This window comes from Lingula anatina, chromosome 1 (assembly GCF_051362555.1).
Source record: "Lingula anatina isolate TDL-2025a chromosome 1, LinAna3.0, whole genome shotgun sequence".
Taxonomy (NCBI): domain Eukaryota; kingdom Metazoa; phylum Brachiopoda; class Lingulata; order Lingulida; family Lingulidae; genus Lingula; species Lingula anatina.
The window spans coordinates 30,911,219-30,983,307 of record NC_141767.1 but is presented as its reverse complement, the minus strand read 5'-3'; the positions used below and the strand labels follow the sequence as shown (position 1 = coordinate 30,983,307).

At 33.9% G+C, this 72,089-nt stretch overlaps 1 protein-coding gene across 10 annotated transcripts; it reads left to right on the top strand.

The window, feature by feature from the left end:
- The first annotated feature begins 19,594 nt into the window (after nt 1–19,594).
- Nucleotides 19,595–36,833, top strand: LOC106162488 (uncharacterized). Of its 10 annotated transcripts, none has more exons than XM_086999332.1 (12): nt 19,595–20,553; nt 22,486–22,578; nt 27,905–28,097; nt 28,559–28,776; nt 29,096–29,206; nt 29,754–29,819; nt 30,486–30,522; nt 31,732–33,397; nt 33,740–33,906; nt 34,213–34,309; nt 34,667–35,104; nt 35,362–36,832. In XM_086999332.1, the coding sequence occupies exon 8, from the start codon at nt 32,430–32,432 to the stop codon at nt 33,390–33,392; it is 963 nt and encodes a 320-aa protein (XP_086855458.1). In that variant the 5' UTR covers nt 19,595–20,553; nt 22,486–22,578; nt 27,905–28,097; nt 28,559–28,776; nt 29,096–29,206; nt 29,754–29,819; nt 30,486–30,522; nt 31,732–32,429; the 3' UTR covers nt 33,393–33,397; nt 33,740–33,906; nt 34,213–34,309; nt 34,667–35,104; nt 35,362–36,832. The 10 variants fall into 10 exon arrangements, with proteins under 10 accessions (XP_086855458.1, XP_086855463.1, XP_086855457.1 ...); XM_086999337.1 differs by having other exon boundaries at nt 19,596–20,553; nt 31,732–33,906; nt 34,667–34,838; nt 35,017–35,104; nt 35,362–36,833; XM_086999331.1 differs by adding an exon at nt 25,907–25,998 and having other exon boundaries at nt 19,596–20,614; nt 31,732–33,906; nt 35,362–36,833.
- The last annotated feature ends 35,256 nt before the right edge of the window (nt 36,834–72,089 follow it).

Here is a 72,089-nt window from a genome sequence, read left to right as displayed (position 1 = left end):
GGGGGTCCGGGGATGTGCCCTCCGGAGGTAAAATTTTTATTATTTCATGCAAAAAGGGTGCAATCCCATGCAATCTGAAGCTGTCATTAAATTGTTACAACATAGCCCACGTGCAGGACCAAATTTTGCAGAAAAATCAGGGCTAGACACTAACTTTTATGAGCACCTGTCCGAATTTCAATCCAACCTGCCCAACAAAACCAATATTTTTTTCTATTCATTCTATTAATTGAACTTTGTAAATAAATAATTGTAGTCATACATTTAATGCATTTATTACCAAGACATTCAATCAAATGAGTTGGAAAATGCACCTTAAAGTGGATTCATTTTCAGATAAAAAGTTTTTTTTCATACTTGTGAACTCTTGAAGATTTAATCTTGCATATAAGTATGATTTAACATAGTTTCAATCAGGGCTTCTCCTAGGATTTTGGGTACAGGGTCTACTAATTGTAAATCTGCAATTTGATAATAAATTCACATGAAGTTTAACCAAAGCTAAAAAAAATACAGGTGGGGAGGGGGTACTGTCAGATTGATTTTATTAAAATATTCAAAATTTATAATATTTGAATAAAGTTCAATGAAAAATTAAAGAATATTCATTTTATAATACTTTACTTATATTTATGTTAACAATTCAACTTTTTAGGGGTTATCATGTGTTTGATTTTTTTAATATATGAGTTAAATAAAAGCAGTATAAAAAAGTCCCCCTTTTTATTTAAATTCTCATATTTGTTATTACTAATATCTAACTTACATCAATATCACACGGGTATATGACAGCAATGTTAATTTATCATATTCCAGCACTAAATTTTTAACTGTAAATAATATAGGTGATGCTAAAGTCATTAAAGAAAACATCATACAAAATTTCATGTTTTATTTTGGCAAATAAACAATATTTCAACAAGATCTTCAGTCCCAAAGATTTCACGTTCTATAGTAAGTAGATAGCATACAACGTATTTGATTGACAGGCAGTATGTTGCCTTGACAACGAACTAGATATATCTAGTTCATCCAGATCAATCTGGCTGTTGCACAGTACTTGTGTAGTTTCTGTTTTTGGAACGGTCTTTATCTCTAGAGCACGAAGATTTTTAACCAAATAAATATTCAGTAGTGAGCCTGTTATGTGAATAAATTTTGTCTTGTGAAGTTCTGGAGGGTGTTCACTTTCATAATTTGGCGGTAAGTTTGTTCACAATTCATTTTGCGACTGCATGTGTTTTGTGCCAAAAGTAGGTCACTCTTTTCAGTACCGTCTAGGAAGAGAAAAAGACGTTAGTATGCATCAAAAATGATTTTTTAAAAGATTTTTGCTCCAAATTTCTCATAAATCATGACCTGTCCGTCATAATTCGATATAATTCCCTGGTCAGACAGCCAACCTTGCAACTTCACCGAACTGAATTTTTACCTTAAAGAAACGTGTCGGCAAAAAAAGAAGCGTATCGGCAAAAAGAAATGCGTATCGCTGCCGATACGTTATAAAGGCCTGGGGAGAACCCTGAAGGGGTAGACAAAGGGATCCGCTGATCCCAGTGTTATAGGTGTTATACAGTAGATCTGGATTCCTGGAAACATCTGAGGTAAACCTTTAAAAGCACTAGCAGAGTTAATAAGTAGCAATAGGGTTTCTATGATGTACTTGTCTTAGAGCTACTACTAGTATATAAGTTACTTGTGGGGATTTTTGCAGTGTTCGCTTCGTCCTTCGAATCTTTATAACTCTCTATTAAACCATAGTCCTCCAACTGCAGTGCAGTATTGCTTTGCATGTTAGGAACTCGTACATTACGTAGCCAAGTATACTGTGAATAGGGCTTCACCATTCTCAAATATAGTGTTGCTTCTCATGTTGAGACATGCTGGACTGCTGAAGATGTAAAATTACAATGAATGTCCTTCAAAAATTCACTTAGGATGCCAAGCTAAATTGATAATAATGAATGTTATTTATTAATTGGTTATTCAACATACATCTCAAATGAACCCATTTTTTTTCAGGACGTGTATATAGGTGATCCAAGACATCCATGCCTAGACAACTTTATAGAGGATTATGCCTCACTGACTGCTCCACTATTAGAACTGACCAAGCAAGATGTGAAATTCCGTTGGTGAGATGAGGAAGAAAAAGCCTTCGAGAAATGCATTAAAAGAAACTATCACCAGCAGCAAAACAATGGCCTTCTTTGAACCAGGCAAACTAATAATACTGAGAACAGAAGCCAGTTTTAACGAAGGGTTGTCAGCAGGACTGTTCCAAGAAATGGACAAAGCAGAGCAGAGCACTGACAGATACAGAGAAGAAATATTCACAGACGGAAAAAGATGCATTGGCCGTAAGATGGGCAAAGTACAGGATGAGAATATACCTACAGGGTGCTCCAAAGGTCAATATTATCACAGCACACAAACCATAAGTATCCACCCAGGTTTAACAAAGTACAAGCAAAATTACCATCGAGAATACAGAAATGGGTGATGGACTTCCAAGGTGTTGACCATGATGTGGTATATGAGCCAGGAAAGAATGATGCAGACCTTCTTGATTATCTCTCCAGACAGCCACAGCCACAAACGGGTGGTGATAGTACAGAGAGGATGATCAGATGGATGGTAAAATCTGAAAATGCAGTGATTCTCAAAGAGATAGCAGAAAAAACCCTCACTGACCCAACACTAATCAAACTTGGAGGGAGAATCTCAACAAGAGATTGGAATCTATACAGAAAAGATGAGGAGATTGAACCATACTGGCACATGAGAGAAGAATTTAGTATTATTGAAGGACTCATTTACAGAAATGACAGGATTCAGAAACTTCAGAGAAAAGTTATCCAACTTGGACATCTAGGTAAAACAAAGACCAAGAGAATGATGTGAAGCAAATACAGAAAATTCAGTTGATGAGATGCCACAGCAAGTGAAACGGTGATCATATTGAAGAACCAATTTACACCAGACCCAAGAGAACAATCAGACAACCAGCTTACTTAAAAGATTATCTATTAAAGAGACAGTTCAATCAGGATGAAGGTGGATCGCTGTCTTGAAAAAAAAAATAATCTGAGATATTTTATATTTACTTAGGATGAAGGCGGATCGCTGTCCTGAAAGAAAAGTAATCTCAGAAAATTTGTATGTACTCAGGATGAAGGCAGATCGCTGTCCTGAAAGAAAAATAATCTCAGATATTTATATGTAATCAGGATGAAGGCGGATCGCTGTCCTGAAAAAAGTGATATGAGATATTTTATATTTACTCAGGATGAAGGCGGATCGCTGTCCTGAAAGAAATGTTATCTCAGATATTGATATGTAATCAGGATGAAGGCGGATCACTGTCCTGAAAAAAGTGATGTGAGATATTTTATATTTACTCAGGATGAAGGCGGATCGCTGTCCTGAAAGAAAAATAATCTGAGTGAATTTGTATGTACTCAGGATGAAGGCGGATTGCTGTCCTGAAATAAAAATAATCTCAGATATTTATATGTAATCAGGATGAAGGCGGATCGCTGTCCTGAAAAAAGTGATATGAGATATGTTATATTTACTCAGGATGAAGGCGGATTGCTGTCCTGAAAGAAAAGTAATCTGAGATATTTATATGTAATCAGGATGAAGGCGGATCGCTGTCCTGAAAGAAAAGTAATATGAGATATTTTATATTTACTCAGGATGCAGGCGGATCACTGTCCTGAAAGAAAAGTAATCTGAAATAATTTGTATGTACTCAGGACGAAGGCGGATCGCTGTCCTGAAAGAAAAATAATCTCAGATATTTATATGTAATCAGGATGAAGGCCGATTGCTGTCTTGAGGAGAAAAAAATAATCTGAGAAGAAATTCAGAGAAAAGTTATCCGACTTGGTCATAAAGTTGGACATCTAGGGAAAAGAAAGACCAAGAGAATGATGTGAAGCAAATACAGAAAATTCAGTTGGTGAGATGCCACAGCAAGTGAAACGGTGATCATATTGAAGAACCAATTTACACCAGACCAAAGAGAACAATCAGACAACCAGCTTACTTAAAAGATTATCTATTAAAGAGACAGTTCAATCAGGATGAAGGTGGATCGCTGTCTTGAAAAAAAAATAATCTGAGATATTTTATATTTACTCAGGATGAAGGCAGATCGCTGTCCTGAAAGAAAAGTAATCTGAAATAATTTGTATGTAATCAGGATGAAGGCGGATCGCTGTCCTGAAAAAAAGGATATGAGATATTTTATATTTACTTAGGATGAAGGCAGATCGCTGTCCTGAAAGAAAAGTAATCTCAGAAAATTTGTATGTACTCAGGATGAAGGCGGATCGCTATCCTGAAAAAAGTGATATGAGATATTTTATATTTACTCAGGATGAAGGCGGATCGCTGTCCTGAAAAAAGTGATATGAGATATTTTATATTTACTCAGGATGAAGGCGGATCGCTGTCCTGAAAGAAAAGTAATATGAGATATTTATATGTAATCAGGATGAAGGCGGATCGCTGTCCTGAAAGAAAAGTAATATGAGATATATTATATTTACTCAGGATGCAGGCGGATCACTGTCCTGAAAGAAAAGTAATCTGAAATAATTTGTATGTACTCAGGACGAAGGCGGATCGCTGTCCTGAAAGAAAAGTAATATGAGATATTTATATGTACTCAGGATGAAGGCGGATGAATGTCCTGAAAGAAAAAGTAATATGAGATATTTTATATTTTCTTAGGATGACGGCAGATCGCTGTCCTGAAAAAAAAGTAATCTGAAAAAATTTGTATGTGCTCAGGATGAAGGTGGATCGCTGTCCTGAAAGAAAAGTAATCTCAGATATTTATATGTAATCAGGATGAAGGCCGATAGCTGTCTTGAGGAGAAAAAAAAATCTAAGAAGAAACTTCAGAGAAAATTATCCGACTTGGTCACAAAGTTGGACATCTAGGGAAAACTAAGACCAAGAGAATGATTTGAAGCAAATACAGAAAATTCAGTTGATGAGATGCCACAGCAAATGAAACTGTAAAGTCGCTATTGACACCTCAGGATGGCCAAGTCAGTAATGTTTATGACTATAAGGTATTTAATATTTAAAGTACTTTTAAAGACCTCTTTTTAAAATAAAAATTTTAATTATGAATGCAATAATTTCCATAGTTTTGGTAATTGATTTGCATGCCCTTATAAATGAAAGTGAAATATATATCAGTTTAATTATCTTTATTTTTAGCAGTTATGTCTGTTAAAATGACTGATATGGAAGGTGGTGGCTTCCAACTGGACAATGTTATTGTGGATAACCTGAGTAAATGGTAAGTGTTCTCAAGTTTTCTTAAAGGAAGAAGAACTGTTCATTTTGGCTTAAAAGGAAGTTTTCCTGGGGTAAAGGACGGTTTTCTATAATTACCATTGGTTAATACATTAAAAAATTTTAGGTTAACTATTAATGCCCAATATAAAGACATAATTATTAAACCCAGCATATAATTTTACTTCTCCAATATATTGAATTTATAAATGTATCTGTTCTGACATCTGTTCAAAGTTAGTGCAGTAGCTTTTCTTAAAAAGTTTATTTTATTTTTTTAATATATTTAAAGGGATACCACCTTTTAGCTTGAGAGTCATATTATTACATAAGTGATTATAAAAATAAATCAAAACTTTATAAAAAATTGTGGGCTAACTTTGAATGTTGGAACGGATTCATAAACCATTGGTAAGTATGGGAAAATCGTCATTTACAGGAGTATATCAATATATGAAGGTCCACATATGGTCCACATTGCTCCTTCAATTCAATTCATTTCATAAAATCTAGATGACATTTTCTAGGTGATTTTGAAGTATACCTTATGGTGATGATAAGTAAGACTGTATGGCTTCTTGCATTGTCCAGTTCAAGTGGTTAAGTTCAATTACTTGTAATTATGCCCTGTCCTCAGTAACTGTCAATCATTTTTATCAGATGAAAGACTTCAGGCCTACCCAACTACCAGACTCGGCACCTACGGTTCCAGAATTAACCAGTATATCAGACCACACTACCCGTTTTCAAGGTGTGTGTCAGATCGCATTTCAGAGTATCATACCCCATCACAAATTTTGTAAGCCTACCTGTCATCCGGGTATCGTGCCTCGTTTTCGTCAAGTAGGAGTCGTATGAAAACAACAACATGACGACAGACGACTCCCTCAATCAGGGGGTGGAAACGCGCTACTTATATGATAAAGACAAGCCTAGCCGTCAGTACCGGTTATAGTTTTGTGACCTTGAGGAGCAATTAGGTTTGATCATAGCGGTTTATTCTGGATCCGTAGGTGCCGAGTCTGGTAGTTGAGTAGGCCTGGACTTGCTCTCAATCTGTATGTAAGGAGTGTATTTTGAGACTTTTGTCACCTACTGTCTTCAGGAGTGTTGGATTGTACCAGGATCTGTTTACAGACTTCTTGTCACTACTTCACCTACTGTCTTCAGGAGTGTTGGATTGTACCAGGATCTGTTTACAGACTTCTTGTCACTACTTCACCTACTGTCTTCAGGAGTGTTGGATTGTACCAGGATCTGTTTACAGACTTCTTGTCACTACTTCACCTACTGTCTTCAGGAGTGTTGGATTGTACCAGGATCTGTTTTACAGACTTCTTGTCACTACTTCACCTACTGTCTTCAGGAGTGTTGGATTGTACCAGGATCTGTTTTACAGACTTCTTGTCACTACTTCACCTACTGTCTTCAGGAGTGTTGGATTGTACCAGGATCTGTTTTACAGACTTCTTGTCACTACTTCACCTACTGTCTTCAGGAGTGTTGGATTGTACCAGGATCTGTTTACAGACTTCTTGTCACTACTTCACCTACTGTCTTCAGGAGTGTTGGATTGTACCAGGATCTGTTTACAGACTTCTTGTCACTACTTCACCTACTGTCTTCAGGAGTGTTGGATTGTACCAGGATCTGTTTTACAGACTTCTTGTCACTACTTCTCCTACTGTCATCAGGAGTGTTGGATTGTACCAGGATCTGTTTTACAGACTTCTTGTCACTACTTCACCTACTGTCATCAGGAGTGTTGGATTGTACCAGGATCTGTTTTACAGACTTCTTGTCACTTTCACCTACTGTCTTCAGGAGTGTTGGATTGTACCAGGATCTGTTTACAGACTTCTTGTCACTACTTAACCTACTGTCTTCAGGAGTGTTGGATTGTACCAGGATCTGTTTACAGACTTCTTGTCACTACTTCTCCTACTGTCTTCAGGAGTGTTGGATTGTACCAGGATCTGTTTTACAGACTTCTTGTCACTATTTCACCTACTGTCATCAGGAGTGTTGGATTGTACCAGGATCTGTTTTACAGACTTCTTGTCACTACTTCACCTACTGTCTTCAGGAGTGTTGGATTGTACCAGGATCTGTTTTACAGACTTCTTGTCACTACTTCACCTACTGTCATCAGGAGTGTTGGATTGTACCAGGATCTGTTTTACAGACTTCTTGTCACTACTTCACCTACTGTCTTCAGGAGTGTTGGATTGTACCAGGATCTGTTTACAGACTTCTTGTCACTACTTCACCTACTGTCTTCAGGAGTGTTGGATTGTACCAGGATCTGTTTACAGACTTCTTGTCACTACTTCACCTACTGTCTTCAGGAGTGTTGGATTGTACCAGGATCTGTTTTACAGACTTCTTGTCACTACTTCTCCTACTGTCATCAGGAGTGTTGGATTGTACCAGGATCTGTTTTACAGACTTCTTGTCACTACTTCACCTACTGTCATCAGGAGTGTTGGATTGTACCAGGATCTGTTTTACAGACTTCTTGTCACTTTCACCTACTGTCTTCAGGAGTGTTGGATTGTACCAGGATCTGTTTACAGACTTCTTGTCACTACTTCACCTACTGTCTTCAGGAGTGTTGGATTGTACCAGGATCTGTTTACAGACTTCTTGTCACTACTTCTCCTACTGTCTTCAGGAGTGTTGGATTGTACCAGGATCTGTTTTACAGACTTCTTGTCACTATTTCACCTACTGTCATCAGGAGTGTTGGATTGTACCAGGATCTGTTTTACAGACTTCTTGTCACTATACTTATACTACTTTCAGTCATGGCAGAGCGCCATTTGGTCAACCTAGATGATGTGTTTCAGTATCTGCAGGAAGGGAAAGGAGATGCTGGTTGGAATGCCAACCACAAGGCATCAGTTAGGAGAATGGCTAAGAACTATACACTACATGTAGTATGTGAAGGTAAGAGGATGATGTTCTTTCCATTTGTATGAATTTTGGTTTAATATTCAAATGTTACTTTCTTTTGGAATCTGTACCTGTTCTGTTATTTTGGTAAACATGGTAAAAAACATGACCTAATTCCCTAACATTCATTCAACAATTTAAGCCTGTGGTATGAAATTATTTTGAAAAATCTGTGAGAAATAGAAAAAAGTATATGTTGTTATATAATCATGCACAAGAAATTAGAAAAGAGAAAATGTAGGTAGTTAAATATGGAGAGCCTTTTGCTTTTTGTAACTGGTGCCTTTTGTTTAATTTTCACTCTGCATTTGGTGTCCAATGAAGACAATTTTCATTTCTTAACATGCAACAGAAACAAATATTACCTATTAAAGTTTATCATAACAGCTTGGTTGTTCATATATCCCATAGTTCTGTTTTCTGTTTATCCACAAAGTACTGGTATTGACAGATGTGCACCTTTTCTAGTTGGTATTTTTATAGGCCAGAAATCTGCTATTATATGTGTAACTATGTGTAAATATGCACTCGTCACTCGTCTTGTCTTGTGACTTGCTGTGACTCTGATGCCCTCTAATTGTTCCTTTGTCTGTTTCTTTGTCTATGTCCCTTTGTTCTGTCTTCCCGCGTCTTTGTCATGTGACTTCTCATTATAAAAGGCATTGGCGCCATATTTTCAAATAGTGCTGAAGTTGCTGTTCTTCTGTCTGTTTCTATATGGTAAGTTGGATGTCATCTAGTTAATTTTAGTTATATTTTATCTTGTCTTTTGCATATCCAACTCCACTATACTATACTGTATTACATCGTTTTCTACTCTTTAGTTTTCAGACCAAGCCGTATTGGTATATCCAGCACTCTTTCTAAACGCCCTTGAATAAGATCAGGGTAAGCCGTTATAGCCTTTATAAACCGTAGTTATCTATATCAAATTTATTATTTCCTTATCATAGAGGTAAACTATAGAATTATAAGTTATTTGTTGTATGTCATTTTATCTAATTATATGTCACCTTTATTACAGGGTGAAAATTTTAGTTATAGCAATAAAGTCATTTTACACAACCAGAGAGTCCGTCTGTTACATATGTATCTTGTTTTAAAATAGTACAATTGAGTTGTTTTTCTATATTTTCAGGGTCAGAGATGTGTTATATCAAGAGTGGTGTAAGGAGGCTAGTAGTATTTAATGATGAGAAAAAGAAAAAATTTCGCGAATGTCATAATTCCCCTATGGGAAGCCAATTTGGCCAGAAGAAGACCCTGGGGCAAATTGAGAGCTTCTTCTATTGGAGAAGCATGGTTACATGCATCAACAAATGGGTATGCAGCAATTGTAGTCATTACTGTATGAAAGTACATGTATTGTAGTTTTTTGGAAACACTGTTGTATACCTTTGTTTTGTTTGGAAAGAGAGAGAAAGGGCAAGTATGAGATGAATTTGTAACAAGAAAATCGTAACACCTATAAAGTGGTGTGTTGGGTGAAAAAACACTAAGGCAAATAAACAATTTTTTTAATCACCAGTTTTGTATAAATTTAACTTAGTATTAAACTGTCCATCTATCATCTGTCCATAACTGACATAAAGTGACAGATTTTGTTTCTGATTGGTTTGTTGAATAGTATTATTCACTTGTTGTTTTGTGCAAACTTCTCTAACAAGCTGTCAAACTAGATTAATTAGTGCACTGTGGCCAGCATGAGCTACTACATCATTCCTTGTAATAGATATGCATTTTATTGCATTTTGCAGATCAAGATGTGCGACAAATGCCAGTACATGGAGAAGATGAGAGCAGCTAGAGGTACCAGTGTTGCCATGGAATTTGCCTGTGTTTTCAGTGTAATTTTCATTTTCTCAAATATATTGTCCGAAGAAGATTCTTTTCATTAGACACAGTCAACTGATTATAGCTTATCTCATATTATAAAAGTTGTTAAGCTTAATTTGTACAATTTTCAGAAACATATTTTGGACTAGATTTGACAAAATTATAATTATGTAATTAATGTTTAACTATTTTAAGTCATGGGATTTGCCAGTGTTTTCAGTGTAATTTTCAGTTTTTTCAAATATATTGTCCCATTAAAAAAAAAACACTATTCATCAGACACAGTCAACTGATCAGTTTATCTCAGATTACAAAAGTTGTTAAGCTTTATTTGTACAATTTTCAAAAACATTGGACTAGATTTGACAAAATTGTTAACATTTAACTATTTTAAGTCGTGGGATTTGCCAGTCTTTTCAATGTAATTTTCAGTTTTTTCAGTTATCTTGTTCTTTTTTCAGAGTACCCTTACCATGAAAAAGCAGGCAGTCAAAGACAGCACCAAGAGCTGCATTAAGTGTTATCCATGTGTACAATACATGATGTGTGGCAAGATTTAGGACACTGTCAAATATTGTGCTAACAGCAACCCATTCCGGAAACCCATTGTAAGGAGTAATCTGCATCTGGCATTAAGGAGAAGTAAGGAGAAGTCTTGTATGGGTATATATTGTTTTCCAGATAACAGTTATAGGTCATTTGCAACCTCCTACACAAACAAACTCAAATCATCACATTTGCTGTTTTTTTTTTTTGTTTTTTTTTAGAGTAAATAATACATTGCAATATTGAAATATTTGTTTTGGTTAACTCTCTAACTATTTTAAGGGGGAATGTAGGTTGGAGATTTTCTCTGAAAATAAAGGTCTTAGTTTTTTTTATTCCTATCACATTCATTAAATGTATCTTCAAAACGTCTTATTAATTATGCTTGAAACACAGCTCCAACTTCATCATGTGACATGGGACAAAAACACCATTTTTAAACACCTGATTTTCTCAGGCACCTGGACAGCTATAAATATGCTTTTAATGGTGTTATAACAATTGAACAAAGTACTACAAAAGGGAGTCAGGAATTTTTCTTTAGAGACTTATTGATGATTTTATCTATAAAAATGTGAAATTACATCAAAATATTAAAGACAGTCTCAGTGGGTTAGATTAATGTATAGAAGCAGGTTCTATGTAAAGCTTTGATCAGATTTGTGTTTTGTGAGATTGTTTATTATTATATTAATAAGTCTGGGTCACAAAAGTCCTGTTAAGACAACTAGAATAAAGAATTAGAAAACGAAAACTATTTATCATGATTTCGGAGCACAGCCAGAAGTACTTCCGGCTCAAGGTCACGACCTCGATTTTCCCACGCTTACGACCAATCACAGCAGGCTTCAGTCAGAATGAGATAGACGTCACGACTACACAGCGAAACTTGTCAGACATGTAAGTGCCGCCTGTCCATCTTTTCGGTACATGTACCGATCAAAAATAGACAACGTAAAGCCCAAAACGCTCTTATACACGTAACCAACTTTGTATGAGCACAAATATTGTCATTTATTGTGAACAGGATAATATGATAATCAGACACACTTGAGACCTGTGAAGCGCATACTCACGTGTCGAGGAGTAGTTTCGCCATTGCCTCGTATGTGAGTCCTAACTCAGCTTTAAGTGTCCTCCACCGCCCCACCTCCCTCCCAACATACACAGTCTGAGTGCTTCTTCGTCTGTCTCTAATTTTCTTTCGTATCTTTCGAACTGGAGTGGCTATTTTCTTTCGTCCCCTTTTGTCGCTCTCCTCTTCAGACTTGACGCGCGTCTGAGCCATGTTTGCTGTTTTGGCGCCAAATAGTAACATCCGGGTCTCAGCTGTAGTACTTCATTCATAGTAAACCGCGAGACTTAGCGAGAAATTGCGCGTTCTGAAGCCGTACTGTGAGGTGGTAGCTGAGTATTTAAGACGAGTCGTCTTTTATTATTTAATGGAACTTAAAAACGGTATTAGGAAGGTTCATTTTCTCAACGGTTTTGGATAGGATATACCTTGGTCATTATGGGGAAATTGGTGAGATTTCCAGGAAAATTCATTTTCGTGCTATTTTAAGGGTTTAACGCGCTGAGACTGTCTTTAAGGAATTTTCTCTTTCAAAGTCAATAAATTGGAAAAGAGAGGATCAATCAAAAATTTTTAAAACGTACTTGTAGTGCATACTTTTCTTTCTAAGCTTGGTGAATTTGATCTACCTCAAGTGTACAGGTAGACAGTTAAAGCTTGCTCCGATAACGCTACATGTATTTCGTCAATCTTGAAAGCAAAAACCCTTCAGGGAGGTTAATTGTCCAAAATAGCAAATTAAAATGTTGACAGCTTTACCTGCTATCGTTCTGATGATCGCGAAGATAGGTACTCTATAGCCGGTTGAAATTAGCTTGCTTACATGCATTTGGATGTCAGAAGATCTTATTTTTGTATCAATCTCACCTTCTGTTAATAACTTCAAGGGGTTACCGCTAGCACTGCCAGAATGATTGACAGGCAATCAAGTAAGCTCTAACTACTCAACCAATCAGTGGCCACATCAGTTGACGCTGGGGCAAGTGTTAGGGATGCGCTCTAGGATGTGCACACAATATAGCATCATCGCAGGCGGTCTTGTCCACATTAGCTGAGCAAAAAATGGTTCAAAAACAGGGTCGTGTTACAGGACGCCGATCGGACCATCAACAACAAGAAATAGATGCAACCATGCAGGCAGGGCTTGTTAGAGGAAATGTGTAATGTTGTGTTTGTCAGAAATTGGGATAATTATTGAAGAAAAAAACCATGTCGGCCTTGAAAGTGCATACATGCATCTAGAACTGTACCTCGCAGTATACCAGCATTTAGGTTGAAAATGCTAGGGCTTATTCTCCAGCTCATATCTCATAGCTGAAATGAATAATTCTGAAAAATCAAAATGTTATTAATAATACAGCCCTCACGTGATCTCAGCCTACTGTTGTTCACACAAAAAAAGGAGTCTAGCCATATCATTAGCTCTGTTTGCTTAGTATTTTTTTGCACATGTACTGAAATTTTACGCCACTCGATGAAAGGTTACGCTAGGATATGGGCTCAAGTCTTTTCAAAGCAATCTTGTATATGATTCCAGTCAGTATTTGACGAAATGTTTACATTGATTTGCTCAGAAAAAGTCCAAAACACAAATTATCACCATCATCACCATCGTAGAGCCAAGTAATCATTAGTTGTCAAGTTAAAGATTTGATAAACATGCACCTCGTTTCTAGGCCCAAGTTGCATAGATCTATAAAATCTGACGACTGTATAGAGCTGCTGTGGAAGATTGATCGATAGTTTGACAGTTGCTGTCACAGGTAGCAAGCAGTGGAATGTTTCTCTTTTTATCGTATCTCAAAATATTAAGAAGAAAATCAAAAATACATGTATAGCAACAAACAATTCAAGGAAAAACGTGTATTTTGAGAAAATCCAATGTCTCAGAAAAGATTCTCCTTAGTGGTGATCACAATCAAGAGCGACTATCAAAACAGCTTAAGCGGAACAATAGGCAATGCTTTGCCAATCGCTGTTTATGAAAAAGGGAGTGTGACATGTTCCTTTTTTATTGTTTGGCGAGTCGTACTGATGCTGCTAAGGTCCTCCCACCGAGTTTACCCATGCCAACGGCCCTTGGCAACGAAGGCTGGGCACAGACCAAGCCACCATATTTTCTGTTCAAAATGTAAAAAGGTTATTCAGTTAAATGTTAGATACACATTTAACCAATAATTAGACATAAAAAACCCAAAGTGATGATTTTTAGCAATATTTGGGTACATTTCCCTCTTAAGACATGGAATTTGCCAGTGTTTTCAGTGTAATTTTCAGTTTTCTCAAGTATATCATCCGAAGAACATACTTTTCATTAGACACAGTCACCTGATCAGCTTATCACAGATTTTTGTTGTTGTTAAGCATCATTTAAACAAATTTCAGAAATATTGGACACATTTTGTCAAAATTATTAACGTTTAACTATTTTAAGTCATGGAATTTGCCAGCGTTTTCAGTGTAATTTTCAGTTTTCTCAAATATATCATCCGAAGAAAATACTTTTCATAGACACAGACAAGTGATCAGCTTATCACAGATTTTTATTGTTGTTTAGCATCATTTGTAAAAATTTCAGAAATATTGGACAAGATTTGACAAAATTATTAACGTTTAACTATTTTAAGTCATGGGATTCGCCAGTCTTTTCAATGTAATTTTCAGTTTTTTTTTCAGTTATATTGTTCTTTTTCTAGAGTACCCTTACCATGAAAAAGCAGGCAGTGAAAGACAGCACCAAGAGCAGCACTAAATCTTATTCATGTGTACAATACATGATATGTAGCAAGATTTAGGACATTGTCAAATATTGTGCTAACAGCAACCCATTCCGGAAACCCATTGTAAGGAGTAATCTGCATCTGGCATTGATAGTAAGAAGTCTTGTATAGGTAAACATTGTTTTCCAGATAACAGTTATAGGTATTTTGCTACCTCCTACACAAACAAACACAAATCATCACATTTGCTGTTTTCTTTGAGAGTAAATAATACATTGCAATATTGCAATATTTCTTTTGGTGAATTCTCACTCTTCTCGTTATCAATTTCCAATAAACTTGATGCTTAAAAAAAGACATAGACAACTGATAAGATTATCACAGATTTTTATTGTTGTTAAGCATCATTTGTACAGATTTCAGAAACATTGGACAAGATTGGTCAAAATTATTAACATTTAACTATTTTAAGTCATGGAATTTACCAGTGTTTTTAGTGTAATTATCATTTTTTTCAGTTATATTGTTCTTTTTTCAGAGTGCCCTTACCATGAAAAAGCAGGCAGTGAAAGACAGCACCAAACGCAGCACCATGTTTTATCCATGTGCACAATGTAAAGTTAAGTGTACTCTTCCCTGATAATATATTTTTTTGTGTTTAATGTTACATTTTCCAAACTTTATGAATATGAAGCAAAATACAATGTATATTTTAAACGGAGAGCTTGGACAAAAGTGTCGATTGCATGTCGTTTCTGTTTAACCGCCAATTCAGGATCGCAGCATGCTTTCCCAACTCTGTGAAGTTAAGTGTATTGTTTCTTGATAATTAATATTTAAATGTGTTTATGTTACATTTTCCAAGTTAATGAATATAATAAAGCAAAATACGCTATATATTCTAAACAGAAAGCTGTGAATCACTGTTGGCCATTGTTGAATATTTAATGAATGTTTATCTTTTTTTTTCTAGTTCACACACACAATTTGACAGCTGTTGTACAGTGTCATGTGTCTCCATAGTGGCCTGCTTGATGTGGTCAGTTTGGGATGAAATTTATTGGACCTAAAGTGGAGTAGTGACATGACTTCCCTCAGGTCACCCATTTCCAAGATGGGAACAGAACTGATTGCAGGTAATACACAAAATAAACACTTGGTTTTGTTTTACAAGCTATGTAACACAAAATTTGTCTCTTATCCTTCCCCTATAGATCAACAAAACAGTGATCATATTTTGTGTTTTTTTAAAATTTAATAATTTTTTTTGCACTTCTCCCATCTTACTCCTCACAAAATAAGGCACAGCCACCTGGTATAGTTATCCCAGATTTCTAAAGTTATTGTGTTTAGTTAGTTTGTTTGCAAATTCCACAAATAATCCAAGCAGATTTGACAGAGTTCTGTTGATTTAACTGTGATCAGTCTGAGATTGTGATAGTTTCAGCAGTCACAATGGTGTCCAGTAGCCTCCAAAAGACAAGGTCATTTTTAACTTATCACATTTCAATCACCACAACTCCGATGTGTGAAATAGACAGGAAATGGCAGCTGCAGGAATATCCTTTCATCTCACCCAGTTGTGGAAGACACAACAAGTTTCAGGATGAATGGGTTGTGAAGAGCCAGAGACATGACAGCCATGGTAAACAGGTAACTGGACTTCTTGCAGGTAGTACATAAAATGAACGTCTGGTTTTGTGTTAGATGTAAGAATAGGTTATTGGTTTTCTGTTTTTCCTCTGTAGAGAAAACAAACACCAATTATCACAGTTTTTGGACTCATGTGGTTTTTATTGTGATTTGAAAAACGTGGATTACTTTTTATTCCACTGTTTTTTTTTTCATTTATTTTAATTAAATTGTAATGTGCATTGTACTTTTAGTCTCAAGTATTTTTTTGGTCCACACCTTTCATACAATAAAGATTGTTTAGATTAAACCATTTCATCTTATATGCACAAAACATTGTTATACAAAATGAATACTTATCTTAAAATATCTTTCATGTGCATTTTATTATTTATATATAGTGACTGAAGGACATGTAACTTGGTGGGCTGAAATATTGGATATTCATTTGCTTCTGATCATCAGTGGATGATTGTTTTGAATGTTTTATTTAATTAACGTTTATCTTTATTCTAGTTCACGCACAGTTTGACAGTTATACATTGCCATGACAGTAACTGGACTGCTTGCAGGTGGTACACAAAATTAACAGTTGATCTTGTTTTGTTGAGAAACAAACACCAATTATCACCTTTTTTGTTTCATTTTCTCGGGGTGTGAATATTATTTGTCATAATTTAGAATTTTAATAAGTAATTTTTTATTTTTTCTCACTTCTCATCACAAAATGTAAGTCAACTAGTATCAGGCAGCTGACATATTATATTACAGATTTTTAAAAGTGTTAGGCAATTTGTGTGTAAATTTCACAAAAATTCAAGCAGATTTGGCAGAGTTCTGATCATTTTATTTAGATCAAGAATTGTGCCTGTCTCAGCAATCACATTTAAATTACCAAAACACAGATGTCTGCCATATAAGGTGGGACACTTGGCAGTGCACCATAGTTTAATAATTTTCAGAACTGACGCAGGTGGACTGTCAGTTTCTTGTCTTTTATATTAAAGTGTTAGTTTGGTCAATCATTTATGAGTTTGTTACACATACCTATAAGCATTTCCTATCGTTGAGAATGTTTTAAATTGTATATAAATTCTTAAAATATCAGAACATCATTATTTGTGCTAGTCGCCATTTTGACTTCAAAACGTTCCCAGAAGGCAGAGTTGTGTGACCTAACCTAGTCACTATATGGACCACAGCTAGCCCACAGTTCAATATTAATAGCAGGTGCTCTTTGTTAAACACATGGTAGTTACTTTATTTATGAGTTTTATATATCATTTTATTGGCCTATCCCACCTCAAATGTTTACATATTCATAAGCTTTGACATTGATGAATAGAAGTAGCTTGTTTGAGATTAGAACTTAAAAGTAAAATGTTTCTCATCGTGACAGAGGAAAAATAGTGGAAAGGGAAGTTTGGCTTGTATGTTATAAATTTGCATTTCGCTTATTTCTTGGGCACTAAGAAACAATATTAAGTGTTCCCTTAATGTTCTATAGGATTTGAAGGCTTAGACTGGGTTCCCACAGATTTAGATCGATCCATCTGATAAGCTAATCTCAGATTATTAAAGTTTTTAAGCTAAAGTTGTACAAATTTCACGTAAGTTGGACTAGATTTGACAAAATAATAAAAGTTTAACTATTTTTTGCCAGTCATTTCAATGTTATTTTTAGTTTTCTGGAATATATTGTCCGAAAAATTACTTTCATTACTCACAGTCAACTGATCAGCTAATGTCAAATTTTTATTGTTCTTAAGCATCATTTTTCAAATTTCACAATTATGGGGCCAGATTTGTCAAAGTTATTAACTTTTAACTAATTTAAGCCATGGCATTTGCCAGTGTTTTCAATGTAATTTTCAGTTTTCTGTATATATTGTATGAAAAATCACTTTCATTGCACACAGTCACCTGATAAGCTTATCTCAGATTTTTATTGTTCTTAAGCATCATTTCTACAAATTTCAAAAACATTGCAGCAGATTTGTCAAAATTATTAACCTTGAACTATTTCTAGCCATGGAATTTGCCAGTATTTTCAATGTAATTTTCATTTTTCTGGAATATATTGTCAGTTGAAAACAATTTTATTACTGTCAAAAAATCTTTTGTTTTACATTATATTTTTTGAGTGGCTTTGTTTGGTAAAGAGGCAGGTTGCTTTGGGAAATTGGCACGATGAGAAATCATTTACAGTAATTATGCTGTTCCTTTTTTGTCCATTTTTGGTGACATTTGCCCCATAAGTGCCAAACCGTATTTTTGTTTAACATTAAATTTACTGTGTAGGTTTGTTTGGCAAATAATGTTTTCAAAAACCAGCATGATCAATTTACATTTATGGTAATTGTTCTGTTTTTTTTTTCCTTTTTTTTTTTTTTTTAATATTTTATTTTTCACACATTAGCATTTTCAGTGGCTTTTATTGCTGATGAAACTAAATTACTTGCTAGTTTTTTTCAGTGTCCATGTTACCTGTAGTTCATAATGTAAGAGGGTAGGAGTGATTATGCTGTTTTAAAGCATTATGTGATAGTGCATCAGAATTGGCCAAAACATTATTTGGTACACTCTTTTCTGCCTCTGAACATTTGTCAGCTTTACTGCCTTGTTTCCTGTATGGTGCCTGTATATTTGTCAGCTTTATTGTGTAGTTTTCTTACATTGCTGCTGGTGCCTTGTCAGGCCTCTGTCTTTTAAAAAATTATGTTTAACTTTGCCTCTTCACTAATTCACCCCGTCTCCTTTTTCCAGGAATCCCTGTGGCAAGATTCAGGACATTGTCAAATGGTGTGTGTTAACAGCCTGTTTCCAGATCACACTGTAAGGAGAAATCTGCATCTGGTATTGGTAGTAAGGAGAAGTCTTGAATGGGTATATATTGTTTTCCAGATGACAGTAATAGGTAATTTGCCACTTCCTACACAAACAAACACAAGTCATCACATTTGATGTTTCATTTGAGATGAAATGATTTATTGCAATATTGAAATATTTGTTTTTGTTAATTCTCACTCTTCTGATATCAATTGCCAATTAACTAGACTTAATAAATTAGAAACAGTGAAGTCATTAGCTTATCTCAGATTTTTTATTGTTCTTAAGCATCATTTATACAAATTTCACAAACGTTGGACCAGATTTGTCTAAATTATTAACGTTTAAAGGGATAATAACTCTTCATATGATATCTATATTTCACAATAAAAACATTGTGAACAACTCATAGAAATATAATATATTCTGTTTTACCACAAAAACGGCAGTTACAGCTATTATTCTGATATATGAGCTTGTCTTCAGACCACGTGACCTCCATTGATAGCTATACTCTGTTATAATCTCTTAAGAGACTAACTTTGAATGTAAAAATGGATTCATTAACCATTGGTTAGTATGGGAAAATTGTTGTTTACTCCAGGAAAATTCATTTTTTGGCTAAAACGAAGAGTTATTATCCCTTTAACTATTAGAAGCCATGGCATATTTGCCAGTCATTTCAATGTAATTTTCAGTTTTCTCAAATACATTGTCCAAAAAATGCTTTTCATTAGATGCAGGCAACTGATAAGCTTATCTCAGATTTTTATTGTTCTAAAGCATCATTTATAAAATTTCACGTAAATTGGACCAGATTTGTCATGGACCGGTTTTGATGAAATTTTCTGGAACTGTCAGAAGTGGGCCAAGGAACAGATGGTGGTCATCCGGATCATTAATCAATCAATAATCAAAAATCAAAAAACTAAATCATTATGGAATGAAAATTAAGGAGTGAAACGGCATTGGGTGGAGACTTTGCTGCCTTGGCGAAGGTCTGCTTTTCTAGTTTTAAGCCATGGAATTTGTTTGTATTTTCAATATAATTTTTAGTTTTCTTGAATATACTGTCTAAAATTACACATCAAATACACATGGTCAACAGAAAAGCTTATCGCAGTTTAACAGTTGTTTAATTTTTTTTTGCACATTTCACATGAAACATTAATAGATATTTTATTATCACTTTTTACTTTGCAAATAGATAAATGTATCAATCTCTGCAGTCACAAGTGTGACTTCTTATGACAGGTCATTCAACACACCACTTGTCTCTGCCATACCCTTTTGAATGCTTGACAGTACACCATAGTTTAATTTTTTTCTAACATTGATGTGGTTGCCTATCAGGGCTTTGTCTTTTATAAAATAATGTTCATCTCTTCACTACTTCACCCTGTCTCCTTTTTCCAGGTAACCCTTGCCTTGCAGCATGGAGGCTTCTTGGTGGACTGACTCTACCTGTCTGGTCATGGCTAATGCCTATAGAAAAAACAGGCAGTGAAAAACAGCATCAAGAGCAGTTCTGTCTCATCCATGTGTACAATACCTGATATGTGGCAAGATTTAGGACATTGTCAAATGGTTTGTGCTAACAGCCTGATTCCAGAAACCCACTGAAGGAGGAATCTGCACCAGGTATTGGTAGTAAGGAGAGGTCTTGAATGGATATATATTGTTTTCCAGATGACAATAATAGGTAATTTGCCACTTCCTACACAAACAAGCACAAGTCATCACATTTGATGTTTCATTTGAGATAAAATGATTTATTGCAATATTGAAATATTTGTTTTTGTGATTTCTCACTTTTCTGATATCAATTGCCAATTAACTACACTTAAATTGGAAACAGTGAAGTGATAATCTTATCTCAGATTTTCATTGTACCACCAGCGTAGGCGCTGGCGGTACACATAGTTTTAGTCCTGACACTCATATTTCGCTGGCTTTGCCGCCAAGTCACCGTTACCATTTTTCCTCCTAGACTTCAAGAGCCTGCGTACCCATCTCTTGGATTAAAAAACTAAAAAAACGAATTTTTTGCAAAAAAATTTTTATTGCTACTGATTTTCAGAAACTACACAGACCTTGCCTATAATATTATGGGCAGGTGTTAACCTTAAGGTTATTTTTCATCCTCCTGAGTTTGGGGTCAATCAGTGCATATTCTTGGGAGTAGCCGCCATAAGATGCCAAAACTAAAAATTCTCTCTAATTCAGGAACCGTAAATGCTAGAGACCTCTTATTCTTTTGCATTTTGTGGAGCATGTCAAGCCCAACACTTGAAGTGGTGCCCATTTTTTTGTTTTCCATACGGTTTACGAGTTGTGCTGTGTCAAAAAGTGCAACGTGTTGTGAAAATAGAATATGAAATACAGTAATATGCCATAAATTTTGAATGTCAGGAAAAGATAACATTAGGCTTAGTGAGGGACAGACAACTTGGGGTCAAAAATGACAGAATTCCATGAAATTCGAAAATTGGAATTTCTCAGCACCCACCATTTCATGAATTTCAAGCAAAACAATCTTTTTGTCATTTCAATTAACTTCTTCTGTACAAATTTTATGGCACATTACTGTAATTCCAAAATTAGCAAAGATACACCCATTTTAGTCCCTTACATCTCCAAGACTGGCAGAATTAGGCCCATATTTACTATTGAACTTGTATAGGAAGTCACATACTGGCAACCTTACTCTGAACTTGAAATTGACCTTTGACCTAAGTGTTGGGGGTGGTCGGCTCATGCTGTAGATGAATTCCACTTTACCAAAATAACACGATTCAGAGCTGGGCCTCTGAGGATGTTGAGGATGTGTGTTTTGACAGTGCCCCTTGCAGAGTTGAAGGCGACTTTTAGAGTGTGTTAGGCTTCTCGCCTTTATTATGAGAAAAGATTGCCTTTGATGAGGAGGTAGGTGTCTCGCCTACGTAGCATGAGATTTATAGATACCGATATATATATATATATATATATATATATATATATATATATATACACACACACACACACACACACACACACACACACACACACACATGGTGGCCTGAAAAGGACATTCCGTGATTGGTATGATAGAGGCGTCTCGCCTCTGATCGTGGTAGACAAGGCATAGTAGTGGCACTGCCGGTCTGATAAGGGGGAGGGTGGACTGGTTGCAGTGTTGTGGGTGGTCGGCTCATGCCCTAGTTGAATTCCACTTTACCAAAATAACATGATTCAGAGCTGGGCCTCTGAGGATGTGTGTTTTGGCAGTGCCCCTTGCAGAGTTGAAGGTGGCTTTTAGTGTGTGTTAGGATTCTCATCTTTATTATAAGAAAAGATCACTCACGTAGTATGAGATTTACAGATACCAATATATACTGTATAAAGTGCCCTGACACAAACACACACACACACACACACACCAAACAAACACAAGTCATCACATTTGATGCTTTATTTGAAATTTATTACCTCCGCCAAGGAGGTTATCTTTTCACCCCTGTTTGTTTGTCTGTTTGTCGGTCTGTCATCAACATAACTCAAAAAGTTATGGACTGATTTTGATGAAATTTTCAGGAACTGTCAGAAGTGGGCCAAGGAACAGATGATTAGTGGTGTGGTGGGCCAAGGAACAGATTGGTGATGATCTGGATCAATAATCAATCAAAAGTAATCAAAAATTGCTGCCATGGCAGAGGTCTGCGCTCTTGGAGTGCTTTTCTAGTTGCAATTTTGAAATATTTGTTTTTTATGTACAGACACAGATGTGTCTGTACATATTGCCATCACCTGCGTCTGTCGTCGCCGATGCCGTCGCCGATGCCGATGCCGATGCCGTCGCCGATGCCGTGCACTTTCCTTGTAAACACGATAAGTGGAGGACAGTTTTACTTTTTGGCTTTATATTTACAGAGCTGATGAATATTCATAAAACGCAGGTCAAGTTTGAAAATCAGCATGATCGGGCCATTATTGTAGAAGTTATGCTGTTTTTTCTTTTTTCAGCATATATGCAACACTGTAAACACATTTTAAGGAAATCCGTTAGGCCTGTTGTCTTGAAACTCACAGGAGTAATCAATCTTACTAAAACGCAGGTCAAGTACATAAATCGGCATGATCGGGCCACTATTTTAGTAGTTATGCTGTTTTTTCATTTTTCAGCATATATGCAACACTGTAAACACAATATAAGAAAAACAGATAGGCCAATTGTCATTAAACTCACAGGAGTGGGCAATCTTACTAAAACACAGGTTGAGTTCGAAAATCAGCATAATTGGGCCATTATTTTAGAAGTTATGCTGTTTTTTCACATTTCCTCAAATTCAACTCTTAGGCATATTAACAGTCTCATTATTGAACTAATAAGATACATAAAAGTGTTTGTTTGACATTTCCTGCATGTTTACAACATTGTTAGTTGATTATGTAAAAATGATGGTAAACTTGTTATCATGTATTGTGTAATAAAGTGTCAAAAATGGAAATAAACTCATATCATTGCAGTTTGTCAGATTCAATCATTCACTTTGTTCAGAATCTCAGAATGGAGGAAAATGGACATTTAACACTGTTCTTTTGATATTTTCCCCATCTCATCAATTTTCTTAGTTGATCATAAAAAAATTGCAGTAAACTGTTTATTTTGTTTTATGTTTAAATAGTGTTAAAAATGGAAATAAACCCATTTCAGAACAGTGCTGTCTTGTTCATTTTTCAGCATATATGCAACACTGTAAACACAATATAAGAAAAACAGATAGGCCAATTGTCATTAAACTCACAGGAGTGGTCAGTCTTACTAAAATGTAGGTTGAGTTCGAAAATCAGCATAATCGGGGCATTATTTTAGAAGTTATGCTGTTTTTTCACATTTCCTCAGATTCAACTCTTAGGCATGTTAACAGTCTCATTATTGAACTAATAAGATATGTAAAAGTGTTTGGTTGACATTTCCTGCATCTTTACAACATTATTAGTTGATTTTGTAAAAATGATGGTAAGCTTGTTATCGTGTATTGTGTAATAAAGTTTCAAAAATGGAAATAAACTCATATCATTGCAGTTTGTCAGATTCAATCATTCACTATGTTCAGAATCTCAGAATGGAGGAAATTGGACATTCAGCACTGTTGTATTGATATTTTTCCCATGTCATCAATTTTCTTAGTTGATCGTATAAAAATGGCAGTAACCTGTTAATTTTGTTTTATGTTAAAAAAATTGTTATAAATAAAAAAAAAAAACCATTTCAGAACAGTGCTGTCTTGTTTACATTTTGGCATTTTCAAGTTGTGACTTTGAAGTTCCATGGGCCTGAAGACCTTTGCTAGTCACATTTTCTGAATATCCATGATACTAATATTTTATTATTAAAAATTGATGGTCATTATGCTGTTAAACATTATGTAATATTGCATCAAAATTTGAAAAAAACCTATTTTGGGCACTGCTCCCATAATGACCATTTAAGAAAAACCATGTCACTTACTGGTCTCAAACAATACAGTAAATATGCACAGATGTGTCTGTACATATTGCCATCACCTGCGTCTGTCGTCGCCGTCACTGTCTCTGTCGCCGACGCCATGCACTTTCATTGTAAACACGATAAGTGGAAGGCAGTTTTACTTTTTGGCTATATATTTACAAAGCTGATGAATATTCATAAAACGCAGGTCATGTTCGAAAATCAGCATGATCGGGGCAACTATTGTAGTAGTTATGCTTTTTTTGTTGTTGTGACTTTGAAGTTCCATGGGCCTGAAGACCTTTGCTAGTCACATTTTCTGAATATCCATAATACTAATATTTTATTATTAAAATTGATGGTCATTATGCTGTTAAACATTATGTAATATTGCATCAAAATTTGAAAAAAACGTGCTGCTGCCATGAGGACCATTATGGGAAAACCATGTTACTTATGATTGCCTAACTTTCTAAAAAGAAATACAGGACTAAAATGCAGCCTGAATTTGAAAAGCAGTCTAATTGGCTTCTTTTTCTGGAGGTTAAACATTTTCAAAGTGTTAACTTGTTACACATTTTACTTACATTGGTATTACCTGTTGAGCATAATTTAAATTTGGTGTTGAATTTGCAGTTTAACATAATTTACTTTTGCATCAGAATTGACAGTAGTCTATTTTCTGCATAGTTATTGCCTGTTTTTTTGTCTGTACATTTGACAGCTTTGCTGACTTGTATTAATTCTCACTCTTCTGATATCAATTAACTACACTTAAATTGGAAACAGGGAAGTGATCAGCTTATTTCAGATTTTTATGTACAGACACAGGTGTGTCTGTACATGTAACCGTCACCTGTGTCTGCTGTTGCTGTTGCCGTCACCGTCGTTGCCATGCGCTTTCACTGATAACATGATAAGTGGCACACTGTTTTACCTTTTAGCTTGAAACTCACAGAACTGATGAATATTCATAATACCAAGGTCAAGTTTGAAAATCAGCATGATGGGGCTATTTTTATCTAAGTTTTTTCATTCTTTCAGCCTATATGCAACACCGATAACACAATAAGTGGAAAACCGTTTTACCTTTGGGCTTGAAACTTAAACCGATGAATATTTATAATACGTAAGTTAAATTCGAAAAATCACCATGATAGGACCGTTATTTAATAAGTTATATTGTTCTTTTACTTTTTTCAGCATATGTGCAACACTGATTACACGATATAAGTGGAAAACCATTTTACCTTTTGGCTTGAAATTTACAGAACTGATGAATATTGATAATACGCAGGTCAAGTTTGAAAATCAGCATGATTTTTTCCATAGTTATGCTGTTATTTTTCACTTTTTTCAGCATCCATGCAACACTGATAAGACAAGAAGTGGAGAACCATTTTACCTTTTGGCTTGAAACTTACAGAACTGATTAACATTGATAATACGAAGGGCAAGTTTGAAAATCGACATGATCGGGCCATTGTTTAATAAGTTATATTGTTTTTTTTTTGCTTTTTTCAGCATATGTACAACACTGATAACACATTTCAAGGAAAACTGATAGGCCTATTGTCTTGAAACCTACAGGAGTGATCAGTCTTACTAAAATACAGGTAGAGTTTGAAAATCAGCTTGATCAAACCATTACAAAAGTTGTGCTTTTTTTTCAGCATATATGCAACACTGATAACACATTTCAAGGATAATTGATCAGCCTATTGTCTCGCAACTCACAGCAGTGATCAGTCTGAATAATATACAGATCAAGTTTGAAAATAAGTTCGATCAGTTAAAGTCATAATAACTCTTCATTTTGGCCAAAAATTGGATTTTCCTGGAGTAAACGGCAATTTTCCCGTACTTACCAATGGTCAGCGACCCCATTCCTGCATTCAAAGTTAATCCAGGGTTTTTTTCCTAAACGTACGGTTTTTTGTTAAAATCTCTTAAGAGATTTTAACTGACGGAGCTCTCTCTGACATCGCATAGTCAATGTTGACCTACTTAAAACCGCGGGAAAAGCAGACAACAACAACACTATATAAGATTCATGAGATATATTCGTCTTTTTGTTAAAATACATTAATATCCACAATGTGTGCCATTCTGGGCTTTTCGTTATCCGACGCACTGTACAAAAACTCGCAACTTACGTCTGCGTCTGCATTAATGCGTTTGCCGCCATATGTTATTTTGGTCTCGAATGAACGCGAGAATCCGCGTGACACCATTACGTCATTAGCAACGAATGCCTTGATGACCGGGAAGAAAAGCATCGTAAGCCCTATTGACAAGCACAGATTTTAGTTTTACTACAATAACGGCCGTTTTAGTGGTAAAATACAATAGAATATATTTCCATGCGTTGTTTACGATGTATTTCATGCGGAATTTTGAATCTCAAAGGAAGAGTTATTATTGCTTTAAGTTTTGATGAAGTTATGCCTTTTTTGTATATAAGTGGTTTTTCTTCAGATTTAATTCTTAGTCATGTTAACAATCTCATTATAGGACTAATTAGATATGTTAAAAGTGTTCTTTTGACATTTTCTCCTTTTTAACAATATTGTTAATTGATTATATAAAAATGGCAGTAAACCTGTTATTGTGTATTGTGTAATAAAGTGTCAGAAATGGAAGTAAACTCATATCATTGCAGTTTGTCAGATTAAATCATTCACCAAGTTCAGAATCTCAGAATGGAGCAAGTTGGACATTTCAAATATTCTCTTGATATTTTTCCTTTGACAACACTGTTCTCAGTTGATCATATAAAAATGACAGTAAATTGATTATTTTGTTTTATGTAAAAAAGGTGTTGAAAATGGAAATAAACTCTTTTCAGTACAGTTATCTCTTGTTTACATTTTGGGATTTTCAAGATGTGACTTTGAACTTCCATGGGCTTGAAGACTTTTGCTAGTCACATTTTCTGAATATCCATAATACTTTTATTTTATTATTATTATTGATGGTCATGATATGCTGTTAAGCATTGTGTAATATTGCATCAAAATTGAAGAAAACCTATTGCCGTAGCTGCTTCCATAGTGACCATTAAAGGAAAACCATGTCACTTATTCCTCTCACACTTACAGGAAAGAAACTTATTGGGATTTTCATTATAAGAATTTGAACGCTCATTGTCCTGAAACTGTAATCTTATTGCAGCGGATTGAGATCATCTTCTGGGTCTTCCAGATGACGGTCAGATTTAAAGTTTACATTGATGGGTATCTATTTTTTTCTGTTGGAAAACTATCAAAAATGGAGGATGGATCAACAAAGATAATTTGGAATACTGTCAGAAAATATCTCTGGATCTGCTCCTGTTATTGACCATGTTACCTGTTGTGCATGATTAAAATTCAGTGTTGATTGACTGTGCTATTATAAGCATTATTTATTATTGCATCTAAATTGACAAAATGACCTGTTTATCTGCATTTTTATTTTCTGTTTTTGTCTGTACATTTGACAGCTTTGCTGCCTTGTTTAGTTATATTATTCTTTTTCCAGAGTACCCTTAACATGAAAAAGCAGGCAGTGAAAGCTTAAGACAGCACCAAGAGCAGCACTATGTCTTATCCATGTGTACAATACATGATATGTGGCAAGATTTAGGACATAGTCAATATTGTGCTAACAGCAACCCATTCCAGAAACCCATAATCTGCATCTGGCATTGGTAATAAGTAGAAGTCTTGTATGGGTATATATTGTTTTCCATATAATACTTATAAGTAATTTGCAACCTCTTACACAAACAACCTCAAATCATCATGTTTGCAGTTTTCTTTGAGAGTAAATAATACAGTTCAATGTTGAAATATTAGTTTTGGTTAATTCTCACTCTTCTCTCTTTCCAAAAAAAACTGATGCTTAAAAAAAGACAGACAACTGATCAGCTTATCACATATTTTTATTGCCAATCTTCAATGTAATTTTCAGTTTGTTCAAATATATTGTCTGAAAAAATACTTTTAATTAGACACAGTCAACTGATCAGCTTATCACAGATTTTTATTGTTGTTCAGCATCATTTGTACAAATTTCAGTAATATTGGACTAGATTTTACAAAATTGTAAACATTTAACTATTTTAAGTCATTGAATTTGCCAGTCTTTTCAATGTAATTTTCAGTTTTTTTATTTATATTATTCTTTTTCCAGAGTACCCTTAACATGAAAAAGCTGGCAGTAAAAGACAGCATCAAGAGCAGTACTATCTCTTATCCATGATTACAATACATGATATGTGGCAAGATTTGTCAAATATTGTGGTAACAACAACCCATTCCAGAAACCCATTGTAAGCAGTAATCTGCATCTGCCATTGGTAGTAAGGAGTTTTGTATGGGTTTATATTGTTTTCCAGATAGAACTTATAGGTAATTTGCCACCTCTTACTCAAACAACCCCAAATCATCACATTTGCTGTTTTCTTTGAGAGTAAATAATACATTGCAATTTAGAAACTAAATCTGGTTAATTCTCACTCTTCTGATTATCAATTTCATAAAAAAAATTACACTTAAAAAAAAAAACAAACAAGATTTTTATTGTTGTTAAGCTTAATTTGTACAAATATCAGAAACATTGGACTAGATTTGACAAAATTATTAATGTTGAACTATTTTAAGTCATGGAATTTGCCAGTGTTTTCAGTGTTATTTTCAGTTTTTTTCAATTATATTGCTCTTTTTCCAGAGTACCCTTTCCATTCTCTACCTGTCTGTGGATGGCTAATTCCTATTGAAAAAGCAGGTTTTAACAACAACAGCTGCAAATTATTTTTCCTTATGATATCTCCAAAATGAGGTAATTTTGTTTTCTTGTGGTGTTCAACAATTATCTTTTCATTTTTAGATTATTTAGTACTTCCTCATTACTGTAGTGTTCAGTCCATGATATCATCCTATATACCTAGTTTTTTCACTGTTGGTTTTGTTATTGTCTATGTCTCTGAGCCGTATAATGGTGTTGACCAGATGTAACATTAAATGATACACAACATTAGATGCAATAATGAATTAGGCCTAACAGCAAAATCAACACCAAGTTTTAATTGTGCACAACAAGTAACACATATATTAGGGATGTGTAACTAGCATAGACCTCAGAAACATGAGAGTTCAAAAGTTTTAAGAGAAAAGTTAGTGTTTTTCCACTTATGGTGTTATCACTGAAAGTGAATGGTGACGAAAGACGCAAGTGACAACTACATGATCGTAGTGACATCTGTGTCTGTACATCTCAAAAAATTAATACACAAATAATTACATAAAAGAATTTATATATCAATATATATATATATATATATATATATATATATATATATATTCAAATTATTAATTTTGTTTTTCAGATTGTAGAGGATTATAATTGCCTGTCCGGCACTTAGGATGAACGTGACTCTCAAAGATTGCAAAACGTAAGGAAATTAAAAAAATTATGGTTTTTCTACCATGTTCCAATTGTAAAACCACTAGAATTTTGTATTTTGTGGATAGTTCAAGTGAAGAAGAAAAGGAAACGTAGGTGAAAAATGTAAAGGCATTTAAGTTTTAATTACAGTTTTTCTAAGACTGCATTCCCAAAGATTTAGATTGATCTATCTGGATTGACCTAACTCCCTGGGGGTTCATGATCAATTGCTGTCAGCTTTTAGTAGGCCGGACAGACGTTTCAGCTGGCTAAGCTGACAGTTATCTAGTGAGACTTCCTATGGGGATAGATCAATCTAAAATCTGTGGGAAGGCAGTTTAAGATGCTAAATTGCTTCACGGTTCAGACAATAGTTTGTAACCTCAACAAAACATAGACATACCTAAACTTCAAAGGCATGCAAACTTTATTAAGGGATACTGTTCACAAAAAAAAAAAAAAAAAAAAAAAAAAAGCTGGTTACTTTGGAGCAAAGTTTATTAAACAAAAAGTGAGTTAATTTTTCTGACTAACAAAATAATATAAATGCAAAATTTGTAAAGTTAATGATGAAATCATACATCATTGACTAAAAAAGTTTATATTATCACTGTCAGGTTGAAATTGTAAGTTTTTTTTTTTTTTTTTTTTTTTTTTTTTTTTCATTTCACAGGCATTTGAGATTTTGGCAATGAATATAAAGACCCAAAGTAAGTTCAACTTAATTAACACATAATTATGATAACTTCTGTTTTGGTGGTATAATAGAATTTATTACATTTCTGAGTTGTTTACAATGTATTTATTGTAAAGTATAGTATGGATCTCGTATGATTTGTTATCCCTTGACAATATTCTTGGCATTTATATAAGCTTCAGAACTTTGATTGCCAGAATAGTCCATTCTGGTGGGCTTTATTATTTAATAAAAGGTGGCTGCCGTGAGCTCAATGAAGAATGCAGAAAAGGGTAACATCATATTTCATTTAAAATTTCAATCAGTGCCATCAACTGGCTTATATTACTTAATCAGGAATCTATATAAAGTAAAGTCCAATGTTTAGCTTGGTTTATATTTAATATTCTGCATTTATGAGGATGGGCATTTTCTTAATATGAATCTTATTAAGCGTGTACGCTGGCGGTACTCATGGTTTTAGTCCCAACCCGTCTCGTACAGCTCCGCTGGCTCCGCAGTCGGGCGCCGGAAACAAATCACCGTTACCGCTTCTCCTCCTAGACCGCAAGGACCTGTGTCCCCATCTCTTGGATTTAGGTCACATATAATCTCAACTTAAACACCCTGGTTTTTTTGTCTCCGTCAGTGCACTGGCCTGGGCGTGACGCTTGTTGAAATGCACCCTTGTCAAAATTTTTGAAAATTCAATGCTAAATATCTCCCAAACCAAAGGAATTATGGGAAAAATTACTACAGAAGTCTGACCGAAAGTCATATGTGGAGATTCTAAATATGTCCTTGGATTTGACTTTTGACTGTTTTTTCAAGGTCAAACAAGCCAAAATTTTCTAAAAATGGGAATTTTCTGTAAAAAAATATTTGTTTGTGCTAATTTTTGGAAACTATGCAGCCCTAAGCTCTCCTATTTTAGTGAGGGGTTACCATTGGGGACTCCTTTCATCTTTGAGAGTTTGGGGTCAATCGGTGCATTTTCACGGGAGAAGCCGCCATTAGATACCGAAACTGAAAACTCGCTCTAAATCTGGAATGGTAAATGCCAGAGATCTCTGTTTTATTGCATTTTGTAGACCTTGTCAAGTGCAATACTGGAGGTGGTGCCCATTTTTTTGTTTTTGATATGGTTTAGGCATTGCCCTATATTTTAATCATTCATTTATTTAAGTGAATGTGCAAGCCTATATTAATTACATTTTCATTTTCTCTCTTTATATATTTGTAGAGGGATTGCCACTTCAGCCTGATTCATGGTTGACATAATGCAAAAGGAATGTGTATTATGGCTGGTGACTCGATCAGAGGAAGAAACATGGGCTGGAGTATGGAGATGTGTATTATGGCTGGTGAGGAAGAAACATGGGCTGGAGTGTGGAGATGCACAAAAACTAGGTGCCGAAACTGAGTTTGGATTATAAAATTATGAAACTTTGTCTTTTTTAAGGATACTATATTACTAAACATTTGCCAAAAACTCCTTATTTATTGAAAACATACATCATTTTGGATAATAAATATATCTTCAGTGTTTCATGACAAAATTAATTAGCATTTACACACGTCATGTCACATTTCTCTTTTACCTGAGCACGCACAAACACTGTTTTAACACAAATTTAATGACACCATTTAATATTCCAAAACCCTGCCAGCAATTTTTCTTAAAAGCCTTAGTTCAGATTTAATCATTAACAAAGCAAAATGATGCCTTTGTTGAATGGAAATCTGTTATTAGGGGTTCATAACTCCATAAAAAATGACAGCACAGGATTATAGTCCAGAGACTTGTGGTCAACTTTGCCACATTGGTGACAAAATCTTGTGCAGGGATGAAGTTACACCCCCTACCGATTGAAGGGTAAAGGGAAGTCGGCTTCCAAAAACCCTAAGTCTGTGGAGAAATCCTCGTCAGAGGATAATATTATGTCATTACTGGTATCTTTAAAAGCCTCTGTGGACGCTCAGGACGGCAGGTTAGAGAACATCGTCAGCCGTATTGATAATATGGAGGCGCAATATTCTCAGTATGACGACAAAGTTTACGTCGATAATGAATGTGTTGAGCCGGAGGAGGCAGGCACATCGGGTGAAAAAAGGAAGTTGGACTCGTATCTTCCCGACACGGAAGACAACCTGTTTAAGCACATGGCCAAGAAGTTTAACATGTCGGAGGAAATGGCCGACAACGTGGATGATGTGCTGGCCAAAACTGTGAACGATCTTTTTATGAATGGCCTGGACGAACAACATCTAAACGAGTTGATAAAACAGAACCACAGGCCAGGTAACTGTGATTACCTGCAAGTCGTGAAAACCAACCAGTTGATATGGGACCAGGTCCCAGGTTGGACCAAAGCAAACGATAGGAAAATGCAAAACATAGCACATACTTTGGTTAAAGGTGCAAACATTTTAGTTAAAACTGTAAACCAGATGGCCTTATACGAAAGGAATCCAGAAAAGGACACGAGTGATCATATTGGCAGCATGATCGAAAACTGCAACGATGTCCTAGCACTCATGGGACATATGAACAGGCAGATAAATATGACAAGGAAAGATTTTTTGAAACCGCAATTGAGCGGAGAATATGCTCACCTCTGCAGTCATGAGCTGACTTACAGCCAAAAATTTTTATTTGGAGACGATCTTCCCAAAATGGCAAGGGATATAGAGGATTGCTCAAAAATCAAACATAAATTGTTTGACAGATCTCTCAGAGGACGTAGAGGACGTGGTGCCAGAGGCCGTGGATCTGTGTACAGAGGTGTTAATCGACCTACTGGAGGGGGAAGACCCAGAGTGTGGCAGGATGATCCTGGAGCAGGGCCTTCTTTTGCAAAAAACTATGTACGCAGGGGACAGAGGAATCTGCCCAAGCAATAAATGAGGTAAATAATTATTTTGAAGCAGGTAGATTGGCTGACTTTATTGATCAATGGAAACTGATTACAAGTGACCTATTTATTCTTGACATTGTAAAGCATTGTCATATTAATCTAGATTTCAACGGTGGGATTCCCGCCATTGTGAAATCAAATTGCAAGTTTAATAGGTTAGAAATGTCCATTATTGACATAGAAATTAAAAAATTATTGGACATGAAAGTGATTATTCCTGTGAATAGTGAAGCAGGCCAAATTTTATCACCGATTTTTTTGAGACAAAAAGAAAATGGTGAATACAGATTAATTCTGAATCTAAAGAAATTAAATCGGTTCATTCCATATCAGCATTTTAAGATGGAAACCTTTGAGAAAACCCTACCATCGATCTGATGCCTGACACATGTAGTGTCCCTGGAGTGTTATGTAGGGTTGTTGAGACAGGACACTCATCCAATTACCAATTTTGATGGACTTTGCAGATTGTGAACTCACAAACACAGAAGCCACCTGAGGTAAGCTTCCCCCCACCCACACCCCACCCTAATAAGCATTTGATAAGTCATGAAAAGGCATTAGGGGATAAGAAATTGCCCAAATTCTTAAAAATTGAATGGATTATCACTCACAAAAGAGCTTTGTTTTAATGCAAGCTCTCCATCTTCCATGCCTTCCCATATCTTTGTTTTAAAATGGAATTAGTCATACTTTCTGAGCAAATATTTTCATTTGTCAATTTTTACTACCATTAACAATAAAAGTATGCTAAATCACTTCAAATGTAACCTGCACGATTGTAAGACTTTAATTTTTATTTCCAGCAAGTGAATTGTGGAAATGCAATTCACGAAAAAATTTACATTATGTCAGAGAGCAATGCCCAGGTGTTGTATGCAGCCCGCGGATGTCTGGGTGAAGGTATTAGCTTTTCTTATATATGTGGTATTTAAGCGTATTCCATTTGATTGCATTTTATTTTATTATACACATGAAGACTTTAATATGAAGATAAAGTAAAGTTGGTGCCAAGCTGATGATTTTGCAAATCAAAAATACATTCATGGAGTTTGTGCAGTTGAGGAAAACCAGGGTATGCTGTTGTATACTGGCTGTTTATCTTGTGAAATCTACCCATGTTTATGAATTGATATAATTAAAGAAAAATGCAGCATGGCTTGCCTACATCTGAAATGGTGGATTGAGTTTTTGTTTTTATTTTATCTAAAGTCAAAAATTTTGTCACTCTGTATTTGAATAAATTTGATCAAATTTCAGAGTATTATGGAGAATACTGTGAAAAGGAGCCTTCAGCTTTCACTGGAGCTGATGCAAGTTCACATAAGTTGATAGTAGACTACATAATCTTTAATCAAGATCCTTTTTGAGGTCAAATTTGAAAAACTGTATTTGGTTTAAAATTTCATTTTGTTGATTATCATATCTCATAGTAAGTTTCTTTTAACATTTTTGCATCTAAGATTAAATTCATCTTATGTCAGTCTTGGTTGTTCTAGTTAAATTGCTGTATGGTATTTTTATCATATTGTAAATAAGTCCCTGTTGCTTCTTCAATGAATTATTTCCCTTCTTGATTTGATACATTCCCAGTAAATATGTTATTTCAGAAACAGCTGCCATTGTGGTCCCCATTATACTTGGGGTCATCCTATTAGAGGCAGTTATTGTTGTGTTCCTATTTCTGCAAAGAAGAAGGTAAGATTTCTCTCTCTCTCTCTTGCAAAGAATTTTAAGAAAAAATTGTTAAGTCATCTTAGATGATATCAAATGCATCTTAGAAAATAAGTTATTCATTATCAAACTGTTTTTTCTTAAAGGCATATAAGGTATAATCATTGCAACAATTTTTTAAAGACTTATTTAATACTTAATATATGTCCAAATATTAATCTTTTGGTAATGATAACAAACAATTCCCTTGCATATTGAAATAGTTGTTGCTGTTATTTCAGTATGGGCAAGGCCCTAGCTGCATTTGAATGGGGAGGGGGTGAATTCAGACTGGGGCACCTGCAGGAACTGGCTTTCCATGGAGAAAAGGTTGTGGCCATCAGCATGCCAGACTTAGCATATGACAGCTCTGTGGCACAGAATGGAGTAAATAGCTTCAATAACTGGAAATTTTCTTTTTATTCATTAGTCTAAAGTGCTTGTCTTTTTTGAAGACTACAACAAACCAAAAAACGTGCTAAACCTAAAACAGGGCATGGCCAGCCCCAATGACCCACTCATTCCAATGGGGTAGCAGACAACCAGTCATCAGAGATCACAGTCCATATACCACATAAAGAATGTATTAATTACTTTAAAATGTGAGGGGAAATGATACAGCTCAGTCAGTGTAGCAAGTGGAGTTGATATGATTCCAGATGAAAATACAAAACAGCAATTTGCAGTTTGTTTTAAAACATCATCCTAGAAATATATCTGTGTTGGATTCCTTGGTGTACTCAACATTCCAAGAACTATTGTCTTGGTTCAGAAACGGGTAGAAGATAAATTTATATTTAATAGCATACAAGACATGTTGATGGTTTTTTCCTTCTGGCTTTGAACTATATGTCATGTGACATTTAATAGACGTCTTCGGATGGTAATTTTATCAATATTTGATCAATACAAAAGCTTTAAGAAGGCTGGAAGAAAATTAGTCCCTCTCCATTGCAACATTACTTATATATGATTTTTATTTACAGACAGAAGTGTCTGAACATATTGCTGTCACATGCGTCTGTCATCACCGTCTTTGCCATGCACTTTCAGTGTTATAACGATAAGTAGAAAACTATTTTGTCTGCAAACTTACAAAACTGATGAATATTCATATACTGGATGAGTTTGAAAATCAGCTTTATTTTTATAATTTTTACAACATTCATTTTTTTTTTTTTTTGTATAAGTGGTTTTTCCTCAGGTTCAATTCTTAGTCATAAACGTCTCATTATTGAACATATTACAAACATAAATTTGATAAATGTGTTCTTTTGACAAATTCTGCATTTTAACAATTTTGTTAGTTGATTATATAAAAATGATGGTAAATCTGTTATCATGTCTTGTAAAATAAAGAGTCAAAATTGGAAAATAAAATTATATCAGTGCAGTTTGTCAAATTCAATCCTTCGCTATGTTTATAATTTCAAAATGAAGCAAATTGGATATTTAAAATTGTTCAATTGATGTATTTTTTATTTGTTTGAATAGAGGCCTGTTGATACCATATTGCTGTACTTGAAATTTTGTTTGTTCTTTTAGTGTTAGTGCATTGTTCTTTAAGTATGAGATATATTAATTTTGATTTTTAGATACTTGTCAAACAGTATTTTTTTTGTTTTTGAGAGTGTGCATGCCAATATTATGTATGTTCTCCCTTATTTTACTGAAATAAAGGATGTTTTGGGGGAAAATGTTTATGTTCAATTGTTGCTCTTTTTCTCCCTCTAATCTTTTTCCTTTCACTTTAATTTTTATAAGAAAAATCCCTCAATATTTGTTAAAAATGGAATAATATCAATAAGAAGATTTTCCAATTAAAAATATACAAATTTATATATATTTTGATTACCCCCAAGTTAATGGATTATGCTTTCTTTTATGGAGTGCTTTACTGAAAGATATTCTGTATAATTAAATAGTATATTTGATGATAACAGACAACAATAAATCTTTACTAGTTTTTCAAATTCGGCTGCAGGGGTACATTTTACACTGATGGGCATCTATTTTTCTGTCGGAAGACGGTCAAAATTGGAGGATGGATCAAAAAAGATAATTTGGAAGACTGTCAGAAAATACCTCTGGATCTGCCCCTGTATGTATAGAGGCGTATCTATCGGAACGAATATTTTATTAGGACGTTTATCTATATGGCGGACCCCGGCTGCAGTACCTTTAAATGACCCCCCAAACTGTCACTTGCTACACGTCTTTCCATTTACCAAATAATCAAACTACATCAGAATTTCTGCATTATTTTTTAAATTATTTGTCATGTTTTTCTATTCATTCTTTGCTGATTTTTCTCATTTAAAAAAATTCTAAAACATTCACTAGCTCTACCTTAAAATTTCCACTGTAATTTCACTTACTAGAATTTACTTCAGACACAAGTACAATATTGTATCAGTGTTTGGTCATTTTTGCTCATTTTTTACATTTTATTTTTCTAAAGAATATCGATGAATTTTTATGCACTTCTCTTGGCTCTTGTTCCGAGTACAAGATAATTCTATACAAATGCGGAATTGAGTTGATAATTAATATCTAAGATGTGGTATTACGTATACGTATGTACAGGCATGTACCGGGGCTCTCGTCCAAAAAACCCTACTCAGACTCAGCCTTCCAGCTGTTACAAAATTCATCCGAAGGACGGTTCGAGCAATGATTTATAATGAGAAGGAAATTGTTTTATTTCTCGGACGAAATTACATTTGGTAGATTCAAGTCTATATTATTTTCATCAAATAATAAATTTTAAGGTAGCTTAGGTGATCAAGATCACAACTATTTGAAATCTCTAATGTGAGCATCACTTCCGGACAGCCTTATATTACTACAGGCAATGTAATTTGCATATAAGAGGAAAATGCTTTTTTTTTTCCTGTTTTTGAGTTGTATACAGATTTTCTTTAATTTTTGTAAATAACAATGTCCCATTACAGTCATAAATTCCAATAATTTGATCAACATACCCTGTTACTTAATTCATTTATATAAATTGTAAACCTTCACATCAGAGGCGTGAATCAGGTTTCACGTCCAAGTCATAACGTTAAACTAGCGCCAATAACTGCAGTGGAGAATGTAGGTCAATTGCGTGTACAATTCTCTCATAGCATTATTGATTTTTTCTGGAGTGGAACAGTTTAGGGGGAGACCGACGAGAGAGAAGTAATAGTTTAATAGAAAAATATAAAGACAGCGTAGAGATGCTGTACTCAGAATCTATTTAAATATTTTAGAAAAGTGTAAAAATAACCCACATTTCCAGTTTCACCGTGTAGCACTTTGCAGACACCACGACACCTCTCTATGTCATCTGTCTCTCCCTAAAAATTTGTTGACCACGTTAACTGTTCAACTCCCCGAAGAAGACGATCCAGCCAACGATAGTTTTGATACACAGGCGTAGGAGCCGGGATGTGGGGCGAAACGGGACCGGGGGGGGGGGGGGGGGGGGGGTAGCATATATCTAATGCGTTTCCTCAGCAGTCTTAGTGAAGGCAGTGATTGCAGCACTATTTCCAGCCTGGTCCGGCACCCCAAGGCCTTCACTGATTAATCTTTAACATTATTATTATTATTATTTTAAAAAACACTATTTGGGATTTTCTTTCTTTGATCGACCTGCATCGACCGGCAAATACCGTAGACTACACGACAGTGGCTCATTGATATTCTGGTATTTGGCGATAACATTGCGAGTTGCGATAAAATTTGCTTAAGATATAAATAAATAAATAAATAAAAAGGTGGAGGGGGTGCAACAGCAAATTAAGTTAATGTAGTAAGGATTCGCTTGACTGGTGTCTCAGCTTCTGATAAAAGCAGCTGTGCTAATACATTGATTTTATTTGTGCATGAAACTGGTGGTTAAAAGAACAAGAAAATGAGCTTCCCTTTAACTGTACTTAGGCCTTTGAATGAGTGGTTAAAAAGTGAGGGGGGTCCATCAAGCCCCTCTGCTCCTACGCCTATGACCCCCCCCCCCCCCCAGCAAGGTGAAAAATAATTTGCTTGTCTTCATTTTTGCATTTTAGCTGCAGAGTCAATCAAATCCACATAGGTCCAACGACAACAAAATCACATTCAGAAAATTTTCAACATGTTTTAATATCTTTTTAGACCATCCGTCCGGCCTCCCCCATCCCTTCCAAGCAACGGTGTTGTCAAACTTAGCTCAAAACCTGGATACGGTTGTGCAACACAATAAACATATCACAATATGTTTTACTTGTTCAGTGCATCCTGAACAAGGAACATGCATTGTATAAGTCGTCTATACAAAAGATGGCCTAAGAGACATTGATCATGTTATTTTGGAATCATCGTTTTTTTTTTATTCTATTTTAATTTTTGAAACCATACATTGCCTCTGTGGCGCAGAAAGACAATAAAGGAACAACGACTGTTCCTTTTGGCAAAACAAATTAATTTTTCTTACCTTCTACCAGGTATACTGATTGAGTTTTCACTAGATGTTCACAGATAATGTCTCTGGTTAAATATGGTCATGTTCTAAAACTGGCTGGTGGAAAATGTGCCTACAATATCTACCGCCCTTGTAGGGGGTAGCTTTTCCTGGGGTAAATGACAATTTTTACATACCAATGGTTAATGAATCCGTTTCGACATTCACAGTTAGTCTCTGTTGTTATTATTATTATTATTTATTTTGTTATTTTATAAAAAGTTTGGTTATTTTGAAGTAATCCCTTAAGAAATTATTACAGCGGGTAGCCATCTATGTAGGTCATGTGGTACGATGGCAAACAAAGATCCCAGAATAATTGTGATAGCTGCCGTTTGGTGATTAAAAGAATCTATTATATTTCTGTAAGTTGGTTACAGTGTATTTATTGTGAAGTATGGGTCTCATTCGAAGGGTTGTTATCGTTTAAAGAAAGACAAGAGGTATTAAATCGTAGTTTATTTTTAAATTTGTGTTATTCAAATGTTAACTATAGGAATAATTGCTCGACCAGGCAATGTATTAGCAATCGATATTTTACCCAATCTTCGATTAAATAATTTTGTTCTAAATGTCTGGCCAGTGATTTATATGCCTTCATCTGCCTTCTTTGCCGGTACATCCACAATGTACATACTGAGCATGACATCGTTTTCACTGTATGACACTGTGCACTCTTGAGTATTGACGCGGTCTATTTGAACAAAGAAATAAACACTATCTCTTTGATTTGAAAAGGGCAGAAGATAGGGTTTGGGTGGGAAGGAGATTTCTTTCTTAAAAACTGGACATTTACCTCATGATGATAAATTTAAGTTGATAAGCAGTAATACCCGTATAATATACAAGTATAATAGAAAAAAAAAGAACATATTTAAGCGAACATCCCATCAATTACTTCTTCTTTTGGTGTTTTTAAGATTATTTCAACTGTTAGAATCTTAAATTTTATTATTTTTTTCCAGTTGCATATATTCACGCATCTAGCTCTAAAGACCATCGTGATTGGAAATAGTGACGGGAGTAATCTCTCTCTCTCTCTCTCTCATCCACTCAACCTCGTTTATCGTTTGGTTCATATCCCGCGATTCTCTACAGGAAAAAATGTTAACGCGGTCTGCAACATTTCAGGGAGAGACAGATGAAATATTGATTCTACTTAGATGTCTGGAATTTTTTTAAACGTTGCAAACCTGTTGAAGTTGCTTAGTTTTTTACTCCATAAATGTTTTAATAAACTCTGAATTTAAGTGGTTAGAAGAGTCCCAGTTATTTTGATGGCATCTAGATAATTTTTTATTGCGTGCCTCCCCAAAAACTGTCCATACACAAAAATCGATAATCGTATGGGATTTTTATACAGGCAATCGACCTACTTTGAGCAAGTGCAGTTATCGGCGCTATTTAACAATTTTACGACTTGGACGTGGAGACTTGATTCACCTCTGTGATACGAAAGTCTTTTAAATGATATGATTAATTAATGGAACGTGTCTATCAAAGTTTTTTTTTCATAAACGGGCATTGCTTTTTAATGATAATGGGAAATGTGTAAGCGACTCAAAACAAAGAAAAAAAACGTATTTTTCTCTTATATGCAAATTAGCTTGCCTTGAGTAATAAACTGGCCGGAAGTGATGTTCATCACTGTAACGTACGAGGCCGGATACACCACAATCGAAATGACGTTCCAAACGAAGTTGTTAGCAGGAGGGCAAACAGACATTAGTATTTTGGGAGATTTTAAGAAAGAGACACAAAAAATCAGAATCACCGGAAATATGAGTTATAGAAATATAAAAGTTATTTTAACTGAATTTAAGTGTTTTTGAGATAAACACTTTAATTCAAGATCTTCATGTAGTCTGTAAAAGCAGAAAACTGAAAATGGTTCGAGTTTTTTTATACTATTGAATGAAGCGCAAACTGAATTATAGAAAATGTCTGATTGAAATTTGTTTTCCTATTCTTACACGTACATTCACAAATCAAAACGAATAAAATCCAGTGAAACATGTGTTTGCACTGACCGGGATCCTAGCCAACTAATTTCCACTTAATTGGCATAATTCTCCATGCGAAACACACTCTCTCAATTCACAACTTTTATTTTAAAGAAATGGTATAAGAATGGCAAGAAAGACTTCATTATATTTACGTAAAACTACTCATGAAATAAGAAAGACCTGTTCTTTGATATCCCTCCTTCCCCCGCCCCCTCCTTCTGCTGCTACCATTCAAACAAACCGCTTTTAACTCTAAACGTGTAGTGTGCGTCACAAGTTTTCACTAATTAGAATAGGGGAGACCCGGACTAGTTGGACCCCGGGGTAAGTTGCCCCCCCCCCCTCCCGCTTTCAATTTATGAAAAAGTAACTATGGGGTAAAAAAAAAAAAGATCACATCATTTAGTAAAGTGACCATATCCAATAGTGCTAAGAAAGCGTCGGTCGTAAAGTTTTATTAAGGCAGTGAGTCCAAATGAAAGAATTTAGCATCTTAAAGTAACTTTATTAAAGAGACTTTAAAATCTATTTTCATAACCTTTTGATCGAAAATAGTATATGTATAGGGCATCAAACTGAAGCTCATTGTTTCAAGTTTTATAGAAATGTATCATCGTTGTTCATTCTAGCACCATAATTGGCTTCAATCCTTTAAAGTTAAAAATGTGCACCCGGGGATAGTTGGTCCCCTTGACTCGGGGCAAGTTGGACCCTCATATTGTCTACAATCCTTTGCGCGCAACAGAGCTACAGACCATTGTTGAAATAAACTCAGTCATTTGTTAAATAATTTCCAGTTTAAAACTGAATTTGTTAGTTTCTTTAATTTATTATTCGTTTTCATTCATTTTAAAAAAATCTCCTTTTAACCATTATTAATTTATTCTTAAATAAAACAAAACAAATTTTATAGATTGATATTTTGGTTCTTGCAACACATACAACGTGACGTACTGAAACCTCAATAAATCTTCCTCATCTGATCTATTTATTCATCAAAGACTCTCAAAAATCAATTTAATAAATCAAAAATGTATAAAAATGTATTTCAAGGCGTTTACATGGGATGTATACTTCATTTACGTATAGGTGCCAACTTGCCCCGATCCTGGGGCCAACTTGCAAGTTACCCCCCTGACGTCAATTGCGTTTTTTGTCAAATTGTGAGCCATCTGGCATTATATTTGAAAAATAATGACGTTGCATATGTAGCTTAGTTCATGGGGCTTACTTTGAAATCGGTTTTGTTACCTAACTCATTCCTAGTTGGCTCTACGAGACCCAAAGTGTCTAACTGGACCAACTAGCCCCGGTCTCCCCTATGATCAGATGGAAACTTTCAACCTTGTCACGGAGAGGGCCAGATTGGATGTACATGTATATATCTGCTATCCGGGTGCCGTATTTCATCCCACGCAAACCCAGTCCCCGACCATGGTTTTAGCATGAAGCTCATGATGTACAGGAGGCCGTGTTTGAGAACCCGACACGGAGTTCGGAGTTTGTTTTATACTAAGATTAATTTTGACTTTACCTATCATATGAAAGAGTACAGTGGGATCAAAGGCTGTTTAAAACAGTTTTAGCGAGACCCAAACAAGAGGGAATTAAAAAAACATTCAAATGTGTAATTACCCTGTGTTACTCATACTCTGTGGGAACATTTAGGACGAAAAACAGCAAAGAGATGTATATGTAGCTACTCCGTGTATATATTTTAAGCGTGCTTTTCTAAAAGAGACAAAATACCAGAATTATCAATCTACTCCACATGCTTCCGTCAAGGGTGTTCAACCCCTTGTCTAAACGCAGTCTGTGTACGATGCCATCCTCCCCTACACGCTTTAGTATCTTAGCAGTGCGCTGCAAAAAGGCTATTTATCATTTTGAAAAATGACAACAAAGGGATTGTGTTAGAAAAGAACTTCTTTAATTATTGCAAATTGTGAATCGTACATATACTCGTAATGCAGGCATATACGTGAGTGTTTTGATCCTCATGTGCTATATATATAAATAAAAGATGTGCGCGAGTAGGTTAACACAGTTTGATACTAATTTTTTAAATATTCATTGTAAACAACGACATAAAGGTAACTTCAACCCCCTCCCACCCTCTCTTTCCCATAATCTGACAAAAAAACTTTAAATTCGAATTTGATATAGAAATGATAGTTAAAATTTAGAGTTTGGAGTTGTGATGTTGTAAATCTCCCATGCCTGTTCTATAACTGGTGATCTAAACAACAAAAACAGAGGTAAAGGAAGACATCGTTTCTCTCCTTGTTGAGCCCGTTTCTGCTTCTCTTGTCGAGTTTCTTGCCCTTTGGATATGGGGCTTTGCTGGCAACAGAACGTCGTTGGCTGGCTCCATGTCCACCATGTCCATCAAACCAGGTTTTGGAGATGTGACTTCCCCGGTAGTGTCAACGAAAAAGGTGTTTGGCATCTCGTCCGCAGATAAGGCAGTGTTCTTCACTTCCTTCAGCACAACGTTTTCTTCATTTGGACATGCTATGGTTGGAAGCTGTAACAGACCAAAATGCTTTCATGTACATTCTGATTGTACAATTTACTGCTAGCCTACTAACAGCTTTTAGTTTTTGTTTACGCTTATAAGATACTTTGAATTATTTGAAGTTCAATTAGTCCTCCTCGACTCCATATTTAGTCCACGAATCAACTTGTTTTGTGTGCCCTCAATGTGCTTTTTTTCTAAGCGGGCATTGAATGTTTGTGCTTTAAAAGTTTTTTTCATGTGACACTGAAATTAATTCATTTTGATAATTTGATAAAATTGATAATAACAGCGGTAAAGACTATTTCAATTGTTCGCCGCTTGACTTATACATTTAGGCCTACCAACCTCTTTTTCTCTGCCTCCATCCAGTCGGTCTCGGGGAAAACTATGCTATCTTTTCTTACGCCTGCCTCAGTCTGACTTCTGGCGTTTTCAAGGATGGCGGTGGGCTTCTCGTCCATGAAGACTGCAGTGTTCTTCGGTCTCTAGATCATGGTTTCATTTTTTTTTCGTCATTTTGTTTTGGGAATGTTTTAATCGGTCTGTGACAGAAAAAAAATACACCAGCGTAAACCATAAAATTAAAAAAATGTATGATTTATTGTTGGCACACCGGCCTTAAAACAACGCTTTGGTATTAACATACAGTGTTTCTGCGGTAGTAAGATGTGTTGCAGAGTATATAAACAGTAGATGTCAATACATTTGGCGGTGATTTCTATTAACAAAGCTGTTCATTCTTCAAGGACTCCTTTCGATCTTAAGATCTCATGCTGCTCCCCCTTCTTCCATAACAATAATGATTTGGAAAAGAAAATCTACAATCAAAATTCTGGGACAAAAACATATAGAAAGGACTCAATTGTAAAACTTTTTTACTGTCGCTCGCTCGCAGCACCGGTACCATCTCACATATACTCTAATTGATCTAGTTTATTTTTACTAAAGTGGAAAAACTTGTCAGAAAGCCTATGATGTCTAATGTCTCGGAAATTGCCTGGAATGTTTATATTAAATAACACATGTAAATAACTGGCGGCTCCCGGTTTGTAAAATTGAAAAATAATAATAAAATATTTTTTAAAAGTTCGATGCTCGCATTTTCGATGAGATATGAATAAAGATGTATTCTCTATAATTTATTATTTGATGATTTTTCCCGTGAACCCCACCCCCCCACCCCATAGGACCCTCGTCGTTAGTTAGAAAGTAGGCCTACATGTATTGCATCGCGAAAAATATACAACATGTAGCTACAGTACTTTAATATTACAGAAGAATAAACACTTTTGAAATATCACATTGTATTTTGTCCATTATATATGACAATAATAATGATAATATAATTATCCAAAAATTAATAAATCAATTAATTAATGAATAATAAAGAAAAAAAAAGCGGTGGACCTACGTCGACCCACCTGCTACTGTCGCTGGTGGGCCGACGTTGGGCCGCTCAAGTTGTATGTCGCTGGTGGGCCAACGTTGGACCGATGGTCAGGCCAACGTAGGCCCACTGGCGACAGTAGCTGGTGGGCCGACGTAGTTGGAGTCGGCGGCCCAACGTCGGCCCACCGGCGACATGCTTTCTGGGAGCCTATCAGTAAAATAAACGTGCATCTCATTATACCCCTTTAATAAAGTAGGCCCTACGTTTAGCTTACAGGAATTTTAGGCATAGGGCCTGCAAATGACTTTAAGGTGTATTCAAATGCATGTAATTTACTTTTAAAGGTAATTTAATAAATATAAATGTGAATATCCTTCAAATATGCGGTGTGTTAGCAGTGCTTTTAATCCAGAAAAGTTGAATAAAAAAAAAATTAAAGAAAAGAAAAACAGATATATATATGCAATAATTATATTCTATATCAATTTTTTTAATGAATTATCAAAAGATATAATAACTTGAGAGCATAGCAAGACATAGGCGGTCTACATATAATATATGGTTGTGACCGAGTACATGTATTCACTGCGTGTCTTCTAGCTTTTACTTCTTTGACCTACATACGTAGTTCAGGGTAGCGGAAACACTCACACGTTAATGAAGGACCAGATATATATATTTACAATTTTCCATAAAGGTATGATATAAGTAGCAAGACATTCCTCGATTCTTGATGACAGAAGGTTGAGTACTTTGTTGTTGTGATCTGGTTCTGCTAGACATGAGAGTTGAATGCGGCAGTTGGGCGGGGCTTTCGAGAGAGAGAGAGAGAGAGATGTGATAAGTGCTATTTACAGTGAAGTGACTGCAGGTGCCACGATGCTATTGTGGGGCAGTATATTTGTAAAGTAATATGTAAATGAATAATAATGATAATAAAGTAAACAAATATATTAATATGATTACTTAACATGGTAACTTTTATATCTCCGATGGACTCCCGATCAAGAAGAGGAGAGGGCCTAATCGGGGAAATTTAATTTTTTAAAAATGATATCCAAAAAAGATCTAGTTTTCAAATTTTCATTTTCATAGCTTGCCAAAATTAAAGCAATTTCACCATAAAAATAACATGAAAATGTATGGAATTTTTAATTTTTTTTTTTTTTCAAAAACCCCAGGTCCTTCCTTTAATTTTATATACCAGTATGTAAGTGTAGAGTTTCCCTTTGGTGTCTATGATGATAATAAAAGTGATTCTTACCTTAATTGCTATGTAAGAGAAAGTTTTGCATAAAGTACCAAGAATTATGTTTGCTTTGTTAATTTTCTCATTCATATGTTGGTCAAAAGTTAAATTATGATCAGTGGTGACTCCTATGTCCTTTTCTTTGCTGACTGGATGTGGATCTATTCCTGGGGAACCAAGTTTATACACATGATTGTCTGAGGTCCTAGAGCTAGAAATGTGCTTAGATTTACATTTATCTGGATGCAACTTAAGAAGTGAGTTTTCAGTCCAATTGTAAACTTCATTTGTATATCCTCCTGTAATTTTGCACAGTCCTCAATATCATTGTACATTATTCAAAATATTTAAGTGTCATCATCTGCAAAAGGGTAAACTTTGGATCCCTTTTTTTATTGAGTTTTGAAAGTACAAAAACCATGAAGACGAGGAAGCTGCCATGTTTGACATGTGCCGAGTACCACATCCAGTTCAGACATACATGCATATACATGTACATGTATGTACTAATAACATACTGGTTTTGACATTCACAGTCTTTAAAGAAATTTCTTTCTGAAAATGTGCTTCTCTTTCTGGACATTTTGTTGAAAGAAAATACATTTTGATAATGTGCTAGATTGTCCACAGGCAGTACTGACTAACCAACCTGCCATTATATATATTCCCCTAAAATTTCTTCAGCCATTTTTGAAAATATAGTCTTTTGATGCCATGGGCTGTCCAACTGGTGGCCTCACTGGGGATAGCCTTGTCTCCTGGCAAATAAAGAAAAACTAAATCCCACCCCTTTCCTTGTAATCTACATGTTCTGTGAATCACTGTTGGCCATTGTTGAATATTTAATGAATGTTTATCTTTTTTTTTCTAGTTCACACACACAATTTGACAGTTGTTGTACAGTGTCATGTGTCTACATAGTGGCCTGCTTGATGTGGTCCATTTGGGATGAAATTTATTGGACCTAAAGTGGAGTAGTGACATGACTTCCCTCAGGTCACCCATTTCCAAGATGGGAACAGAACTGATTGCAGGTAATACACAAAATAAACACTTGGTTTTGTTTTACAAGCCATGTAACACAAAATTTGTCTCTTATCCTTCCCCTTTAGATCAACAAAACAGTGATCGTATTTTGTGTTTCTTTAAAGACTTATGGAGACTTGTCTTGCAGAGATTCGAGAATGGATGAAAGTGAACATGTTGGCTTTAAATGATAGTAAGACTGAGTTGATATGGTTTACATCAAGGTTCAAGGCAAATAGAAAAAATGTAGCAAATGCCAACATTTGCATAGGAGATGTTCTTATAAAACCATCTAGTTCTGTAAAAGATCTGGGAGTTACCCTCGATGAAAATGGCACTATGGGCAAGCGTGTATCTGAAGTGTGTAAATCAGCATCTTATGCACTATGGCGCATTGGTAAAATAAGGAAAGTGTTAGATAACAAAACCACTGAAAAATTAGTACATGCATTTATATCATCAAGATTAGATTACTGCAATAGTCTCCTCTTTGGTATTTGTGACTATCAGATTAAAAAGTTACAAGTTATTCAAAACTCAGCTGCAAGACTGGTTTGTCAAATTAAGTACAATAGTACACACCATATCACTCCCATTCTGAAAGAATTACACTGGCTGCCTGTGAAGCAGAGGATTGATTTTAAAGTACTCTGTATTATTTTTAAGGCGATCCATTCACAAGGACCATTATATTTATCTGATCTTATCTGTTTTAACTTACCACGGCGGTCCACACGTTTTAATACTGAGAATGATTTTATTTTAGAACATTCTGTTTTAGAGAAGGGGTGCCTAAAAAGTTATGGAGATCGTGCTTTTATAATCTACGCCCCAAAAGTGTGGAATGGTCTACCAAATTTTATTAGAAAAACAGAAGACTTTGACAATTTTAAATCTCTTTTAAAGACCCACATTTTTAATTCTGTCTATATCTCTTAGATTTTATTTAAATATATATATGTTTTTTAATAAGATTGATTTTTAGTAGTGTAAATTTTAAATGGTTTCCAATGAGAGTTTATGATTAAAATATTGTAGTCATTTTAATGATTTTAGTATATTAGCCATTATTGTAAGGCGCCTTGAGATAGAATGTAAGGCGCCATATAAGAATCTTAATTTATTATTATTATTATTATTATATTAAAATTTAATAATTTTTTTGCACTTCTTTACTCCTCACAAAATAAGGCACAGCCACCTGGTATAGTTATCCCAGATTTCTAAAGTTATTGTGTTTAGTTAGTTTGTGTGTAAATTCCACAAATAATCCAAGCAGATTTGACAGAATTCTGTTGATTTAACTGTGATCAGTCTGAGATTGTGATAGTTTCAACAGTCACAATGGTGTCCAGTAGCCTCCAAAAGACAAGGTCATTTTTAACTTATCACAGTTCAATCACCACAACTCCGATGTGTGAAATAGACAGGAAATGGCAGCTGCAGGAATATCCTTTCATCTCACCCAGTTGTGGAAGACACAAATACAAAATTCAGTCCTTTCAGTTATATTGTTCTTCTTTCAGAGTACCCTCACCATGAAAAAGCTGAAAAAGCAGGCAGTGAAAGATACCACCAAGAGCAGCACTGTGTCTTCTCCATGTGAACAATACATGATATTTGGCAAGATTTAGGGCCTTGTTGAGTATTGTGATAACAACAACCCCTTCCAGAAAGGAGTAATCTGCATCTTGCAGAGGTAGTAAGGAGAACTCTTGTATGGGTATATATTGTTTTCCAGATGACAGTTATAGGTAATTTGCAACCTCTTACACAAACAACCTCAAATCATCACATTTGCTGTTTACTTTCAGAGTAAATAATACATTGCAATATTGAAATATTTGTTTTGGTTAATTCTCACTCTTCTGTTGATCAATTTCCCATACACTTGACACTTAAAAAAAAGACTCAGATAACTGATCAGCTTATCACAGATTTTTATTATTGTTAAGCATCATTTGTACAAATTTCAGAAATATAGGACAAGATTTGACAAAATTATTAACGTTTGACTATTTCAAGTCCTGCAAATTCCCAGTCTTTTCAATGTAATTTTCAGTTTTCCCAAATATGTTGTCCCAAAAAACACTTTTCATTAGACACAGACAACTGATCAGCTTATCACAGATTTTTATTGTTGTGAAGCATCATTTGTACAAATTTCAGAAATATTGGCCTAGATTTGACAAAATTATTAACGTTTAACTATATTAATTAAGTCACCCAATTTGTCATTCTTTTCAAATGAAATTTTCAGTCCTTTCAGTTATATTGTTCTTGTTTCAGAGTACCCTCACCATGAAAAAGCTGAAAAAGCAGGCAGTGAAACATACTACCAAGAGCAGCACTGTGTCTTCTCCATGTGTACAATACATGATATTTGGCAAGATTTACTTGTTGAGTATTGTGATAACAACAACCCCTTCCAGAAAGGAGTAATCTGCATCTTGCAGAGGTAGTAAGGAGAACTCTTGTATGGGTATGTATTGTTTTCCAGATGACAGTTATAGGTAATTTGCAACCTCTTACACAAACAACCTCAAATCATCACATTTGCTGTTTACTTTCAGAGTAAATAATACATTGCAATATTGAAATATTTGTTTTGGTTAATTCTCACTCTTCTGATGATCAATTTCCCATACACTTGACACTTAAAAAAAAAAGACTCAGATAACTGATCAGCTTATCACAGATTTCTATTGTTGTTAAGCATCATTTGTACAAAATTCATAAATATTGGACTAGATTTGACAAAATTATTAATGTTTAACTATTTTAAGGTCTGGGTTTTGCCAGTCTTTTCAATGTAATTTTCAGTTTTCCCAACTATGTTGTCCCAAAAAACACTCTTCATTAGACACAGACAAATGATCAGCTTATCACAGATTTTTATTGTTGTTAAGCATCATTTGTACAAATTTCAGAAATATTGGACTACTTTAGACAAAATTATTAACGTTTAACTATTTCAAGTCCTGCAAATTCCCAGTCTTTTTCATGTAATTTTCAGTTTTCCCAAATATGTTGTCCCAAAAAACACTTTTCATTAGACACAGACAACTCATCAGCTTATCACAGATTTCTATTGTTGTTAAGCATCATTTGTAGAAATTTCAGATATATAGGACAAGATTTCACAAAATTATTAACATTTAACTATTTTAATTAAGTCACCGAATTTGTCATTCTTTTCAAATGTAATTATCAGTCCTTTCAGTTATATTGTTCTTGTTTCAGAGTACCCTCACCATGAAAAAGCTGAAAAAGCAGGCAGTGAAAGATACCACCAAGAGCAGCACTGTGTCTTCTCCATGTGTACAATACATGATATTTGGCAAGATTTAAGGCCTTGTTGAGTATTGTGATAACAACAACCCCTTCCAGAAAGGAGTAATCTGCATCTTGCAGAGGTAGTAAGGAGAACTCTTGTATGGGTATATATTGTTTTCCAGATGACAGTTATAGGTAATTTGCAACCTCTTACACAAACAACCTCAAATCATCACATTTGCTGTTTACTTTCAGAGTAAATAATACATTGCAATATTGAAATATTTGTTTTGGTTAATTCTCACTCTTCTGATGATCAATTTCCCATACACTTGACACTTAAAAAAAAAAAGACTCAGATAACTGATCAGCTTATCACAGATTTCTATTGTTGTTAAGCATCATTTGTACAAATTTCATAAATATTGGACCAGATTTGACAAAATTATTAATGTTTAACTATTTTAAGTCCTGGGATTTGCCAGTCTTTTCAATGTAATTTTCAGTTTTCCCAACTATGTTGTCCCAAAAAACACTTTTCATTAGACACAGACAAATGATCAGCTTATCACAGATTTTTATTGTTGTTAAGCATCATTTGTACAAATTTCAGAAATATTGGACTAGTTTAGACAAAATTATTAACGTTTAACTATTTCAAGTGCTGCAAATTCCCAGTCTTTTCAATGTAATTTTTGGTTTCCCCAAATATGTTGTCCCAAAAGACACTTTTCATTAGACACAGACAACTGATCAGCTTATCACAGATTTTTATTGTTGTTAAGCATCATTTGTACAAATTTCAGAAATATTGGACTAGATCAGACAAAATTATTAACGTTTAACTATTTTAATTGAGTCACCGAATTTGTCATTCTTTTCAAATGTAATTTTCAGTCCTTTCAGTTATATTGTTCTTGTTTCAGAGTACCCTCACCATGAAAAAGCTGAAAAAGCAGGCAGTGAAACATACTACCAAGAGCAGCACTGTGTCTTCTCCATGTGTACAATACATGATATTTGGCAAGATTTACTTGTTGAGTATTGTGATAACAACAACCCCTTCCAGAAAGGAGTAATCTGCATCTTGCAGAGGTAGTAAGGAGAACTCTTGTATGGGTATATATTGTTTTCCAGATGACAGTTATAGGTAATTTGCAACCTCTTACACAAACAACCTCAAATCATCACATTTGCTGTTTACTTTCAGAGTAAATAATACATTGCAATATTGAAATATTTGTTTTGGTTAATTGTCACTCTTCTGATGATCAATTTCCCATACACCTGACACTTAAAAAAAAAGACTCAGATATCTGATCAGCTTATCACAGATTTCTATTGTTGTTAAGCATCATTTGTACAAATTTCATAAATATTGGACTAGATTTGACAAAATTATTAATGTTTAACTATTTTAAGGTCTGGGTTTTGCCAGTCTTTTCAATGTAATTTTCAGTTTTCCCAACTATGTTGTCCCAAAAAACACTCTTCATTAGACACAGACAAATGATCAGCTTATCACAGATTTTTATTGTTGTTAAGCATCATTTGTACAAATTTCAGAAATATTGGACTACTTTAGACAAAATTATTAACGTTTAACTATTTCAAGTCCTGCAAATTCCCAGTCTTTTTCATGTAATTTTCAGTTTTCCCAAATATGTTGTCCCAAAAAACACTTTTCATTAGACACAGACAACTCATCAGCTTATCACAGATTTCTATTGTTGTTAAGCATCATTTGTAGAAATTTCAGATATATAGGACAAGATTTCACAAAATTATTAACATTTAACTATTTTAATTAAGTCACCGAATTTGTCATTCTTTTCAAATGTAATTATCAGTTCTTTCAGTTATATTGTTCTTGTTTCAGAGTACCCTCACCATGAAAAAGCTGAAAAAGCAGGCAGTGAAAGATACCACCAAGAGCAGCACTGTGTCTTCTCCATGTGTACAATACATGATATTTGGCAAGATTTAAGGCCTTGTTGAGTATTGTGATAACAACAACCCCTTCCAGAAAGGACTAATCTGCATCTTGCAGAGGTAGTAAGGAGAACTCTTGTATGGGTATATATTGTTTTCCAGCTGACAGTTATAGGAAATTTGCAACCTCTTACACAAACAACCTCAAATCATCACATTTGCTGTTTACTTTCAGAGTAAATAATACATTGCAATATTGAAATATTTGTTTTGGTTAATTCTCACTCTTCTGATGATCAATTTCCCATACACTTGACACTTAAAAAAAAAGACTCAGATAACTGATCAGCTTATCACAGATTTCTATTGTTGTTAAGCATCATTTGTACAAATTTCATAAATATTGGACCAGATTTGACAAAATTATTAATGTTTAACTATTTTAAGTCCTGGGATTTGCCAGTCTTTTCAATGTAATTTTCAGTTTTCCCAACTATGTTGTCCCAAAAAACACTTTTCATTAGACACAGACAAATGATCAGCTTATCACAGATTTTTATTGTTGTTAAGCATCATTTGTACAAATTTCAGAAATATTGGACTAGTTTAGACAAAATTATTAACGTTTAACTATTTCAAGTGCTGCAAATTCCCAGTCTTTTCAATGTAATTTTTGGTTTTCCCAAATATGTTGTCCCAAAAAACACTTTTCATTAGACACAGACAACTGATCAGCTTATCACAGATTTTTATTGTTGTTAAGCATCATTTGTACAAATTTCAGAAATATTGGACTAGTTTAGACAAAATTATTAACATTTAACTATTTCAAGTCCTGCGAATTCCCAGTCTTTTCAATGTAATTTTTGGTTTTTGCAAATATGTTGTCCCAAAAAACACTTTTCATTAGACACAGACAACTGATCACCTTATCACAGATTTTTATTGTTGTTAAGCATCATTTGTACAAATTTCAGAAATATTGGACTAGATCAGACAAAATTATTAACGTTTAACTATTTTAATTGAGTCATCGAATTTGTCATTCTTTTCAAATGTAATTTTCAGTCCTTTCAGTTATATTGTTCTTGTTTCAGAGTACCCTCACCATGAAAAAGCTGAAAAAGCAGGCAGTGAAAGATACCACCAAGAGCAGCACTGTGTCTTCTCCATGTGTACAATACATGATATTTGGCAAGATTTAAGGCCTTGTTGAGTATTGTGATAACAACAACCCCTTCCAGAAAGGAGTAATCTGCATCTTGCAGAGGTAGTAAGGAGAACTCTTGTATGGGTATATATTGTTTTCCAGATGACAGTTATAGGTAATTTGCAACCTCTTACACAAACAACCTCAAATCATCACATTTGCTGTTTACTTTCAGAGTAAATAATACATTGCAATATTGAAATATTTGTTTTGGTTAATTCTCACTCTTCTGATGATCAATTTCCCATACACTTGACACTTAAAAAAAAGACTCAGATAACTGATCAGCTTATCACAGATTTCTATTGTTGTTAAGCATCATTTGTACAAATTTCATAAATATTGGACCAGATTTGACAAAATTATTAATGTTTAACTATTTTAAGTCCTGGGATTTGCCAGTCTTTTCAATGTAATTTTCAGTTTTCCCAACTATGTTGTCCCAAAAAACACTTTTCATTAGACACAGACAAATGATCAGCTTATCACAGATTTTTATTGTTGTTAAGCATCATTTGTACAAATTTCAGAAATATTGGACTAGTTTAGACAAAATTATTAACGTTTAACTATTTCAAGTGCTGCAAATTCCCAGTCTTTTCAATGTAATTTTTGGTTTTTGCAAATATGTTGTCCCAAAAAACACTTTTCATTAGACACAGACAACTGATCACCTTATCACAGATTTTTATTGTTGTTAAGCATCATTTGTACAAATTTCAGAAATATTGGACTAGATCAGACAAAATTATTAACGTTTAACTATTTTAATTGAGTCACCGAATTTGTCATTCTTTTCAAATGTAATTTTCAGTCCTTTCAGTTATATTGTTCTTGTTTCAGAGTACCCTCACCATGAAAAAGCTGAAAAAGCAGGCAGTGAAAGATACCACCAAGAGCAGCACTGTGTCTTCTCCATGTGTACAATACATGATATTTGGCAAGATTTAGGGCCTTGTTGAGTATTGTGATAACAACAACCCCTTCCAGAAAGGGCTAATCTGCATCTTGCAGAGGTAGTAAGGAGAACTCTTGTATGGGTATATATTGTTTTCCAGATGACAGTTGTAGGAAATTTGCAACCTCTTACACAAACAACCTCAAATCATCACATTTGTTGTTTACTTTCAGAGTAAATAATACATTGCAATATTGAAATATTTGTTTTGGTTAATTCTCACTCTTCTGATAATCAATTTCCCATACACTTGACACTTTAAAAAAAAGACTCAGATAACTGATCAGCTTATCACAGATTTCTATTGTTGTTAAGCATCATTTGTTCAAATTTCATAAATATTGGAACAGATTTGACAAAATTATTAATGTTTAACTATTTTAAGGTCTGGGTTTTGCCAGTCTTTTCAATGTAATTTTCAGTTTTCCCAACTATGTTGTCCCAAAAAACACTTTTCATTAGACACAGACAACTGATCAGCTTATCACAGATTTTTATTGTTGTTAAGCATCATTTGTACAAATTTCAGAAATATTGGACTAGTTTAGACAAAATTATTAACGTTTAACTATTTCAAGTCCTGCGAATTCCCAGTCTTTTCAATGTAATTTTTGGTTTTCGCAAATATATTGTCCTAAAAAACACTTTTCATTCAATACAGACAACTGATCAGCTTATCACAGATTTCTATTGTTGTTAAGCATCATTTGTAGAAATTTCAGATATATAGGACAAGATTTCACAAAATTATTAACATTTAACTATTTTAATTAAGTCACCGAATTTGTCATTCTTTTCAAATGTAATTTTCAGTCCTTTCAGTTATATTGTTCTTGTTTCAGAGTACCCTCACCATGAAAAAGCTGAAAAAGCAGGCAGTGAAAGATACCACCAAGAGCAGCACTGTGTCTTCTCCATGTGTACAATACATGATATTTGGCAAGATTTAAGGCCTTGTTGAGTATTGTGATAACAACAACCCCTTCCAGAAAGGACTAATCTGCATCTTGCAGAGGTAGTAAGGAGAACTCTTGTATGGGTATATATTGTTTTCCAGATGACAGTTATAGGTAATTTGCAACCTCTTACACAAACAACCTCAAATCATCACATTTGCTGTTTACTTTCAGAGTAAATAATACATTGCAATATTGAAATATTTGTTTTGGTTAATTCTCACTCTTCTGATGATCAATTTCCCATACACTTGACACTTAGAAAAAAAAGACTCAGATAACTGATCAGCTTATCACAGATTTCTATTGTTGTTAAGCATCATTTGTACAAATTTCATAAATATTGGACCAGATTTGACAAAATTATTAATGTTTAACTATTTTAAGTCCTGGGATTTGCCAGTCTTTTCAATGTAATTTTCAGTTTTCCCAACTATGTTGTCCCAAAAAACACTTTTCATTAGACACAGACAAATGATCAGCTTATCACAGATTTTTATTGTTGTTAAGCATCATTTGTACAAATTTCAGAAATATTGGACTAGTTTAGACAAAATTATTAACGTTTAACTATTTCAAGTGCTGCAAATTCCCAGTCTTTTCAATGTAATTTTTGGTTTTCCCAAATATGTTGTCCCAAAAAACACTTTTCATTAGACACAGACAACTGATCAGCTTATCACTGATTTTTATTGTTGTTTAGCATCATTTGTACAAATTTCAGAAATATTGGACTAGTTTAGACAAAATTATTAACGTTTAACTATTTCAAGTCCTGCGAATTCCCAGTCTTTTCAATGTAATTTTTGGTTTTTGCAAATATGTTGTCCCAAAAAACACTTTTCATTAGACACAGACAACTGATCACCTTATCACAGATTTTTATTGTATTTAAGCATCATTTGTACAAATTTCAGAAATATTGGACTAGATCAGACAAAATTATTAACGTTTAACTATTTTAATTGAGTCACCGAATTTGTCATTCTTTTCAAATGTAATTTTCAGTCCTTTCAGTTATATTGTTCTTGTTTCAGAGTACCCTCACCATGAAAAAGCTGAAAAAGCAGGCAGTGAAAGATACCACCAAGAGCAGCACTGTGTCTTCTCCATGTGTACAATACATGATATTTGGCAAGATTTAGGGCCTTGTTGAGTATTGTGATAACAACAACCCCTTCCAGAAAGGGCTAATCTGCATCTTGCAGAGGTAGTAAGGAGAACTCTTGAATGGGTATATATTGTTTTCCAGATGACAGTTATAGGAAATTTGCAAACTCTTACACAAACAACCTCAAATCATCACATTTGCTGTTTACTTTCAGAGTAAATAATACATTGCAATATTGTAATATTTGTTTTGGTTAATTCTCACTCTTCTGATAATCAATTTCCCATACACTTGACACTTAAAAAAAAAAAGACTCAGATAACTGATCAGCTTATCACAGATTTCTATTGTTGTTAAGCATCATTTGTACAAATTTCATAAATATTGGACCAGATTTGACAAAATTATTAATGTTTAACTATTTTAAGGTCTGGGTTTTGCCAGTCTTTTCAATGTAATTTTCAGTTTTCCCAACTATGTTGTCCCAAAAAACACTTTTCATTAGACACAGACAACTGATCAGCTTATCACAGATTTTTATTGTTGTTAAGCATCATTTGTACAAATTTCAGAAATATTGGACTGGTTTAGACAAAATTATTAACGTTTAACTATTTCAAGTCCTGCGAATTCCCAGTCTTTTCAATGTAATTTTTGGCTTTCGCAAATATATTGTCCTAAAAAACACTTTTCATTCAATACAGACAACTGATCAGCTTATCACATATTTCTATTGTTGTTAAGCATCATTTGTACAAATTTCAGAAATATAGGACAAAATTTGACGAAATTATTAACGTTTAACTATTTTAGGGCCTGGGATTTGCCAGTCTTTTCAATGTAATTTTTGGTTTTCGCAAATATCTTGTCCTAAAAAAACTTTTCATTGAATACAAACAACTGGTCAGCTTATCACAGATTTTTATTTTTGTTAAGCATCATTTGTACAAATTTCAGAAATATTGGACTAGATCAGACAAAATTATTAACGTTTAACTATTTTAATTGAGTCACTGAATTTGTCATTCTTTTCAAATGTAATTTTCAGTCCTTTCAGTTATATTGTTCTTGTTTCAGAGTACCCTCACCATGAAAAAGCTGAAAAAGCAGGCAGTGAAAGATACCACCAAGAGCAGCACTGTGTCTTCTCCATGTGTACAATACATGATATTTGGCAAAATTTAAGGCCTTGTTGAGTATTGTGATAACAACAACCCCTTCCAGAAAGGAGTAATCTGCATCTTGCAGAGATAGTAATGAAAACTCTTGTATGGGTATATATTGTTTTCCAGATGACAGTTATAGGTAATTTGCAACCTCTTACACAAACAACCTCAAATCATCACATTTGCTGTTTACTTTCACAGTAAATAATACATTGCAATAGTGTAATATTTGTTTTGGTTAATTCTCACTCTTCTGGTGATCAATTTCCCATACACTTGACACTTAAAAAAAAAAGACTCAGATAACTGATCAGCTTATCACAGATTTTTATTATTGTTAAGCATCATTTGTACAAATTTCAGAAATATACGACAAGATTTGACAAAATTATTAACGTTTAACTATTTTAAGGCCTGGGATATGCCAGGCTTTTCAATGTAATTTTCAGTTTTCCCAACTATGTTGTCCCAAAAAACACTTTTCATTAGACACAGACAACTGATCAGCTTATCACAGATTTTTATTGTTGTTAAGCATCATTTGTACAAATTTCAGAAATATTGGACTAGATTAGACAAAATTATTAACGTTTAAATATTTCAAGTCCTGCAAATTCCCAGTATTTTCAGCGTAATTTTCAGTTTTCCCAAATATGTTGTCCCAAAAAAACACTTTTCATTAAATACAGACAACTGATCAGCTTATCACAGATTTCTATTGTTGTTTAGCATCATTTGTACAAATTTCAGAAATATAGGAAAAAATTTGACGAAATTATTAACATTTAACTATTTTAAGGCCTGGGATTTTCCCAGTCTTTTCAATGCAATTTTTGGTTTTCGCAAATATATTGTCCTAAAAAACACTTTTCATTCAATACAGACAACTGATCAGCTTATCACAGATTTTTATTGTTGTTAAGCATCATTTGTACAAATTTCAGAAATATAGGACAAGATTTGACAAAATTATTATCGTTTAACTATTTTAAGGCCTGGGATTTGCCAGTCTTTTCAATGTAATTTTCAGTTTTCCCAAATAAGTTGTCCCAAAAATCACTTTTCATTACACACAGACAACTGATCAGCTTATCACAGATTTTTATTGTAGTTAAGCATCATTTGTACAAATTTCAGAAATATTGGACTAGATTAGACAAAATTATTAACGTTTAACTATTTTAATTAAGTCACTGAATTTGTCATTCTTTTCAAATGTAATTTTCAGTCCTTTCAGTTATATTGTTCTTCGTTTAGGGAACCCTCACCATGAAAAAGCTGAAAAAGCAGGCAGTGAAAGATACCACCAAGAGCAGCAATGTGTCTTCTCCATGTGTACAATACATGATATTTGGCAAGATTTAGGGCCTTGTTGAGTATTGTGATAACAACAACCCCTTCCAGAAAGGAGTAATCTGCATCTTGCAGAGGTAGTAAGGAGAACTCTTGAATGGGTATATATTGTTTTCCAGATGACAGTTATAGGAAATTTGCAACCTCTTACACAAACAACCTCAAATCATCACATTTGCTGTTTACTTTCAGAGTAAATAATACATTGCAATATTGTAATATTTGTTTTGGTTAATTCTCACTCTTCTGATAATCAATTTCCCATACACTTGACACTTAAAAAAAAAAGACTCAGATAACTGATCAGCTTATCACAGATTTCTATTGTTGTTAAGCATCATTTGTACAAATTTCATAAATATTGGACCAGATTTGACAAAATTATTAATGTTTAACTATTTTAAGGTCTGGGTTTTGCCAGTCTTTTCAATGTAATTTTCAGTTTTCCCAACTATGTTGTCCCAAAAAACACTTTTCATTAGACACAGACAACTGATCAGCTTATCACAGATTTTTATTGTTGTTAAGCATCATTTGTACAAATTTCAGAAATATTGGACTAGTTTAGACAAAATTATTAACGTTTAACTATTTCAAGTCCTGCGAATTCCCAGTCTTTTCAATGTAATTTTTGGCTTTCGCAAATATATTGTCCTAAAAAACACTTTTTATTCAATACAGACAACTGATCAGCTTATCACATATTTCTATTGTTGTTAAGCATCATTTGTACAAATTTCAGAAATATAGGACAAAATTTGACTAAATTATTAACGTTTAACTATTTTAAGGCTTGGGATTTGCCAGTCTTTTCAATGTAATTTTTGGTTTTCGCAAATATCTTGTCCTAAAAAAAACTTTTCATTGAATACAAACAACTGGTCAGCTTATCACAGATTTTTATTTTTGTTAAGCATTATTTGTACAAATTTCAGAAATATTGGACTAGATCAGACAAAATTATTAACGTTTAACTATTTTAATTGAGTCACTGAATTTGTCATTCTTTTCAAATGTAATTTTCAGTCCTTTCAGTTATATTGTTCTTGTTTCAGAGTACCCTCACCATGAAAAAGCTGAAAAAGCAGGCAGTGAAAGATACCACCAAGAGCAGCACTGTGTCTTCTCCATGTGTACAATACATGATATTTGGCAAAATTTAGGGCCTTGTTGAGTATTGTGATAACAACAACCCCTTCCGGAAAGGGCTAATCTGCATCTTGCAGAGGTAGTAAGGAGAACTCTTGTATGGGTATATATTGTTTTCCAGCTGACAGTTATAGGAAATTTGCAACCTCTTACACAAACAACCTCAAATCATCACATTTGCTGTTTACTTTCAGAGTAAATAATACATTGCAATATTGAAATATTTGTTTTGGTTAATTCTCACTCTTCTGATAATCAATTTCCCATACACTTGACACTTAAAAAAAAAAGACTCAGATAACTGATCAGCTTATCACAGATTTCTATTGTTGTTAAGCATCATTTGTACAAATTTCAGAAATATACGACAAGATTTGACAAAATTATTAACGTTTAACTATTTTAAGGCCTGGGATATGCCAGGCTTTTCAATGTAATTTTCAGTTTTCCCAACTATGTTGTCCCAAAAAACACTTTTCAATAGACACAGACAACTGATCAGCTTATCACAGATTTTTATTGTTGTTAAGCATCATTTGTACAAATTTCAGAAATATTGGACTAGATTAGACAAAATTATTAACGTTTAAATATTTCAAGTCCTGCAAATTCCCAGTATTTTCAGCGTAATTTTCAGTTTTCCCAAATATGTTGTCCCAAAAAACACTTTTCATTAAATACAGACAACTGATCAGCTTATCACAGATTTCTATTGTTGTTTAGCATCATTTGTACAAATTTCAGAAATATAGGACAAAATTTGATGAAATTATTAACGTTTAACTATTTTAAGGCCTGGGATTTGCCAGTCATTTCAATGTAATTTTTGTTTTCGCAAATATATTGTCCTAAAAAAAACTTTTCATTAGAAACAGACAACTGATCAGCTTATCACAGATTCTTATTGTTGTTAAGCATCATTTGTACAAATTTCAGAAATATTGGACTAGATTAGACAAAATTATTAACGTTTAAATATTTCAAGTCCTGCGAATTCCCAGTCTTTTCAATGTAATTTTTGGTTTTCTTAAATATATTGTCCTAAAAAACACTTTTCATTCAATACAGACAACTGATCAGCTTATCACAGATTTCTATTGTTGTTAAGCATCATTTGTACAAATTTCAGAAATATAGGAAAAAATTTGACGAAATTATTAACATTTAACTATTTTAAGGCCTGGGATTTGCCCATCTTTTCAATGCAATTTTTGGTTTTCGCAAATATATTGTCCTAAAAAACACTTTTCATTCAATACAGACAACTGATCAGCTTATCACAGATTTTTATTGTTGTTAAGCATCATTTGTACAAATTTCAGAAATATAGGACAAGATTTGACAAAATTATTATCGTTTAACTATTTTAAGGCCTGGGATTTGCCAGTCTTTTCAATGTAATTTTCAGTTTTCCCAAATATGTTGTCTCAAAAAACACTTTATTAGATACAGACAACTGATCAGCTTATCACAGATTTTTATTATTGTTAAGCATCATTTGTACAAATTTCATAAATATTGGACTAGATTTGACAAAATTATTAACATTTAACTATTTCAAGTCCTGCGAATTCCCAGTCTTTTCAATGTAATTTTTGGTTTTTGCAAATATATTGTCCTAAAAAACACTTTTCATTCAATATAGCCAACTGATCAGCTTATCACAGATTTCTATTATTGTTAAGCATCATTTGTACAAATTTCAGAAATATAGGACAAAATTTGACAAAATTAATAACGTTTAACTATTTTAAGGCCTGGGATTTGCCAGTCTTTTCAATGTAATTTTCAGTTTTCCCAATAAGTTGTCCCAAAAATCACTTTTCATTACACACAGACAACTGATCAGCTTATCACAGATTTTTATTGTAGTTAAGCATTTTTGTACAAATTTCAGAAATATTGGACTAGATTAGACAAAATTATTAACGTTTAACTATTTTAATTAAGTCACTGAATTTGTCATTCTTTTCAAATGTAATTTTCAGTCCTTTCAGTTATATTGTTCTTCGTTTAGGGAACCCTCACCATGAAAAAGCTGAAAAAGCAGGCAGTGAAAGATACCACCAAGAGCAGCAATGTGTCTTCTCCATGTGTACAATACATGATATTTGGCAAGATTTAGGGCCTTGTTGAGTATTGTGATAACAACAACCCCTTCCAGAAAGGAGTAATCTGCATCTTGCAGAGGTAGTAATGAGAACTCTTGTATGGGTATATATTGTTTTCCAGATGACAGTTATAGGTAATTTGCAACCTCTTACACAAACAACCTCACATCATCACATTTGCTGTTTACTTTCACAGTAAATAATACATTGCAATATTGTAATATTTGATTTGGTTAATTCTCACTCTTCTGATGATCAATTTCCCATACACTTGACACTTTAAAAAAAAGACTCAGATAACTGATCAGCTTATCACAGATTTTTATTATTGTTAAGCATCATTTGTACAAATTTCAGAAATATTGGACCAGATTTGACAAAATTATTAATGTTTAACTATTTTAAGGTCTGGGTTTTGCCAGTCTTTTCAATGTAATTTTCAGTTTTCCCAACTATGTTGTCCCAAAAAACACTTTTCATTAGACACAGACAACTGATCAGCTTATCACAGATTTTTATTGTTGTTAAGCATCATTTGTACAAATTTCAGAAATATTGGACTAGTTTAGACAAAATTATTAACGTTTAACTATTTCAAGTCCTGCGAATTCCCAGTCTTTTCAATGTAATTTTTGGCTTTCGCAAATATATTGTCCTAAAAAACACTTTTCATTCAATACAGACAACTGATCAGCTTATCACATATTTCTATTGTTGTTAAGCATCATTTGTACAAATTTCAGAAATATAGGACAAAATTTGACGAAATTATTAACGTTTAACTATTTTAATTGAGTCACTGAATTTGTCATTCTTTTCAAATGTAATTTTCAGTCCTTTCAGTTATATTGTTCTTGTTTCAGAGTACCCTCACCATGAAAAAGCTGAAAAAGCAGGCAGTGAAAGATACCACCAAGAGCAGCACTGTGTCTTCTCCATGTGTACAATACATGATATTTGGCAAAATTTAGGGCCTTGTTGAGTATTGTGATAACAACAACCCCTTCCGGAAAGGGCTAATCTGCATCTTGCAGAGGTAGTAAGGAGAACTCTTGTATGGGTATATATTGTTTTCCAGCTGACAGTTATAGGAAATTTGCAACCTCTTACACAAACAACCTCAAATCATCACATTTGCTGTTTACTTTCAGAGTAAATAATACATTGCAATATTGAAATATTTGTTTTGGTTAATTCTCACTCTTCTGATAATCAATTTCCCATACACTTGACACTTAAAAAAAAAAGACTCAGATAACTGATCAGCTTATCACAGATTTCTATTGTTGTTAAGCATCATTTGTACAAATTTCAGAAATATAGGACAAAATTTGACGAAATTATTAACATTTAACTATTTTAATTAAGTCACCGAATTTGTCATTCTTTTCAAATGTAATTTTCAGTCCTTTCAGTTATATTGTTCTTGTTTCAGAGTACCCTCACCATGAAAAAGCTGAAAAAGCAGGCAGTGAAAGATACCACCAAGAGCAGCACTTTGTCTTCTCCATGTGTACAATACATGATATTTGGCAAGATTTAAGGCCTTGTTGAGTATTGTGATAACAACAACCCCTTCCAGAAAGGAGTAATCTGCATCTTGCAGAGATAGTAATGAAAACTCTTGTATGGGTATATATTGTTTTCCAGATGACAGTTATAGGTAATTTGCAACCTCTTACACAAACAACCTCAAATCATCACATTTGCTGTTTACTTTCACAGTAAATAATACATTGCAATAGTGTAATATTTGTTTTGGTTAATTCTCACTCTTCTGGTGATCAATTTCCCATACACTTGACACTTAAAAAAAAAAGACTCAGATAACTGATCAGCTTATCACAGATTTTTATTATTGTTAAGCATCATTTGTACAAATTTCAGAAATATACGACAAGATTTGACAAAATTATTAACGTTTAACTATTTTAAGGCCTGGGATATGCCAGGCTTTTCAGTGTAATTTTCAGTTTTCCCAACTATGTTGTCCCAAAAAACACTTTTCATTAGACACAGACAACTGATCAGCTTATCACAGATTTTTATTGTTGTTAAGCATCATTTGTACAAATTTCAGAAATATTGGACTAGATTAGACAAAATTATTAACGTTTAAATATTTCAAGTCCTGCAAATTCCCAGTATTTTCAGCGTAATTTTCAGTTTTCCCAAATATGTTGTCCCAAAAAAACACTTTTCATTAAATACAGACAACTGATCAGCTTATCACAGATTTCTATTGTTGTTTAGCATCATTTGTACAAATTTCAGAAATATAGGAAAAAATTTGACGAAATTATTAACATTTAACTATTTTAAGGCCTGGGATTTTCCCAGTCTTTTCAATGCAATTTTTGGTTTTCGCAAATATATTGTCCTAAAAAACACTTTTCATTCAATACAGACAACTGATCAGCTTATCACAGATTTTTATTGTTGTTAAGCATCATTTGTACAAATTTCAGAAATATAGGACAAGATTTGACAAAATTATTATCGTTTAACTATTTTAAGGCCTGGGATTTGCCAGTCTTTTCAATGTAATTTTCAGTTTTCCCAAATAAGTTGTCCCAAAAATCACTTTTCATTACACACAGACAACTGATCAGCTTATCACAGATTTTTATTGTAGTTAAGCATCATTTGTACAAATTTCAGAAATATTGGACTAGATTAGACAAAATTATTAACGTTTAACTATTTTAATTAAGTCACTGAATTTGTCATTCTTTTCAAATGTAATTTTCAGTCCTTTCAGTTATATTGTTCTTCGTTTAGGGAACCCTCACCATGAAAAAGCTGAAAAAGCAGGCAGTGAAAGATACCACCAAGAGCAGCAATGTGTCTTCTCCATGTGTACAATACATGATATTTGGCAAGATTTAGGGCCTTGTTGAGTATTGTGATAACAACAACCCCTTCCAGAAAGGAGTAATCTGCATCTTGCAGAGGTAGTAAGGAGAACTCTTGAATGGGTATATATTGTTTTCCAGATGACAGTTATAGGAAATTTGCAACCTCTTACACAAACAACCTCAAATCATCACATTTGCTGTTTACTTTCAGAGTAAATAATACATTGCAATATTGTAATATTTGTTTTGGTTAATTCTCACTCTTCTGATAATCAATTTCCCATACACTTGACACTTAAAAAAAAAAGACTCAGATAACTGATCAGCTTATCACAGATTTCTATTGTTGTTAAGCATCATTTGTACAAATTTCATAAATATTGGACCAGATTTGACAAAATTATTAATGTTTAACTATTTTAAGGTCTGGGTTTTGCCAGTCTTTTCAATGTAATTTTCAGTTTTCCCAACTATGTTGTCCCAAAAAACACTTTTCATTAGACACAGACAACTGATCAGCTTATCACAGATTTTTATTGTTGTTAAGCATCATTTGTACAAATTTCAGAAATATTGGACTAGTTTAGACAAAATTATTAACGTTTAACTATTTCAAGTCCTGCGAATTCCCAGTCTTTTCAATGTAATTTTTGGCTTTCGCAAATATATTGTCCTAAAAAACACTTTTTATTCAATACAGACAACTGATCAGCTTATCACATATTTCTATTGTTGTTAAGCATCATTTGTACAAATTTCAGAAATATAGGACAAAATTTGACTAAATTATTAACGTTTAACTATTTTAAGGCTTGGGATTTGCCAGTCTTTTCAATGTAATTTTTGGTTTTCGCAAATATCTTGTCCTAAAAAAAACTTTTCATTGAATACAAACAACTGGTCAGCTTATCACAGATTTTTATTTTTGTTAAGCATTATTTGTACAAATTTCAGAAATATTGGACTAGATCAGACAAAATTATTAACGTTTAACTATTTTAATTGAGTCACTGAATTTGTCATTCTTTTCAAATGTAATTTTCAGTCCTTTCAGTTATATTGTTCTTGTTTCAGAGTACCCTCACCATGAAAAAGCTGAAAAAGCAGGCAGTGAAAGATACCACCAAGAGCAGCACTGTGTCTTCTCCATGTGTACAATACATGATATTTGGCAAAATTTAGGGCCTTGTTGAGTATTGTGATAACAACAACCCCTTCCGGAAAGGGCTAATCTGCATCTTGCAGAGGTAGTAAGGAGAACTCTTGTATGGGTATATATTGTTTTCCAGCTGACAGTTATAGGAAATTTGCAACCTCTTACACAAACAACCTCAAATCATCACATTTGCTGTTTACTTTCAGAGTAAATAATACATTGCAATATTGAAATATTTGTTTTGGTTAATTCTCACTCTTCTGATAATCAATTTCCCATACACTTGACACTTAAAAAAAAGACTCAGATAACTGATCAGCTTATCACAGATTTCTATTGTTGTTAAGCATCATTTGTACAAATTTCATAAATATTGGACCAGATTTGACAAAATTATTAATGTTTAACTATTTTAAGGTCTGGGTTTTGCCAGTCTTTTCAATGTAATTTTCAGTTTTCCCAACTATGTTGTCCCAAAAAACACTTTTCATTAGACACAGACAACTGATCAGCTTATCACAGATTTTTATTGTTGTTAAGCATCCTTTGTACAAATTTCAGAAATATTGGACTAGTTTAGACAAAATTATTAACGTTTAACTATTTCAAGTCCTGCGAATTCCCAGTCTTTTCAATGTAATTTTTGGCTTTCGCAAATATATTGTCCTAAAAAACACTTTTCATTCAATACAGACAACTGATCAGCTTATCACATATTTCTATTGTTGTTAAGCATCATTTGTACAAATTTCAGAAATATAGGACAAAATTTGACGAAATTATTAACGTTTAACTATTTTAAGGCTTGGGATTTGCCAGTCTTTTCAATGTAATTTTTGGTTTTCGCAAATATCTTGTCCTAAAAAAAACTTTTCATTGAATACAAACAACTGGTCAGCTTATCACAGATTTTTATTTTTGTTAAGCATCATTTGTACAAATTTCAGAAATATTGGACTAGATCAGACAAAATTATTAACGTTTAACTATTTTAATTGAGTCACTGAATTTGTCATTCTTTTCAAATGTAATTTTCAGTCCTTTCAGTTATATTGTTCTTGTTTCAGAGTACCCTCACCATGAAAAAGCTGAAAAAGCAGGCAGTGAAAGATACCACCAAGAGCAGCACTGTGTCTTCTCCATGTGTACAATACATGATATTTGGCAAAATTTAGGGCCTTGTTGAGTATTGTGATAACAACAACCCCTTCCGGAAAGGGCTAATCTGCATCTTGCAGAGGTAGTAAGGAGAACTCTTGTATGGGTATATATTGTTTTCCAGCTGACAGTTATAGGAAATTTGCAACCTCTTACACAAACAACCTCAAATCATCACATTTGCTGTTTACTTTCAGAGTAAATAATACATTGCAATATTGAAATATTTGTTTTGGTTAATTCTCACTCTTCTGATAATCAATTTCCCATACACTTGACACTTAAAAAAAAGACTCAGATAACTGATCAGCTTATCACAGATTTCTATTGTTGTTAAGCATCATTTGTACAAATTTCATAAATATTGGACCAGATTTGACAAAATTATTAACGTTTAACTATTTTAAGGTCTGGGTTTTGCCAGTCTTTTCAATGTAATTTTCAGTTTTCCCAACTATGTTGTCCCAAAAAACACTTTTCATTAGACACAGACAACTGATCAGCTTATCACAGATTTTTATTGTTGTTAAGCATCATTTGTACAAATTTCATAAATATTGGACCAGATTTGACAAAATTATTAATGTTTAACTATTTTAAGGTCTGGGTTTTGCCAGTCTTTTCAATGTAATTTTCAGTTTTCCCAACTATGTTGTCCCAAAAAACACTTTTCATTAGACACAGGCAACTGATCAGCTTATCACAGATTTTTATTGTTGTTAAGCATCATTTGTACAAATTTCAGATATATAGGACAAGATTTCACAAAATTATTAACATTTAACTATTTTAATTAAGTCACCGAATTTGTCATTCTTTTCAAATGTAATTTTCAGTCCTTTCAGTTATATTGTTCTTGTTTCAGAGTACCCTCACCATGAAAAAGCTGAAAAAGCAGGCAGTGAAAGATACCACCAAGAGCAGCACTGTGTCTTCTCCATGTGTACAATACATGATATTTGGCAAGATTTAAGGCCTTGTTGAGTATTGTGATAACAACAACCCCTTCCAGAAAGGAGTAATCTGCATCTTGCAGAGGTAGTAAGGAGAACTCTTGTATGGGTATATATTGTTTTCCAGATGACAGTTATAGGTAATTTGCAACCTCTTACACAAACAACCTCAAATCATCACATTTGCTGTTTACTTTCAGAGTAAATTATACATTGCAATATTGAAATATTTGTTTTGGTTAATTCTCACTCTTCTGATGATCAATTTCCCATACACTTGACACTTAGAAAAAAAAGACTCAGATAACTGATCAGCTTATCACAGATTTCTATTGTTGTTAAGCATCATTTGTACAAATTTCATAAATATTGGACCAGATTTGACAAAATTATTAATGTTTAACTATTTTAAGTCCTGGGATTTGCCAGTCTTTTCAATGTAATTTTCAGTTTTCCCAACTATGTTGTCCCAAAAAACACTTTTCATTAGACACAGACAAATGATCAGCTTATCACAGATTTTTATTGTTGTTAAGCATCATTTGTACAAATTTCAGAAATATTGGACTAGTTTAGACAAAATTATTAACGTTTAACTATTTCAAGTGCTGCAAATTCCCAGTCTTTTCAATGTAATTTTTGGTTTTCCCAAATATGTTGTCCCAAAAAACACTTTTCATTAGACACAGACAACTGATCAGCTTATCACTGATTTTTATTGTTGTTTAGCATCATTTGTACAAATTTCAGAAATATTGGACTAGTTTAGACAAAATTATTAACGTTTAACTATTTCAAGTCCTGCGAATTCCCAGTCTTTTCAATGTAATTTTTGGTTTTTGCAAATATGTTGTCCCAAAAAACACTTTTCATTAGACACAGACAACTGATCACCTTATCACAGATTTTTATTGTATTTAAGCATCATTTGTACAAATTTCAGAAATATTGGACTAGATCAGACAAAATTATTAACGTTTAACTATTTTAATTGAGTCACCGAATTTGTCATTCTTTTCAAATGTAATTTTCAGTCCTTTCAGTTATATTGTTCTTGTTTCAGAGTACCCTCACCATGAAAAAGCTGAAAAAGCAGGCAGTGAAAGATACCACCAAGAGCAGCACTGTGTCTTCTCCATGTGTACAATACATGATATTTGGCAAGATTTAGGGCCTTGTTGAGTATTGTGATAACAACAACCCCTTCCAGAAAGGGCTAATCTGCATCTTGCAGAGGTAGTAAGGAGAACTCTTGAATGGGTATATATTGTTTTCCAGATGACAGTTATAGGAAATTTGCAAACTCTTACACAAACAACCTCAAATCATCACATTTGCTGTTTACTTTCAGAGTAAATAATACATTGCAATATTGTAATATTTGTTTTGGTTAATTCTCACTCTTCTGATAATCAATTTCCCATACACTTGACACTTAAAAAAAAAAGACTCAGATAACTGATCAGCTTATCACAGATTTCTATTGTTGTTAAGCATCATTTGTACAAATTTCATAAATATTGGACCAGATTTGACAAAATTATTAATGTTTAACTATTTTAAGGTCTGGGTTTTGCCAGTCTTTTCAATGTAATTTTCAGTTTTCCCAACTATGTTGTCCCAAAAAACACTTTTCATTAGACACAGACAACTGATCAGCTTATCACAGATTTTTATTGTTGTTAAGCATCATTTGTACAAATTTCAGAAATATTGGACTAGTTTAGACAAAATTATTAACGTTTAACTATTTCAAGTCCTGCGAATTCCCAGTCTTTTCAATGTAATTTTTGGCTTTCGCAAATATATTGTCCTAAAAAACACTTTTCATTCAATACAGACAACTGATCAGCTTATCACATATTTCTATTGTTGTTAAGCATCATTTGTACAAATTTCAGAAATATAGGACAAAATTTGACGAAATTATTAACGTTTAACTATTTTAGGGCCTGGGATTTGCCAGTCTTTTCAATGTAATTTTTGGTTTTCGCAAATATCTTGTCCTAAAAAAACTTTTCATTGAATACAAACAACTGGTCAGCTTATCACAGATTTTTATTTTTGTTAAGCATCATTTGTACAAATTTCAGAAATATTGGACTAGATCAGACAAAATTATTAACGTTTAACTTTTTTAATTGAGTCACTGAATTTGTCATTCTTTTCAAATGTAATTTTCAGTCCTTTCAGTTATATTGTTCTTGTTTCAGAGTACCCTCACCATGAAAAAGCTGAAAAAGCAGGCAGTGAAAGATACCACCAAGAGCAGCACTGTGTCTTCTCCATGTGTACAATACATGATATTTGGCAAAATTTAGGGCCTTGTTGAGTATTGTGATAACAACAACCCCTTCCGGAAAGGGCTAATCTGCATCTTGCAGAGGTAGTAAGGAGAACTCTTGTATGGGTATATATTGTTTTCCAGCTGACAGTTATAGGAAATTTGCAACCTCTTACACAAACAACCTCAAATCATCACATTTGCTGTTTACTTTCAGAGTAAATAATACATTGCAATATTGAAATATTTGTTTTGGTTAATTCTCACTCTTCTGATAATCAATTTCCCATACACTTGACACTTAAAAAAAAAGACTCAGATAACTGATCAGCTTATCACAGATTTTTATTGTTGTTAAGCATCATTTGTACAAATTTCATAAATATTGGACCAGATTTGACAAAATTATTAATGTTTAACTATTTTAAGGTCTGGGTTTTGCCAGTCTTTTCAATGTAATTTTCAGTTTTCCCAACTATGTTGTCCCAAAAAACACTTTTCATTAGACACAGACAACTGATCAGCTTATCACAGATTTTTATTGTTGTTAAGCATCATTTGTACAAATTTCAGAAATATTGGACTAGTTTAGACAAAATTATTAACGTTTAACTATTTCAAGTCCTGCGAATTCCCAGTCTTTTCAATGTAATTTTTGGTTTTC

Bases quoted from the DNA above. Each gene is read 5' to 3' on its own strand.
- LOC106162488 (XM_086999333.1), top strand. From the start codon at position 32,430: ATGTCATTACTGGTATCTTTAAAAGCCTCTGTGGACGCTCAGGACGGC.